Genomic DNA, 72,089 nt, shown 5'->3' with positions numbered 1-72,089 from the left:
TATGCAACTTTTTTAGCCAAAATTACATTAATTATGCTGGTTGAGAGTTATTCTGATGGTTCTTCAACCATTTCTGGGTCGTTTGGGGGGTGTGTCATTGCCCCATGTCACCTCTCCAAGGGAAAAGTGCATATGTAACTTGCTCTGTTCGGACCGACACAATCCGGATGTGACGCAGCGGAAGTATCCAATCGCGCCTCGAAAATGTAGTCAGATTGTAGTTTCGAAAATGCTTTACGGCACAGACACACACCCAAACATGGCACCGGCTAGATATAACAGCCAGTTGCGAGGCAATTGTTGCATTCATCATGGATCAATCAACTGATAAGGGACCCAAGAGGCGACTGTCGGTGGAACAAAAGAAGAATGGACCAGAAAAGAGATCAGACACGAGTGAAAGGGGAACTATGCAACTTTTTTGGCTTGATTTACCTTAATATAACAGGCTAAGGGTGCGTCCCATTTCTACTTCTTACCCCTCCCCCTTACCCCTCCCCCTTGGTTTGAAGGGGTAAGGGTGTCCCAATTCTCATTTTGGTTAAGGGTTAGGGCGAAGACAAAAGGCTACGTAGCCCTTGAAACGAAGCTATCCAAGGACCACACTTCAAAGGGAGGGCTTCGAGGAAAATCCGTCCGAAAATGCATTTTTACTAGTTGTTATCATTCGGACTCATGATGTAAAGTTGACTGTATATTCAGCTCGAAGTCATACACGGACAATGCGATCTCTGAGCTCGATATAAAACATGACATAACGGTAAATAACCGTTGAACTGAAGATTTTGGCGCTCTCTAGTGGCCAACCGAAATCGCCAAATAAACAAACAGCAGCGATGGCTCAAGCGAAGGACACGCACAAATGTAAGTATTTTCAGCACTTTAATTACGGCAGACTGGTGTAATAATACTATTTTCGAGCGGTTGTGAAGTTAGTTTTGAATCACTAGTCAAGTTTGTTTTGATTCACTAGAAGCCGATGCTAATGTGTTCCGCTATCGCTATTTGTTGAGATAGATATCCGATAACCCTTGACATGACATGTTAAGGTTTCAAGTAAAATTTGTGTGCAGTGGATTTGCTTACTACTACTATTACTTGGTTGATTATACCGGCGCACTGCTTTGATATCGGTAAAGCTGCCACCTAGGCTACGTCCCTCACCTGTCAAACTGAAGATTTCCTTTCCACTTTTACCTCAGGGACACCACAGGAGACCAGACGGCTCATTAATTTCAGGGCGACCAGGGACAATGAGTTCCTAAAATCGAAAATGATCGCCAGAAAACAGTGGGAGTGAGTCTTACGTTGCTCAATCTTTTCATTCTTGCGTCTGTTTTCTGCTTTGGTATTTCTGTGTTGAGCTCAATAGCCCACTGAATGTCTGTGTCGTTATACTGTACGTTGGCTGTGATGTAGGCTTTTTCTGGAAGAAATGGGGGTGGAGGGGAAAGTGACCAGGCAACAGGCTTCTAAGAAGTGGGAGAACCTTAAAAAGAAGTACAAGGTATGTGTCTAGTTTGAAATAAACAATTACCAATTGCCTAATGAATGTATCAACCAAACGAGACCATTGTTTTTGTTGTAATTGAGTATTTGCTGTGTGTGTGTGTGTGTGTGTGTGTGTGTGTGTGTGTGTGTGTGTGTGTGTGTGTGTGTGTGTGTGTGTGTGTGTGTGTGTGTGTGTGTGTGTGTGTGTGTAAACCTCCATTACTCGACTCCTGTCTTCATCATCCCGAAGGCCCGCTCTATCACAGAACGCACCTTGGATTGGCGGTAATTAAATCGCTGCTGCACCCGCCCAATCACCGGCTCTTTATATAGGGAGTCAACAGACATACGGGCGTCTGGAGGCAGGGGTACCCACCATCACCTAAAAGCATGTAACCCGGCGGTGGATACCTGGCAGTCAAATAAAAATAACTGTTTTTCATTACCCTTGTCCTTTATGTTTCTTGGACGGAATGTAACTGATAATTTCGTTGCTCTGTAACATGTGAAATGACAACAAATAAAATCCTATCCTATCCTATCCTATGGCAATGTTTTGATATGTTGAGGGGAGTGTCTTATGTCTGCATTTATTTGAAAGAGCATATGCACAGAAAAGCAGACGGACGGAGTTACAATGGAGATCCTGCGAGTTTTTAAAGCCATGTGACGCGTCACATCACATAGGGAAGTTAACGCCAGCATTTCTGACGTTTTTATCCACTAATTCATTATGTTATGTGAGGCAACGCAACGCAACGTATGCTTGATCTGAAACATGCCTACTCGTGGCCTCTGTTGACATAGCAGTCAGCTGTCCGCAGTCAGCGACGATGAAGCCACGTAATGGAGGGGCGTCCCATTTCTTAGGGGAACGTTTTACCCCTCTGTATTGAGGGGCAAGGGGAAGGGGTAAGGGGAAGGGGTAAGGGGGAGGGGGAAGGGGAAGGGGTAAGGGCTAGAAATGGGATTGGGCCTAAGAGTCATTGCGATGGTTCTATTATACCTTTATGTTCGATTGTTCGTTGTTTCGACTCCCCCTTGCGCATCTTGGCGGAGAAAAGTAATGTTTCTGCCGGCGACCCGCCGCCCACTCTCGCGGGAGTCTCGGGTCTCGCGAAGTAACGAATTGCTTCACGGCACAGACCCCCAAACACGGAACCGGCTCGATATAAACACAAGTAACTAAGGGATTGTTACATTCATCATAGATCAGCCGACTAAAAAGAGACAGAGAAACTCAATGTCGGAGGAAGAGAAGAAGAGAAAAGGGAGACTGACTGACAGAGAGGCCAGACACGAGTAAACGTTGGGCAAGCTTTTCAGGAATAGCGTGAACTGAAAGAAAAAGAAGACTGCAAATCAGACGCCGACTTGGCCGTGTTGCTTTTGAAATTGAAAGTACCCTTGGGTGAACTTTGTCTTCGTGGTATTCTTGATGTTGATAGTCTCTGTACAAATGTGTTTGCTCAACCATTTTTGTTTCCATGGGTGTTTTGCTGTTCGTCTGTCTCGTCCCCCAGATACAGACTGAACCCCCGAATCCAGGTTCTTGTTTATTTAGATTATTATGTTGGCCAACACTCTTACACAGATTGTTCTGTTCAACCTAAGATAAAACAATTATAATGTAGGGGATAAATTCTCCCCGTCAACTATAAAAAATGATGGATTTATGTTTATTGCAATACAAATTGCAATAAACAGCATTTTAAAGCATTTTAAAAATGTATAACCTTGCCTACACTTTATGAACATCTACTTCGGATATGGCTCCACGCATTCGCCGGCTTCTTTGAAAACAAATGCACATGGCTCGCGTAGAAGTGCATGGGGAAGGGTCGTCAACGAGTTGTTACGACAGTGTTTTAAAATATCTACTACGAAGCTGTAGGGGGCGCTGTGTAGAGAAATGTGCGTGCCAAAACCAAGAAAACAGCGAAGAAATGCCCGAAGTTGCATAGTGGGTCTTTAAGGTGAAAAGGCAATGCCTATAAACATCAATTAAAGCGTATTCCCCAACCCTTTTTTCGTACATGTAAGCAAATGGCATTAACACTCATACATCCAATGGGAAAAATGCGACCAGTTCTACAACCACTCCACTCAACATTAGCGTACTTTACAGGGTGCAGGATTTCAAGTGCAATAGCGTGCTACAGGGTGTAGGATTTCAAGTGCAAAAGCGTACTACAGGGTGTAATTCAAGTGCATTAGCGTACTACAGGGTGCAGGATTTCAAGTGCAAAAATAGGGCAACATTTTCTATTAAACAAATAACATTTTTCTTTCTTTCACATCGTTTTTCACATGCATGCCCATTAAGTGCCTCAACGGTTAACATACCCAGGATGCTCCAACAAAACTATGTGCACCATTAGTATTCAAACCACCGACTGGTGACAGCAAACAACTATATCAAACCGTTAAATCGTATAAAACTTCACATTTTTAACCTCAACATAGGCGAGTTACCTTGCAATGACACAACTGGAAATACAATCTTTGTTATTGTCAATACTCAAACTCTTTTGCTTTGACAATACTGGAACTTTCTTTTTGTTTGGACAACACAGGAACTCTTGTTTTTGTTGTCTTTTACTTCTTTTTACTGGAACTCTTTTCCTCTGAGGAGGGCAGCGATCCGCCTACACCCAACCTCAGGCAACTATGCTAGGTGACCAATCCAGTCACCAAACATGTCAGGAGCTCTGCAGACCCTCCGGGGTCGACGCCGAGGGGCGGAGCTCAAAAGAGGACGAGCAGCTTCTCCCCTGGCCGTATGCGAGGTCCCAGCCTCCTCCAGCGAAGAATCAGCGGGGTGGCAAGGAAGCTGGCTGCTGCTTGGTGATGGTGGCGGAGAGGAGAGGCCTGGAAGGGCCTCCACAACAGGGTCCTCCGTCTCTGGTGACGTGCCCCAAAGGTTGAGGGGGCTGATGTCGGTTTCTGAAGAGCTGGGGTCTGACAACGGGGGTGGCGCCTCCACTGGTGCCCATGTTTCAGCCTCCCGAAATGTCCAGCTGTTGTCTAGTGCTGTCCTGGAATGGTAAGCTTTGAGTTTGTCGTGATGAACGACTTTCATCTTCATCCTCTGACCCTTTTTAATCCGGTAGACAAAGTCGTCCAGTACGCCCACAATGAAGTACGGACCCTCGTAGGAAGGCAGGAACTTCCGCACTTTATTTTTTACTCTCTTGGTGCCTTTGACTAGGAACCAAACTGCATCACCGACTTTGTGTTGGACTCTGCAAACATTTTTGTCGAACTGTCGTTTGGCACGCTCAACAGATTTTCCCAGCGCCTCCCGGGCCAACTGGTGAGATAGCTCGAGCCTTTCCCGGAGCTGTACGACATAGGATGGAGGGGTAGTAGTGTTGTCTGGGTCAGGTGGCAACCCAGCAACAAGATCCACTGGCTCTGTAATTTCCCGCCCGAACAGCATCATGTTAGGCGTCAGGCCCGTGGAGCTGTGTTTGGATTCACGGTAGGCCATGACTGCATATGGGGTCATGATGTCCCAGTCCCAGTGACTTGTTCCGCAGTGGTGGCTATGATTTTTTGCAGGGTGGCATTGAAACGTTCTACTTGGCCGTCTGACTGCGGCCAAAACGGCGTGGTCCGTGTCTTGTCGATTCCCAGCAGTTCACACATTCTCTGGAACACAGCTGACTCGAAATTGGTACCTTGGTCGCTGTTTAGGCACTGTGGAGCTCCGTACCGGCACACCCACTCGGAAACAATCTTCTCGGCCACTGTCGTTCCTTGTTCATTGGGAACCGGGTAGGCTTCCACCCATTAGCTGAAGTAGTATTGTACTACTATTATGTAGCGGTTGCGCCTTTCGGTTTCATTTAATGGTCCCATTAAATCGACTGCGATGCTTTCGAAGGGGGCACCAACTCGCATGTGCCGCCATGTGCCCATGGCGGCTTGAGGTGTTTTCTTCGGGCGGGCTTTTGCAGCACAGCTGGTGCAGGTGCGGCACCACAGAGTGACGTCATCCCTCAAATTGTACCAGTAGTACCGGGCCTTGAGACGTGCTAGTGTCCTTTCTCCTCCAAAGTGGCCACCGACTGGGCCATCGTGCAATTGTTCCGTGACTGAGGTGCGGTACTCTTGAGGCAACAGGATCTGTGGATGGAACACCTTTCCATCTGTGCAGTAGAATTTCCTCAGCAAAACGCCGTCTTTCTGGTACAGCCTTTTCCACTGCGACCAGTAGGCTTTGGTGGCAGGGCTGTAGGGTGCTATGTCCGCCCAGGGTGGCCTGCTCCTCCCCTCGTCCATCCACTTACTCACTGGTGCTATATCTGGGTCAGCTTCTTGGGCACTGATTAACTGCTCTTGGGTTCAACCACTGAACAGGTTGCTTTGGGCTGGCTCACTCACCCTGTAGACACCTGGTCGGAACAGAGAGCCAGCTTGATCATCACTGAAAACGTCCGCTACCCCCGCTGGAAGATGCTTAGACTCAACTGCGGGGCTGCCTCCATAGCTATCTTCAGGCACCACTACTCCCACTGGAGGTTGCTCTGCAGGAGTTTTCACGGCATCCTCTTCATCCTCTTCGGCCATATTGCACTGAATCCCCTTGTGCTGGAGATGGTTACTGAGGCTAGGCTCCGGCACTGTGCATGGGCATGACGTCCTGCAGGGTCTTCTGGAGAGTGCGTCCGCATTTTGGTGGTGTCTCCCTGGACGATGGATCACCAGGAACTCGTACTCTGCTAGTTTTTCAAGCCAGCGAGCAAGCTGACCCTCAGGCTCCTTCATCCGAGTCAACCAGCGCAGGCTGCTGTGGTCAGTCCGTATGATGAATGATTTCCCTAGCAGGTACTGCCGGAAATGAGAGATGAACTCGACAGCTGCCAGAAGTTCCCGTCTGGTTGTGCAGTAGTTTTGCTCAGTGGCCAACATTCTCCTGCTCCCATAGGCTAGCACTCTCTCCTCACCTTCTTGTACTTGGGAGAGAACTGCTCCGATTCCCCAGTCACTGGCGTCTGTGTCGAGGAGCAGTTGGCCACTGTCAAGGGGATAACCCAGCACCGGCACTGACGTCAACCGGCTTTTCAGCTGATCAAACGCCTCCTGGCATTCATCCGTCCAGTTAAAACGTGCATACTTTTTGGTGAGTTCGTGGAGGGGCTTGGCAACTGTGGCGAAATCTTTGACGAAGCGTCGGTAGTACGAAGCCAGGCCGACAAACTGACGCACTTCAGAGACGTTTCGGGGTGCGGGCCACTCAGTCACCTTTTGAATCTTTTGGGGGTCAGTGGCGACACCTGTGCTGGAGACGATGTGCCCCAGATAAGCCACTCGCTCTCGGAACAGGAAACACTTGCTTCACAGGTTTTGGAAGGGTCACCTGGTGCGATAGCTGGGGCTATGGCAGCGGTGTCCTCGGAGGAGAGACAGGAAAGGGTGGTTGAGCCTCAGCCTGGTGGTCTTACTCCAGAGGGAGAGGATAGTGGGGATGGGCTAAAACCGTACACGATGCCACGGTTTGAGCCACTCTCTACCTCTCCGGGTTCTATGGCAAGTGCCCGAGTGAAAATGCGTGTGGCTCGTCTTCAGCAGGGGAGGCAGGATAAGAAGGAAGAGCGAGAGTTTCAACTCCGGAGAGAGTTGGAACTAAAGAAGTTGGAGTTTGAGTCAGAGCTCGAGTTAAAGAAATTGGAGTCAGAAACGGCTGTTAGGATGCGCCAGTTAGAGTTACAGAAGAGTGAAGCCGACGCTTCTATCTCTGGTAGACGATCACTGTCAGATCCTGATAACGACGTTCGTAAGAATGTGGCAATGGTTCCTATGTTTCGAGAGACTGAGATAGAGTCCTACTTCGGTGCATTTGAGCGCATTGCCGTTGCTCTGCATTGGCCAAAGGATGTGTGGGCTATACTCCTGCAGTGTAAACTTACTGGTAAGGCTCAGGAAGTGTGTGCTTTTCTCTCCACGGAAGACAGTCTTGTGTATGAGACAGTAAAAAGCGCTATTCTTCGAGCCTATGAGCTAGTGCCAGAGGCCTACCGGCAGCGTTTTCGTAGTCTCAGGAAAACGGTAAACCAGAACTTTATAGACTTTGCCCGGGAGAAAGAGATCCTCTTCGACAGATGGTGTGCATCCTGTAAGGCAAAGGACTATACTTTACTGCGTGACCTGATGTTGGTGGAAGAGTTCAAAAACTGTGTGACTGAGCGTACTGTGATCTACCTGAATGAGCAGAAGGTAGCTACACTACAGCAGGCTGCTACACTGGCGGAGGAGTTTGCTCTCATGCACAAGAGTGTCTTTAGTAAATCAGATCCTCCCTTCCATCGTGGTTTTTCGCAGAGGTCTGATGACGCTCGTATCACTCAGCCCAGAGCAGCCTTGTCAGGTCCTATGGCGGAGAGACAGTGCTTCTTCTGTCACAAACCTGGTCACCTCATTGCAGATTGCGTTTCCATGAAGCGTCAGCAGCAGGTGCCAGGTCCGAAACCAGCTGGGGCAGCTTACAGGCCGACGAAGGGAATGGGCTTAATTAAAACAGTGTCCTCCGATAGCCGGCCCGGAGATAAAAACATCCCTGATGAGTGTTTTAAGCCATTCATCTTTACCGGATCGGTGTCTCTCACCGAAAAGTCGGAGGACCAGCGTTCAGTCACCGTGTTGCGAGACACGGGTGGCTCTCAATCATTCATTCTCTGCCTGTACGACAAGTACCATAGTAAGAGGTATCGGGATGGGTTTTGTACCCGCACCTCTACATTATATCCATGTTACATCAGATTTGGTTACCGGTTTCTTCCCAGTTGCTGTCCGCCCCTGCTTCCCAATCGAAGGTGTCGACTTCATAATGGGGAACGACATAGCGGGAGGTAAGGTTTATCCTGCTCCTGAGGTTGTTAGTGTTCCTTTTCATGACTCTGGACCTGATGAACAGGTTAATCACCATCCGGATGTGTTTAAGGTTAGTGTTTTGACTAGGGCTCAAGCTAAAAAACAGGCTCAAGAGGTTGAGTTGTCCGACTCCTTATTGTCTTCAGTGTTATCTGAGGAAGTGTTGCAACCTGGCGATGGGTTGGTAGATTGCACATCAAAGGAGAGTGAGGAGTTGAAAGAGTTTGTTAGTGCTTCTGAAATACCAGTGTCATTGACTCGTGAAGCACTAATTAGTGCTCAGAAAAGGGATTCTTCCCTATCAAAGTGTTTTGCCGCAGTCAAGGGAGGCGACTGTAAGGGCAGTAGGAAACAGTGTTTCAATGTTGACGATGGGGTGTTAATGCGTAAACAGGTGGGTCGCGGACAGGTCCATCCAGTGGACGCTAAAATCACCGCTGTGCTGTCCTATCCGGTTCCTACAACCAGACGTGAGCTCCGTCGGTTTCTGGGTATGACTGGGTACTACCGGTGTTTTTGTAAAAACTTCTCTGTGGTGGTGGCACCTCTCACTAAATTGTGTAGCCCTGCTGTGCCTTTTGCATGGAACGATGAGTGCCAACATGCCTTCAACGCTGCTAAGTCTCTTCTCTGCAGTGCCCCTGTCCTGGCTGCGCCTAACTTCTCTCTTCCGTTCAAGTTAGAGGTTGACGCCAGTGCTTCTGGAGCCGGTGCTGTGCTGCTGCAGGAAGGAGGGGGAGATGTGTGCCATCCTGTGAGCTACTTCTCAGTTAAGTTCAAAAGACATCAGATGAACTACTCCACAATAGAGAAGGAGACCTTAGCCATGCTACTGGCGCTGCAGCATTTCGAGGTGTATGTTGTTTCCAGTTCCGCGCCAGTGACTGTGTATACCGACCATAACCCTCTCGTGTTCCTAGCCCAGATGTACAACCATAACCAGAGGTTAATGCGTTGAGCTTTGTTAGTGCAGGGTTACAATCTGGAGATCCAGCACAAGAGGGGGACAGAGAATGTTGTGGCGGACGCACTAGTTCTTTGGCCCATCAATAAACCTTTTTGCTTACCGTTACCTCTGTCCGTGTCTCCTCCTTGTCCCCCAGAACCTAGAAATATTCTTTGTTACTCCCCAGATCCCCCTGGATACTATTTGGGGTCGTAACAAAACCACCAGGGGGAAGCAGAGACTGCAACACAAGTGATATAAATGTGCTGGTTGTATAAAACACTAGTAAATCTTAAACTAAGTCATAAAATCACACTGAAGCGCTTTCCCCAAACAAATTAGCAATTCATTATCTAAACTAAAACAATAATGGGTCTACTTTGAGAGTGAATAATAGTATCAAAACAGGCACCATCAAAATAGCCTACATTTAAACAACACTTTATCTGTCCTACACCATTATACATTGCTGTTCAAAGGGATATAAATGTGCTGGTTGTATAAAACACTAGTACATCCTAAACTAAGTCATAAAATCACACTGAAGCGCTTTGTGGCCACATATCTAGTTCAGGCGTTCTCACGGCGACGTAGGGCAGCAGGCGTCTTTGTGGCGACGAACTTATCCAGACGTCGAGAGTAGACGTACATTTTGTCTGAATTTCCGTATGTACGTCGCCGTGACACCGCCGCCGGTGGGCGGAACTTCCATGCCGTCACTGTGGCGTCGCTGCTGGTCTCTCGTCTGCAGTCCCAATCAATCCTATTCAAAATGTCACACGTTCCCACGGCGACGTAGGGTAGACTGCTCCTTCGCCTCTACCAGGTTATCCTTAGGTTTGGCACTATCCACTCGCCATAAGTGGATAGTGCCAGGATTCCCTGGAGAAGGATAACATCGTGTGAAATGCACGTGTGGAGAAGCTACGTACGCCGCCGCCGTTTGGAGAGGATACGCACGCCGCCTCCGTTGGGAGAGGATACGCACGCCGTCGCCATTATTTATTTATTTATTTTTGTCACGTGTGAGACGTTCGATTCCAAGTCTATATCTATATAATCTTTTTCTTTTTCATTATTATTATTATTTTCTGGTATTAATATATCCAATGACTTGTTGATGAATAAGTGACATTTGACATTTTATAAAAAACGTTAGTTTTTATGTGTCAAAAAGACCAAAACTGTTTTTAACCAGATCTCAAAAATGTTTTGGTGATTGTATGGGCCTGATGTCACTTCATAGGGCAGGCCTATGACATTTTCTGTTTTCTATCTAGGCTATATTATTCACTTTATTTTTCAAAAGTTGTAGCTAATATATAAATCAATGTAACAATGTAAATGATCACAATGGAATTTCTTTGATGAAACAGAAAACATTTGTGAATTAACAACCACATTTATCTGTGTTTCAAAGTACATTTTAAGCATCCATCATTCAACAGAATCTGTGCTTTGACAGCAGATAATTAACCATACAAATGTTGAATTTGAGAAGGCAAGAAAGAAGAAAAACATTATTGGGCGGATAGAAGACTTGATTGTAGAGTCACTAGTTGTAAGCCAACATGTATTATTTTGGCAGACGACCAAACAAAAGCTTTGATTGTAGTCATCCATTAAGGGTCTGGCAAAGCATAAAAACGTGGAACTGGAACATTCTTTATTTAAAGAATATGCAAAACATTAGCAAGAACATGCAAAAAAAAAGTGTTGGCTTACATTAAGCATACCCAAAACAGGGGGACTGGATGATTCCTGAAATCATGGAATCACTGAATGATTCAAAGGTGGTGTGAAGAGGCAACTTCAGAATCAGTGCACACGTGTTTGCTTCCGGGAAGACAGTGCCAGTGTGCAAAAAGTTTAATGTTGGCTCTCCTGGGAATCCCAGGGGAGGAACCCTGTCCGCCCCAGTGACAAACACGAGGAGCTGGTTCAGCGTCACCCTGTTCTCCGTGTCCTCCACCACAAATACAGCATCTCCATCTGCAATGTAATAGATAGGACTTCAGTCAATATAATGACTTAAGGAAAATGTTTTTGTACACTTCACCTAGCCGAAAATAATCATTACAGATTAGAATAGAATAGAATAGAAAGGTTTATTGTCATTGTACAAGTACAACGAAATGCAATGAGCAGCTCCATACATGCACACATGTAATCGAATATAAATATATAATAATTACAAAAGCAATATATAAATAAATAAATAAATAAATAAAAATTTAAAATACACAGTAAAACTTAAATACACAGTAAAGACTACCAACAGACAAAAAAAACATCAGTGCAGATCTGAGTTCAGTATGGTGACAGCTTTAGGAAAGAAGCTGTTCCTGAGTCTATTTGTTCTGGCATATATGGACCTGAAGCGCCTGCCAGAGGGCAACAGGTTGAAGAGATGGTAGCCGGGGTGGGTGGTGTCCTTCAGGATGCCTCTGGCCCTGCTGAGACAACGGGAGCCGTAGATGGTGCTTAAGGAAGGCAGAGGGCAGCCAATGATTTTTTGCTCAACGTTTGCCACCCACTGCAGTCTCTTCCTGTCGGCCTCCGTGCAGCTGGAGTGCCACACTGACACAGCGTAAGTCAGCAGGCTCTCGATGGTGGAACGGTAGAAGGTCACCAGCAGCCGTGCGTTTAGATGCTCCCTCCTGAGCACCCTCAGAAGGTGTAGCCGCTGCTGGGCCTTCTTGACCAGCGCTGAGGTGTTGACCGACCAGGAGAGATCAGCAGAGATGTGGACTCCAAGGAATTTGAATGACTGCACTCGCTCCACACCTTCACCGTTGATGTACAGGGGGGCAGGGGGGGGCTCTGTTCCGTCGGAAGTCCAGGATGAGTTCCTTGGTCTTGGTGAGGTTCAGTGCCAGGTTGTTAGAAACACACCACTCACCAAGTTTCAGGACCTCATCTCTGTAGGCCGCCTCGTTTCCCCCTGTTATAAGGCCCACCACTGTTGTGTCATCAGCAAATTTGACAAAGATGTTTTCTGGGTGGGTGGGACTGCAGTCGGATGTGTAGAGGGAGTAGAGTAGTGGGCTCAGCACACAGCCCTGGGGAGAGCCAGTGCTGAGAGTGCGGGAGGAGGAGAGGTGAGTTTCACCTGCTGGGGTCGGTTGACCAGAAAGTCTTCAATCCAGGAGCAGGTGGGTGGTGGGAGCCCCAGGTTGATTAACTTGGGGATCAGAATGTCTCGTATTATGGTGTTAAAAGCTGAGCTGAAGTCAATGAAGAGCATCCTGACGTAGCTTCCCTCTTTCTCCAGGTGACTCAGCGCTGAGTGGAGAGCGATGGCTATTGCGTCGTCGGTGGATCTGTTAGTCCGGTATGCAAACTGGTGTGTGTCCAGGGTGGGGGGGAGACAGGCTTTGATGTGTCTCAAAACCAGTTTCTCAAAGCACTTGGTGATGACTGGGGTGAGTGCTACGGGGTGGAAGTCATTGAGGCTGGTAGTGGGTGACTTTTTAGGGATTGGGAGATGATTGTGGCAGATTTCAAGCAGGATGGGATGACAGCTTGTTCCAGAGACAGGTTGAAAATGTCAGTGAAGACCTGTGATAGCTGGTTGGCACATGCCTTGAGCACCTTCCCTGGTACTCCATCTGGGCCTGCAGCCTTCCTGGTGTTAACTGCACTGAGCACCCGCCTCACGTCCTGTACCTCAAGAGTGAGTGGGGGGTGCTGGAGGCTGATGGGGGTTGTAGTGGTGGTTGGAGTGATGTGGCTGAGTGCTGTGTAGAAGACTCCTAGCGGGCAAAGAAGCTGTTCAGCTCCTCTGCCAATGCCGCATCTGAGTCCCCGGGTGTCACAGCACAGCCTCTGTAATTGGTGATGGTCTGTACGCTCTGCCACACCTGCCGGGGGTTGTTGAGCTGTTCCTCTATCCTCCTCTTGAATTCTACTTTGGCCCACCTAATGCCTCTCCTCAGTGAGGCGCGAGCGGCGCTGTACAATGCTCTGTCACCTGATCTGAAGGATGAGTCACAGGCCCGGAGGAGCATGCGGACCTGGCTTGTCATCCATGGTTTCTGGTTAGGGAACACCCGGATGCACTTTTCCACAGTGACATTCCCAATGCAGTACTTGATGTAAGACAGTACTGTGTCTACGAATGTAGCCAGGTCTTCATGGTAGAAGGCTTCCCACTGTGTTTGTTCAAAGCAGTCCTGCAGTCGGGGGAGGGCATCCTCAGGCCAGGTGGGAATGGTCTTCTTTGTGGGCTTTGTTTGTCGACAGAGGGGGGTGTATGCGGGGGTGAGGAGCAGTGAGAGGTGGTCTGACCGGCCCAGGTGGGGGAGGGGTACGGCTCTGTATGCACGCTTGATGTTGGAATACACATGATCCAGAGCGTTTTCTCCTCTTGTTGGGCATTTTACAAATTGATAGAATTTTGGTAGAACAGTCTTGAGATTTGCTTTATGAAGTCCCCTGCAATAATGTGGGCACCATTGGGGTGGGCGCGCTGGTGGTTATTGATGGCATTATGCAGCAGAGAGAGGGCCGTGTTTACATTAGCGTCCGGTGGTATGTAGACTGCAGTGACGACAAAAGCAGCTAGTTCTCTAGGTAGAAAAAAGGGTCTGCATCTCACTGACATGAACTCCAGGTCAGGAGAACAGTGTTTGTCCAGAATAGTGCTGTTGTTACACCAACCTTCATATAAATATTAATATATCAACCTAAAAATTCTAAACAACCCTTTCAATCAAATGAATGCACAATGTTTCAAATAGTTTACCGCATGGGTGCTTTGTTGAGGCCTGCAAAATCCTTTCTGCGATATTGGGATTTTACATGAATAGGTCACATAGTTTTGAACACACCATAAATGAAAAAAAATCCCAGAAATCCCACCACAAATGGGATTTCTGTGACCTACATTTCAGTGAAATGCGACCCCTTATTTATGACATCTTAAGGAACTTCAAACGATAGATGACCAAATTCAAACGATAGATGACCAAAGACTTTTGGTTTGTTGGGAGACAGCTGCCCTCAACAACCCAATCTCAGTGTGTAAGAACTCCTGACCACTCAGCGGACTTCTCTGCGGACCTTTAGAGAATGAAGGGAGCCGCAGGGAGAAATCCCACCTGAGACCTCAGATTATTGAATAGTATGCCTGTTTTAGTCTGTTTTGTCTGTTGATGCATGCTGTGATGCATCTTCGTTCGTGATTTTCTTACGAATGTGTATATAAAGATAAAAGATAAATGAAAATAAAAATAGGTAAAAGTGTAAATAAAAACCTTTTTTTTCATTCAGAAATTTTATTTGCGTAGGATAAACCCCTTGAGAGGAATCCTCTCGTTTTCGAGGGGGTCCTAAAGATACATTACAAGACAAAAAACACTCAACAATTTACAGACATACAACAGTAAAGACAGCAGGCATCAACACAAACATAGCAGAAATGGGTACAAGAATGATCACAACCTCTCAATGACCACAAATTGGCTATAGCATTAGCATAGTAAAACTGAAGGAAGTAACATAATACTATTGTAAGAAAAAAAAAAAAATATATATATATATATATATATACATACATAATAATAATAAGAATATTAATTAGAATAAGAATAATAAAAAAAGAAAAATGTATGTAACATTATCTGAAACAAATGCAGTTTAACCCAAAATAAGAAGACAGGGCATTTTTTAAATTATGAGAAGATGTCAGTGATCGTATGTTTGAAGGGAGATTGTTCCAGTCCGATGGCGCTTTGAACATAAATGCTTTTTTACCAATTGTTTTATACACTGTAGGAATGGAAAAGAAGTACTGAGATGAGTGTCATAATTGATATGTTGAGAAATATGGAATCAAAAATTGTTAAATTGTGTAAATAAGAAGGATAATTGCAATGTATTTTTATTTTATTTATTTTTTTACCTTTATTTAACCAGGAAAGTCCCATTGAGATTAAAAAACTATTTTTCGAGGGAGTCCTGGCCAAGAGGCAGCAACAAATAACATATGTACACTCACAATATTACACTCACAACATATAGACAGAAATTAAAATGATAAAAAACAGTTACAAGTAAATTAAAATTCATAAAAAACATCTACAAGTAAAAGAAGTGGTCTGAAATGCTCTCATCGTAGATTTAAAAGCGTTCAAAGAAATAATTTCGGTTAATTTAAAATCTTTTTGCAGCCAGTTCCATGTGGTGGGAGCAGAGTGGACGAATGCCCTTTTTCCTAATTCTGTGCGGGCAAATGGAACTGACAGAAGCATCTGATTGTTTGAACGCAGACTGTAAGAAGCAACACTTTTCTGTGTGATTAAATTACAAATATATGATGGCAGTAGCCCAAGCATGGCCTTATAAATAAAAGTGCACCAATGTCCCAGCCTCCTGGTGGACAAAGAGGGCCAACCCACTCAAGAATACAATTCACAGTGATGGGTCAGGGCTCTACAGTTAGTAATAAACCTCAGAGAAGCATGGTAAACAGCATCAATCTTACATAGACATTTAGCTGAGGCATTCATATAAATCAAATCTCCATAATCTAAACTGGATAAAAACGTTGCAGTGACAAGCCGTTTTTTCACCTCAAAAGAGAAACAAAATTTGTGCCTGAAGAAGAAGCCCAATTTAAGTTTAAATTCCTTCACAAGATTGTCAATGTGGGGTTTGAAGGAAAGGGAATCATCAAGCAAGACACCAAGATATTTATAGATATGAACCACCTCTATGACATTTCCCTCAAGAGTGGACACTATGGGGACAGTTTGAGGTACTTTCTTAGAGTTTGAAAACAACATTTGTTTAGTTTTTTCAGTGTTGAGGACTAATTTTAGTTTCAGGAGTGTGTGCTGGACTACATCAAAAGCTTTCTGCAGAGATTCAACAGCTCTAGCAGGAGTTGATCCAAAACAGTAAATAATTGTGTCATCTGCATAAAAATGCATGTAAGCATCTGACACGTGTTTTCCCAAATCATTAATGTACATAATGAACAAGAGGGGTCCTAATATTGAACCCTGTGGCACGCCCTTGTGGACACTCACAAATTCAGAACACAGACCATCATATTTAATACAGTGAGTCCTGTCACTCAAATAATCTGTGAACCAGGAAACTACATGATTTGACAAACCCAAGCAAAAAAGCCTGTGCTTTAAAACAGCATGGTCCACAGTGTCAAAAGCCTTTGACAGATCAATAAAAAGTGAAGCACAGTGCTGCTTCTTATCAAGAGCAACTAATATATCATTGATCACTTTTGTAGCTGCAGTGATGGTACTGTGTTTTTTCCTGAAGCCTGATTGCAGTTTTGAGAGAAGATCATTGAATGTTAGAAACACTTTTAACTGATCACACACAAGAGATTCAAGAATTTTTGACAAGGCACACAGATTTGATATTGGCCTGTAGTTGGTTAAAGCTGCTGGATCACCTCCTTTTAATAAGGGGGTAACAAAAGCTGACTTCCAAACAGATGGAATTTCTTTGTTTTCAATTGAGAGATTAAAAAGGATTGTAAGAGGCTGTGCTACAAAATCAGCTGCTATTTTTAAAAAGTAGGGCTCTATTGAATCAGGTCCAGGGGATTTTCAGCTATCGAACGTTTTGAGGGCTTGATGCACTTGCTGCACAGTAAAAGGTAAGAAATTAAAGGGTTCTCTTGAAAACCTTGGAGCTTCTGTGCAGGGAGACACAGGGGCAGCTCCCGAAGAATCAAACAAAGAACCAGATAATACAAAATGATTGTTAAAACAATTTAGAACCTCAGTTCTATCATAGACTGGGACCGAGTCTTTTAGAACAAATATCGGAAGAGCCGGAGGACTTTTACTTACAGATATAGATTTAATTACTTTCCAAAATTTCTGTGGATTATTAAGGTTCTCAGTTGTGACAGATAAATAATATTCAGATTTAGCCTTTTTAATAAGAGTAGTGCATTTGTTCCTTAGTTGCCTGAAAAAAGACCAGTCAGAGGCAAAATCACTTTTTCTGGCTTTGGCCCATGCCACATTACGTCGATGGATGGTATCTGACAAGTCTGGGGAAAACCAGGGATTATCTCGTCCCTTAACCCTGAATTTCCCGATGGGGGCGTGTTTATTTACAATTTTCACAAAGTGTTCCTTAAAGAATGTCCAAGCTAACTCCACGTCCGGCAAAAGACCTATGTGTCCCCAATTTAGACAAAAATTGACAAAAAGACAAATCATGATGAAAAGCCTGTTCATTAAACATTTTTAAATTCCTCTTGAAAATAATGCGTGGTTTACGTTTGGGGATTTTTGTGTCCCTGCAAGTAGCAACAACACAATGATCACTCAAATCACTGCAGAAAACTCCCAAGGATAAGAATTTATGAGGAACATTTGTGAGAATTAGATCAATCAAAGTGGACTTTTCAGAATTTTTAAGATTTGGCCTTGTAGGTAGGTTGACCAGCTGGATAAGATTAATAGAGTCACAGAAAGATTTAAATTCATCCGAAACTGCATTTAGCCAGTCCCAATTCAGATCTCCAGCCATTAAAAGCTCATTATAATTTAATTTGGACAAAAGATGCTGCAATGACGATAATGCCTCCTTTGTGGCAGATGGAGGCCTATATCACCCGACAACAGTCATAGAGAGGGACTTTGCTATTTCCACCTTCAATGCCAAAATTTCAAATTGCTTAGAGATAGACTCAGGCCCCGTTTACACGAAGGGAAAACGCAGATATTTTCACACGGTTTGGCCTCTCATTTACACGAAAACGCCGTTTTTGTCACAGAAAACGATCATTTCTAAAAACTCCGGCCAAAGTGGAGATTTCTGAAAACGCCGGTTCCGTGTTGTCGTGTCAACGGGTAGAAACGGGGTTTTAGGTTCTGAAACGTCACATTATGCGCCAGGAAATGCTTAACGTCATATGAGCGCCCTATGTTTACAGTTTAGCTGTGTTCGAAATCGTTCCCTATCATGGATGTAGTGCACTAAATAGGGTGCACGCCATTTTGTAGGGTGTTCGAATTCTCAGTGGTCCACTATATAGGGCACTATATAGTGGACTTAAAATAGGGTACATACGATGTTCCCTACATGTTACTCCCGTATACCACAATGCAATGCGGTCGTGTTTTCCCGGAGGAGAAGAAGAAGCTGAATAACCGCGAAAACGAATACATTTAATGATGGAGTCTCCGGCTTTCGTTTAGAAATGTCAACAATTTATTTGGGATTTAACATAGAATATTCAACATTCAATATTAATTAAACAAGGAAATGTAACATTCAACATCAATACAACCTCCAGCTTTCGTCATGAGTGCCCGGTTTGTTTACATGATGTTGGCGCATCTGTCTGCGTCACACAAATACCCGGCGCATTTACTGACGCAAATGACGCTTAGAAATCTTAAGCGTAGTGTCCGAATTCTCGTTTGTTCGTTCCCTAAATAGTGCACTATATCATGAACACTATATAGGGAATAGTGAGTGAGTGGATAGGGAACGATTTCGAACACAGCTCACGTTTGTTACAGGAAGACGCTCGTGTTATTCATTGTTGTTGATTCTGAGGATTCTGATTGGCTTGCATGGCTTTATCCTTCTCCCTACACTGCCGCCCATAGGTTTGGCATAGTTATAATGTCCCAACGGCGTATTTATCCGTTTTGATGTAAACGACAACTTTTTTGAAAACGATGTTGTGTGCACAATGTTATTTTTGAAAACGGAGGGGGGGAAATATTCGTTTCTATAAATACCCTGCTACGTATAAACGTGGCCTCAGACAGAACAATTGAAGCATCAAATCTTGATTTAACGAAAATGGCTACACCACCGCCTTTCTTGGGCCTATCACTACGATAAACATTGTATCCGAGTATGTTAATGTCTTCATTTGTAATAGATTTTGTCAGCCAAGTTTCTGAGATGACCACAATGTCTGCATCTGTTGATCTAACCCAAATTCTGACCATGTCCATCTTTGGTACTAAGCTGCACACATTAATATGAATACATTTGAGACCAGACATTAATTTAAAATCAGCGGGAGTCTGGATACATTGCAATTCAGGACCAGGGTTCGATTGCACATCTCCAGACAGAAGTAAGAGTAGTACAATTATCACTGCTCGTCTCACATTACATTTTGATGTGTTAAAGCCAGGCAATGCCTTTCCTTAAGGGAAAGAGTAAGATTATATAATGTAAAAAAACGTAGAAGTTTAGGTAAGTCCCTAGGTGGGTCCGACCACAGGTTTGAGGCCCAGACCAAATCAGACTGTGGTTGCTGAAAATGCCCGGCAACATTAGCATTAGTGCCACTATAATAAGTTTCTTGCATGCTCGACACATAGCTAGTGGTACTCACCAAGGGGCAAATCCTTGGAGTCAGGTCCCAAAATGTCAACAAACATACTAAAGTTAAGAAAAATGCCATTGTCTTTAAATTACTGAGTTTACTATGCTAGCTGTTGCTGCTGGGGCCTTGAGATGTTAGCAGGGCTGCTGCTGCTGGGGCCTTGAGATGTTAGCAAGGCTGTTGCTGCTGCTGGGGGCTTGAGATGTTAGCAAGGCTGCTGCTGCTGGGGCCTTGAGGTGTTAGCAAGGCTGCTACTGCTGCTGGGGCCTTGATGTGTTAGCAAGGCTGCTACTGCTGCTGCTGCTGAGGCCTTGATGTTAGCAAGGCTGCTGCTGCTGCTGAGGCCTTGGGAGTTGGCAAGGCTGCTACTGCTGCTGCTGCTGAGGCCTTGGGAGTTAGCAAGGCTGCTACTGCTGAGGCCTTGGGAGTTAGCAAGGCTGCTACTGCTTGTATGCAATGTATACATTTAAAGATAAACTGTAGCCAGTGGATATGTCTTCTTATATTGAGTGTGGGCCATTTGAGTGTGTTATACATGATACAGTGATGAGTGTAAAATGAACAACCAAGAACAAATCTACAAAGACAGTTAAATGATGTGTTGAGAGGTAGAAGATTGGTTTTAGATGCATTTAGATATACTACATCAGCGTAATCAAAAAACGGTAAAATAAGTTGTAAGGCAAGTTTCTTTCGAACATTAGATGGAAAACAGTTCTTGGATCAAAATAATACAGCAATACCAAAGTTGATTTTACGAAGCATATAGTCAATGTGAGGTTTGAAGGTAAGTTCTGAGTCAAGCCATAGACCTAGATATTTAAATTGTTCAACTCTAAGCAGATTCATACATGTTATTATTAAATTAGTAGATTTTGTTTTTAGATTATGTTTTGTACCAAAGACCATGGAATACGACTTTGTTTTATTGAGCAGAAGTCTGTTAGATGAGAGCCAGTTTTGAACGATATGAAAGTCCAATTGAAGAGCATTTTGTATCTGTGAGATGTTAGATTTAGAGGTATAAAGGACAGTATCATCAGCATAAAGTTGAACTGAAGTATTAGAACAAATCAAAGGAAGATCATTCATACAAATGGAGAAAGGAAGAGGTCCAAGTGTTGAACCTAGGGGTACACCCCTTTGTTGTACAAAAAAATCAGACTTACATCCCTGAAGAACAACACATTGCTTTCTATTATGAAAATAAGAATTAAACCAGAGAAGTACATTTTGCGAAAAACCAATTGCATAAACCAATTGCAAAAAGCCTTCTTCAGATCAATAAAAATAGCTCTTGTTAGATCACCAGAGTCAGATGCTGAAAATATATCATTAGTCAACTTAACAAGTGCAGTGGTTGTCGAGTAATTAGGTCTAAAACCAGACTGAAAAGGGGAGAGGACATTGTTTATTTTAAGATAATGTGATATTTGATTGAACATTATTTTTTCAAAGACTTTTGTGACTATTGATATTGGTCTATAATTACTTGGATCAAGGACGTCGCCTCCTTTGTGAATTGGCGTAACAGTGAGTATTTCCACATTGTTGGTGAGGGGAAAAACGGTCTGTCTAGTTACTGGACCAGATGAAATGAGACGGAGAGGTAATAAAGTCTGTCGGCACGAGGACCTTGGATTTATTAAGTAAAGTGGCAACGGTTATACAGAGTCATAAAGCGTGAGAGATCGAATATGTCTAAGTCCCTAATCAGCGCTGATGGTTCGTCCAGAGCTTCGCCTCCGTGGAAGGTCTGCTTCAGAAGAAGATCCAGAGTCCCTGTGTGATACAGTTTTATGCTGTATCCTCCTCTCGATGAGGTGTGTGCGTTTGAGGTGTGTGTGGTTCTGTGTGTTTTTGCTTGGCCTTGGCTCCCAGGCCCTGGGAGCCAAGGCCAAGCAAAAACGAAATGTCTCCTGTGTGATAAATTAAAACGGGGGAGTGCCCCCCCGAAATGTCTCCTGTGTGATAATTTAATGTGGCTCTCCCGTTCTTGAGGATGACTGGTGCATTGTCTGAGTGTCTACCATTTGCCTGCTTGGGAAATGGGGCCTTGGCTCTGGCCTTGACCTGACTATATTATCATGTTTGTGTTATGTGTTAAAAGTTTAGAGCAAGAGTTGACTATATTGTAATGTGACTGCCATGTGATGTGCCCATCAGGCTAGGGTAGGAGTTAGCTATATTTGTAATGTACATGTGATGTACTCAGCAGGTTATTTTTCACAACATATCCCCCTCAAGTCGTCGCAAGACGACTTTTACTCATTAGGGGTACGAGGGATAGGACTCCAGCGCGGGACTACCATTATAACACCATCAGAAATAACAGAAAGAAGGCAAAATGATCATAAAAACAAACAACCATGAGCATGGGACTAAAACAACTCGCTGGACCGGGTGTATGGGGAACCACGTGGGAGAAACGCTACCCATGCTTCAGACATGGGTATGCCATACACACCCCACCTAGGGGGTGGCATCCACCCCGGCCTTACATCGCGAGCAGACAATACCAACAATACTGGCAGCAGATGATACAAAACAAACATACAACAAGCATACAACAATACAAAAACAAATATCAAACAATACCAAAAAACAACAACCAACAACAAAGCTGGCCACACAACAAAACCAACACCAAACCATAATAATAACAACAAAATGCAACGATAAAACTAACAGTAGACAATAACGATATAACAAAAATGCAACAATCACACAGACACTACACAATAACAATCACAGGAAAGAAATGCAACCATGAAACGTGTCCCTAAATAACAATAATAATATCAGAAAGATATGAGGTACACAACGAATGGCAATCCCCCTCAACCCATCCCTAGATGACCACACACTAAGGATGTGAGGAGGAGTTAACCGGTCGTGAAACAATAAGCAATCACACGCATGGGGTATTCAGGGTAGGCCCGGGGCACGGGAACAACTAAGAAACCATGGAATAGTCCTGAGCGTCAACACGGGCAGGTGGACGCAAGGCGCCACCTGAGCATTAGACCCTTTTATTCAACTGCGCTCAGGACCTCATCTGATACACGGGCAATCAAGGCCCCTGGAATCTCGCCCGTGTGTATCCCCGAGCTCCATCTAGTGGGACAGCGATATAAACAACAACATTTGCGTTCCCGGCGTCGGTTGCGTAGACGCGGGCATAGATATGGGAGCGGCTAAAAACAGTGAAGCGTACAGAAGCGAATACAGCCAGGGGCGCCCTCAAGCCTTAAGGGAACGGGCCGCAACCCCTGGTAGCGGAACGCAGATCCCTGGTCCGGGCGACGTGGGTGCATCAGGTGGGAGGGGGGTGGTGCCGTTGGCGGGGACGGGAATGGGGCAGCCCACCTGGAGAGGTTACTAGCACGTCACAGGCGGGGGGGCGGAGGGGGGTGTGGTGGTGGGGTTTGCTTGTAGTGGCTGGGATGGGGAAGGGAGGGGGGGGGGGGGGGTCAGGTGATCTTCATGTATTGGCGCGCTGCATTGCGTGGGGGCTCTTGGACAGTGGGGCAGGGGGGTCTATTCTATGTTCTCCAGCCAGATCAGGTCGGGCCCCTCTGGTGGTCCCGCGTCCAAACTCTCCGGTGTATACTCGATCCCCAGGTAAGCTTGGATGGCACCTGCTGCACCTGTAGCGCCCATCGCTCATTGGGCTCTCCATCCATCCTGTGAAGGGGTCATTAATGCCGGAGCTCTCTGCCAAATCTAATCTGAGGGACTGTAACCCTGCCAGCACCCTGGCCACCGACCCATCCGGTGCTGTGTTATTGGGGATAAAAGTACAACATGTCGTCTTTATCATCCCACACACCCCTCCTTGCTCTGCCAATAGCATATCTATATCTATATAGTCCCTTGACCTTATCCGTGGAAAAATTTACAAAACGTTGCTGATTATAGTATATATTATTTATCCAATCAACATTTTTGTTAATAGTGGACCACCAAAACAGGACTGATTCAAACCCTGACGAAATCTGATTGCATCATCCTTGGGTAGTTGGTCGGCTCCGGGCGTGTCTGCATCTGGCTCCTCCTCCGGCCCTGGAACTTTGTGTTTCTCTTGCTGGAATTACAAACTTATGTACAACAGTTAGATGTTCAAACATATTTCCCTTAATTCTATTTCTAATTACTCTAATGGAAGTCCCTTTTGGCACCCTCGAATGTTAAGTGAAGGCATGGGTCGACCCTTAAGCATTTCATGCGGGGTTAGATGCGTCATTCTGTTAGTTTTCATGCGATAACTCATTAGTGTCAGTGGTAGTGCATCAATTCAATTTAGTGCTTGCACAAATGTTGTTAATTTTTTGTCTTGAGCGTCCCATTCACTCTTTCCACCATACCTTGTGGTTGAGGATTGGGGCGTAATCTAGTCTTTATTTGACATTCAAATGTTGAATCACTTGTTTGAGTGTTCTCTGAATAAACGTTTCGTCTGAGCTTATTTCTGACCTGAGCTTAATTCCAAACCTTGTCATGACTTCTCTAGTCCGAAACTTGATTACTGTAGCCGCACTTTGGTCTTTTGATGGGACTGCTTCTACCCATCTGTTGAACACTGTTTTGTTTTGTTTTATATTTCACACTCATTTAGCTGGATGTCAATCATTGTTTGCAAGTATGGTGAAAAAAAACAAAAAAACCTTGTTTTCTTAATATATATATATACATTTTTTTTATTATTATTATTATTTATTTATTTATTTGTTTATTTTATTTTTTAATACCTCCCCCCTTGGGCAATGGTCAAAACCTTGCGCATTAAATGATAAGCAAATCTAAGAACGCCGTTGGTGCAACCAATGTCGAAACGTCTAACCTTAACCATCAGCAAACTAAAACCAATCTTTTGGGAAGGGAAATCGAAACCAGTATGTCCAAAACCAAAGCCCAATATGGGTGGGTTTACCATCAGCCGCCTGAAACCACGCTGTTCCAAAGTCATGCACTAAACCGAAAAACGTACATGCGTTAAATGCGGTAAAATAAAATAAAATAAAACGCGACATGCCCCGTTCCAAGACCACCTCTGCTGCCAGAGCTGACATATCTGACGCCTGTTCCTCCTCCACCTTACACCCCACCCGGCACTTCCTATGATTGTTGCAGCTCGTGACTTCATGATCAAGTAAGCCAGTGCCCACAGCGACTCTGCCAAGTAATCGTGACTGTGCCTGCCTTAGGTCGTCCCGGGTGTCAAGGTGGGATCTTACCCGTCGTTGGCTAACCAGCCTTCCATACTGGCTCGCTGCAGGATGCCATACCTGGGATACAATCAATCCCCACCCATATGGTGGTATAGATCGCAAAGTGGAGGGATGGAGACAGAGTCTTCAGCCCCGTCTGTTCTATGCAGCCAAGTGTGTGCGTATTGGATACACATCAGGGAAACTATAAAACAAAAGGTAATTTATCAGAGTTAAAATTATTAAAGTGTTGCAGCAGCAGTAGTGGCATTTGAAAGGTAAACCCACTACTTCCGAATCCAAATTGACAAAATAGCATGTAGGATCCCTTCCCAGCAGATGTAGCGCTAATCCCCGTCATCCTTGACCAAAGAGATTTACCCTATATTTTAATTGGTGTATTCCTATTGTACAGTTTATCAAGATTACGTTTTTACTTTATGTATATTTTTTAATTATTATCCTCATCTTTATCATATCCATATTTATTCAATTATTCGTTCCTGTGTGAAAATAATAATGAATCACTTAGTTAATAGCAACACCTTCTTTAGTCCAATTGCATTAGATTATCATCACTGTTGTCCTATTAAAGTATCAACGTTATTGTCCTTATAACCTCCTCATGAACTTTGATGTTCTTCATCCTGAATGATAACTGTGTCAGGATGTTCATCATCCTGAATAAAAAACAAAGCTAAAACTAAACTTAAAGAAAAACAAATTAGCCATAATGTGAATATCCGCTGCGTGTCTCCCTGTGACTCTCTCCCTCCTTCGGGAGAACACGCTCTCTCTCCCTCCTCAGTACGGGGTGCTGTTTGGTGCAAGACAACAGATAAGGGTGGAATGTGGCTTCTCTCTCTCTCTGCGTGTCTCCCTCCCACGTTGGGTGCGGCCATAACGCCTTGAAAGCGAGCGTGCTCTGGGGGCTGGGTGTGAGAGAAACCATGGGTAGTTCCTTTTCTCGGCCAGCAGAGGGGTTGTTCAGGTGAAACCTATGGACAGCGACTACAAGGAACTTCAAACATGGCAGACAGAACACACTCTATTTCCTTTCTCTGTACTGTGTGTTAGTGTGTCTCTCTGTACTGCCTGAATGGTGTAGCTCGACAAATGGGGGGGGAAATGTGTTCTCTCTCTCTCACCCTTCCTCACTCCCCTTAGGGTCAAGCAGCAGCTAGGACCGTTAACAGATAAGCCTGGATTGCAACATCCTCAACTCTCCATAATGGAACAAGGCCTAATAACTATCTCTCACACACAAAAATATCCTTCTGTCCCTTCATTCACAAATAACTTGTCACTTTATTATATATAACTTAATACTGCTCCCCCTTTCCAAATTTCTATATACACAAAACTAGAAGCTGAACACCGAAATTGGTACAGGCCTCGTCAGGCCGAACCAAAACACCCTCACAGGTTCTAACTTCCATACAATTCTAGGGAGGGGAACTACAACATGAGGACTTCAAATATGGTGGACGGGGACCTCAAATGGGAGGACTACACATATGGGAAAGGGGATTACACTCTGGGCCTGAAAACCATACAGAGTCCCTTCTCGTGGTCCTGAAACAACCGTTCATTGTTACACACCTAAACAGACCTTTCTCATTCTGTCTCCTCCAAATGCACACACAGAAACGTCACCTCTTGCGTACACGCGCACAGAGACGCACACAGCCTTTCTCACTCTGTCTCCTCTAAACGCACACACAGAGACATATCAACAGACTTCTCTCATTCTGTCTCCCGCAGACGCACACAGAAACATATCAACAGACCTCTCGTTCTGTCTCTCGCAGACGCACACACAGAAACATATCAACGGACCTCTCATTCTGTCTCCCACAGACGCACACAGAAACATAACAACAGACTTTTCATTCTGTCTCTCGCAGACGCACACAGAAACATATCAACGGACCTCTCATTCTGTCTCCCACAGCCGCACACACAGAAACATATCAACATACTTCTCATTCTGTCTCCCGCAGACGCACACACAGAAACATCTCAACGGACCTCTCATTCTGTCTCCCGCAGACGCACACACAGAAACATCACCTCTTGCGTACACGCGCACACACAGTCGCTCACAGCCTTTCTCTCTCTCTCACGCGCATACACACACTGTCTCTCTGTTTCTCTCTTTCACCCGCACACACACACTGTCTCTCTGGTCGTGAAGGTGGGGGTGAGAGGTCTCTGCTATCCCTAGTCTGCGTCAGTTCAGGTGTCTGTCCGTCAGTCCCCGCATATGCAATGAATATATGGCCAAGAAATCGTTGTGCTTCTTCGGGCGCCTCAGATTCACTTATCAAGGGCGCCGAGCCTTAGGCCTCGAGGGTGTTCTTTCACCACGCAACGAGCCTAGTTTATCTTATTCTCTCTGTGTGTCACTCATGCCCCAGGCATACTGTTTCCTCTGCAAAGGGACTCTAACCCTGATAAAGGACTCTAACCTTCTTACCACATAGAATTATTTAATACACAAACGCCGGTGGGGATCACAACCCTCTTTAAAACGCCGGTGGGGATACTAAACCCTCTTTAAAACGCCGGTGGGGATCCTAAACCCTCTTTAACACGCCGGTGGGGATCACAACCTTCTTTAAAACGCCGGTGGGGATACTAAACCCTCTTTAACCCGCCGGTGGGGATACTAAACCCTCTTCAAAACGCCGGTGGGGATACTAAACCCTCTTTAACACGCAGGTGGGGATCACAACTCTCTTAAAACGCCGGTGGGGATACTAAACCCTCTTTAACACACCGGTGGGGATACTAAACCCTCTTCAAAACGCCGGTGGGGATACTAAACCATCTTTAACACGCCGGTGGGGATCACAACTCTCTTAAAACGCCGGTGGGGATACTAAACCCTCTTTAACACGCCGGTGGGGATACTAAACCCTCTTCAAAACGCCGGTGGGGATACTAAACCCTCTTTAACACGCCGGTGGGGATCACAACTCTCTTAAAACGCCGGTGGGGATACTAAACCCTCTTTAACACGCCGGTGGGGATACTAAACCCTCTTCAAAACGCCGGTGGGGATACTAAACCCTCTTTAACACGCCGGTGGGGATCACACACATCCATTACTTGGCCATCGGTAGTCTTGTATCACTATGCCCGATTCTTATAGGCCCTATGGTCTCGAGGGTATTCCTTCACCATGCAACGAGCCGATATTCGATGTGTCACGCGTTCAGGGTCAATCGGGTTTATGGGGAAATGCTGGGATGCAGTCCTATTCGTCCCCACGAGATATCCCGTAGCGAACCGCTCTCACAGTCTCACCTCCTAATGTGGTTCCTATACAACTATGCAGAGTTTGGATTTTATCAACAGGTTCTGCCTACCTTTTGTTGGGCGCGCGCGAGGTGAGACTGCAGGAATCGGTCCGGTGCTCCGGGGTCCCGAGGTCGTGCCGCTCTCCGTCTCTCGTTTCCCAGTTGCGGTCCAATTCAGAAAAAATCACGTCGGGGTCACCAAATTGAGGGGAAAAACGGTCTGTTACTGGACCAGATGAAATGAGACGGAGAGGTAATAAAGTCTGTCGGCACGAGGACCTTGGATTTATTAAGTAAAGTGGCAACGGTTATACAGAGTCATAAAGCGTGAGAGATCGAATATGTCTAAGTCCCTAATCAGCGCTGATGGTTCGTCCAGAGCTTCGCCTCCGTGGAAGGTCTGCTTCAGAAGAAGATCCAGAGTCCCTGTGTGATACAGTTTTATGCTGTATCCTCCTCTCGATGAGGTGTGTGCGTTTGAGGTGTGTGTGGTTCTGTGTGTTTTTGCTTGGCCTTGGCTCCCAGGCCCTGGGAGCCAAGGCCAAGCAAAAACGAAATGTCTCCTGTGTGATAAATTAAAACGGGGGAGTGCCCCCCCGAAATGTCTCCTGTGTGATAATTTAATGTGGCTCTCCCGTTCTTGAGGATGACTGGTGCATTGTCTGAGTGTCTACCACTTGGGAAATGGGGCCTTGGCTCTGGCCTTGACCTGACTATATTATCATGTTTGTGTTATGTGTTAAAAGTTTAGAGCAAGAGTTGACTATATTGTAATGTGACTGCCATGTGATGTGCTCATCAGGCTAGGGTAGGAGTTAGCTATATTTGTAATGTACATGTGATGTACTCAGCAGGTTATTTTTCCCAACATTGGTATCTCACAGGGAGAAAAAGACAGGTTGAACAAATCAGCTAGAGGAAACATAAGGATATGGGAGGCCAATTTAATATATCTTGATTCAATCCCATCAAGGCCAGCACCACTACTCAGACTAATTTGTTCAATGGCGTTCTGGACTTCTTGAGGTGTAATTTTATTAAATGAGAAGGTACTATGACAGGCAGACATATTATTAGAACACAGATTATAAGAGAAATCTGATATTGAGTCAGAACAGACTGGAGAAATGCTGACTGAACACTTGAGCAATTGAGAGAGGGTCATGAATTATCGCATTATCGTCACGTATTTTATTAATAGGGCTTTTATCAGAGGTATTTATTATGGATTTTAAAGCGTTCCAGAATTGTTTAGGATTTTTAAACTAGTTGTAGAGACATTCCTTATAGCAATCAGATTTTGCGTTGCGGGTCATTGTCTTAGAAAGGTTTCTTAGTTTCCTGTATGTTTCCCAGTCAGCGTTATCCCTTGTCTGCCGAAATTTGGCCCAGGCCTTGTCCCTCTGTCTAAAAAGGCTTAGAAGATCAGCAGTTATCCAAGGAAGATGTCGTCCCTTGACCTTTGACATTTTCCATGGAGCATGTTTATCAAGTACTTGTGTTAACTCAGAGTACAGAACGTCCCAGGCATCCTGCGCAGTTGGAATTAACTGATACCTGTCCCAATTAATAGAAGTTAAATCATGGATAAATAGGTCTATATTCATTTTCTTATGTTGTCTGATTTTTACTAATTTGGTGGTGCTTTTGGGATTTTAATTTTCCATACACAGTATATAACAGAGTGATCACTGAGGCAGTCTGACAATATACCAGCTTCAACAGATCTTTCAGGATGAGTGACAAGTATCCAATCAAGTAGGAACTGGGACTTAGGAGTAATTCAAGTGGGTTCCTTGATGATTTGTGTTAAATTTAGTTTTTCAAAGTTATTTTTATCTTTACCAGAGGACTTATCTAGCCAATTTTTGTTAAAATCGCCCAGAATGATCATTTAATTTTTAGAGGGGATAGCATCAAAGGTAGCCATCAAGCACTTGGAGGACTCTACCGGGGCAGAGGGAGGTCTACATACATTACCAACAGTAATATATTTATTCTGATGAAATATAATTTTAACAAAAAGGCATTCAAAGTGTGTTGGTTTAACTGTAAGTGTAATTAGCTCAGCAGTTAAATTAGAAGAAACATAGGTAGCTACACCACCTCCCCTGGAGCCTCTATCAGCTCTATATAATACGTAATTTTCTAGTTTTATTTCATTGTCTGAGATGTTGCTCAGACAATGAAATGATGAGATGTTTCGGACAGAGTAATAATATTGGGATTGTGTTGGGGTACCCATGAACAAAGTAAATCAATTTTTGGCACAAGACTTCGAATATTCAGATTTATGATTTTAAACCTTTACTATTATTCATTTGGGATATTTAGGTTGATATGGATAATAACACTGTTCAGGGCTAGGCAGATTAAATCATCAGAAAATGTTGTAGAAGATTGTGACAATATAACACAAAAAAGTAGGCCTGCAACACAAACACACAAATCTGACAAGAAACAAACACAATACAAAACAGACAAACACAAAAAACATTAATGATGACCCAGCAGCCCCAGCCATTCTAGGCCAAGGCATCTCCGTGAGGGGGCAAATTAAATCAATAGACGAAGACCAAAAATAGGCCGCAAACAGGTCGGTCTGCATCAAAGGAAAAATAAAAAATATAGTGATAACGATAGCTCCACACCTGTTATCTGTCAATGGAACTGAAAACAACTGGCATTATGACAGTTCAGTTTTACGACTACCGAATGACAGCCGGATGTAAACAACAGCTTCAGTTTACGGCAGTTACAAAGAAAATAAAAAGATGCCAGCGAAGATAATCCATGGATACAGGCGAATAAGTCGTTAAAAAGTGAAATAAATCAAGCTATATGTTACTCCTAATTAGCGCGATCCAAGCAAAAGTTCAGTTCATTAAATAATAATGGCAATCGACGCTGCTCCTGTATTAAGGATTGAAATTAAATGTGAACTTTAATTATGGGGAAGAGGCGTTCATGGGGGTCTCAGGAGAGCTGGAAGAAGTCATAAAAGCTGCTTCAGCGGCTCTGTGACATGTAAACAGCTGTGGTTTCCCGTTGACAATGACACTCAACATGGATGGATACCGAAGGGAGTATTTTAAATTTAACTCCCGAAGACTCCGTTTAACAGTATAAAAGGAGCGGCGTTTCTTCATGAGATCAGCACTGAAGTCAGGATATATGTATATTCGGTTACCTTGAGACACCAGCTCCCTCTTCTCTCTGGCAAGACGGAGGATTTTTACCTTATCCTGGAAATTGAGGAGTTTGATCAGGATGGGTCTTGGACCTGCTCTGTCGTTGTGGCGGAACGCAGGCGTGCGGTGGGCTCGCTCAATGACCGGAGGAGACATCCGCCCTCCGCGGATTCAGGAATCCTTACAAAGCGAAGGTTAGAGGCTCGGCTTCGGTTCTCCAGGTCCTGGATCTTGTCCATCAGGTAGGCATTGTCTTTGGTTAGTTCCTTAGTCAGCGTGCTGAGATTTGTAACGTCGTCCTCGTTTGCTCCGACCCGCTGCTCTAGTGAAGCCACATGTTCTCCAAGAATGCCTACACTGTAAATAATTACCAGGGTTTCACAATATTTAACTGTAATATTTGACAGTAAATTACTGTGAAATCACTTCACAGGTGCTAAATGTGATGTTCCCAATATAATACTGTAATTTCAAATGTCACTGTTATTTACTGTGATATTTGCATTACAAGGATTTCACAACATGTTACTGTACTTTTCCCCAGTAAAATACTGTAATCAGACCATTTCGTGTGAAAACACAGTAAATTACATTAACGCACTGCAGGCGCGTCGTTAGACCTGGGCATTCGGGGCTATAGCCCCGGATCTTTTGGGATCAGCCCCGGATCTCTGCCGTAAAAAAAAAAAAAAAAAAAAAAAAAAAAACTATATATATATATATATATATATATAGCTGCTTTCATACACGTAAGTACTGGCTGCTCTTCTGAATATATGCTGCATCGTTGCAGCAACATTGAAGACGATCGCGTTGACTTCTGCGGTCTGTTCTGCCTCCATGCTGTCTGCGTCAAACCAAAACAAACCTGAGTGACAGCGGCCGCACTTATCCCGCCTCCTGCAAATGTACATAATATCCCTCCCCTTGCAATGCCGGCGCTTGCACTGGCCGCGGGAGCAAGATGTTATTCAAACAAAAATGCATCAATCATTGTTTTATTCTTCCATTACACAATTTCTTTCATTCTTATAAATAAAAAAATAATATAAATACATATGTAAATCTAGCCAACTTGTCAATCAAAATGAGTCTTGTCTCTTCTCTCTAGTGGTTGTTCATTCTAAAACACTACAATCTTTTGAGAAGCAAATGGTTGCAGCCTCTATAGGCTTACTGTGGCGCTGATGTGAGTACTGTATGCATGCAATACTACTACTCATAGTAATAATCGGAGAGGGTTGAGAAACAGTGGGTTGACAATCCCTTCTGGTACCTCATTTTGAAAATCCCCCAAAAAGAAACTTCACATAGGACTGTCTTTCAATTTTTAATACATTGCTTTGGAGGTTTTCAATCTAACATCCCACTGGTTTGATTTTACCTAAGAGAATTTTTTTATTTTTTAAAGCATCCACAGCAGCCATAATAATGAGATTATGAGACAATGAGAATGAAGCGGCAACAGTGTGACTGTGCAGAGTGAGAGAGATGTCTTCAATGGATGACCAGGGATTGGTGGTGGCGTTACCCAGGAAGGGCGGCTGTAGTTAACTGCAAGCAACAGAACATGAATAAGTGGAGGAAGGAGTCGAAATGAGACTTCATTAACAGATTAATGTACAGCTCAGATTTATATGGAGATAAGGTTCTTAAACAACTTGCATACAGCATAAGCAAGTAACAGAAAGTCTGGGAAGATTATTTTTTCATTATTTAAATCTACAACCTGGTTACACGTCGCGCGATAGCGCATATCATTTCATGCAAGCGAGTGTTTACTTCCTAGGTTACAGGTCGCGCGATAGCACATATCATCTCATGCCATCTTAAAGAGAACTTGACGTGAACAGTTTAGGCATGCATATTCCGGGAAAACATTAGAACTCTGAAATGCTGACTAAATATAAAGCATGTTTTTATCTGTAACATTAAACCTACACGGACAATAAGTAATAACTTAAAAATGAAACATAAAAGCAGACCACTACTTACTTGCCGTTGCCTGGTTGGGGGAGAAAGGTCCGTCGGAGCAGCGATGGCTTCTTGACATCGGGTAGGTGCACGAAGGCTATATAGGCTATTCTAATGTCTTATTTTTGCCCTGGCGCTCGGCATAGGCGACCTATGTGTTGGGGGCGCCCTTAATTAATTAATCGATACATTAATTAATTAATTAATTAATTAATTATTTAATTAATTAAGATACCGTAGCACGCAGGAGTCAGGATGGTGCTCCCCCCCGGGCTAAAGCCCCGGATGATTTCAATTGCTAACGACGCGCCTGACGCACTGCATTGTGGGAGATCCCTTTGATCCCTTCACTTTGAACTGTCAACCAGCAGCAGAACCCACAGCCACACATAAATGTTTTTTTTAATAATTGGTTAATAATTGTTTTTAACATATCACCGCAAATCCTTAGGTTGAAGATGTACTGTGACGTTAAATGTGACGTTTATATATTTATTTATAATATTTATTAACCGCGCCCGGCCGGTAGGTTATTGACACGTCATTTGATTCACGTCATCTGAGGTGGTTAAGTAAGAACGGTCTTCCGAACGTCGATTACTCAAATGGATTACTCAATCATTATTTAAGGATTCGAGAAGTAAGCCAAGTATTGAGTAGGTAGTAAGTAGTAATTAGTAAGTCATTTCGAACACACCCATGGAGAACGCCATCTCTCGTTCGGTTGTTTAGAACTGAAAACCCGGTTGCCAGGACAACGTAACGTTTTCACTTTAGTAGGCCTACTCTATTTGAGTGGAACAACTTAGCAGGTGTCCATATATATAGGGTTAGCCTGCATAGTTCCCCGTAGTACAATAGATAAGAGATGAAGATAAATACCTTACAACATTAGAGTTACTGAGTGAAATGAGTGATGGAGTCCCGATAGTGGAGAGAGATCAGAACTGAGCGCTGTGTTCCAGAACACCGTGGCTCGTCCAGCTCAACTGACAGTTTATTGAATTTAGGATTTTAGCTCTCTGTTCTGTCCGAGCCTGGCCCGTTCTATTAATAATAAATAAATAAACTGATTTATTAACTATTTTTTTATAGGCCCAAGCCTGATTTAAAACCTCACACAAACAGCTCACACAAACAGCTTTCACAAGTGCAATAAAGATCACTGGTTAAGAAAACCCCATTACAACAGTAGCATTTGAGAGGGGTTAAAACACAGAAGCTGCAATTTAGAAATCCTAGTAAAGCGATGTAAACACCATGAGATCTATCACAATTCACATTAGTTCAGATCCAAAGTTAGTCATAAGATAAGCCCCAAAACCCACTTACCTCATTGATTTCCACGCCCCTATTCTTTGAAATAATTACTCAAGAGTTTGGCTTGACAAAGATTAAGGTTTTAATACCCATTTGAATAAACAAACTACATTAATGGAAATGTGTTGCAAGGTTGTAATAACACAGAAAAACAAGTTAACTTGAAATAAACGAACATGCATGTAATGGAGCGGGAGAGGGAATACAGTAACCAGGGGTCAGCAACCTTTCAACATTCAGTGCCAGTTTGACATTCTCGTTAATGTGCCATAAGAAACAATATATTAAATATTAAGCTGACCAGCGACCAAAAATATTTCCAACATATTAAATGTTTGTTATCTCAAACATCTCAAAGCACTAGTTTCAGAAACTTATTCAAAAACCCATTTGCACTGAGAAATGTAAATGTGGAAATATCTGCATCAATATCTTTAAAGACATGTACAGCTTAGGTAGTCATACATCATACACATTGTTGGTACACCTGTGTTAAAACAAAAACTTGAAACTGACAAAAGTAATGATACATCAATATTTCTTAGTAATCAGACTTTTTATGGAATTTGGGAACAGAATAATTAAGCAATATCACACGAGAGTGCTGTTGTACTGAATATCAGCACGGCTGTGATTCTCTTCGGCACTCGGCCAACGGCCTCATACCTACGACCGAATCCCAGCCGTAGTACAAAAGCACTCCCTCCTGAGTGATATTGCTTTTATACAACAGTTCTACAAGCACCAATCATTAGTTAACAATAATAATTAACAACATATTATGATCAGATTTCTTTGGTTCATTGATGATTTATTTGGCTCCGCCAACACAAATAGATCCGCAACTGGTCAAACTGTTGCCAAGCAACACATTAACACATTAGCATTACATTAGGTTCCCTTGGTCCTCTTCTGGCGACCATTCTTAATTCAACTCCAATGTTATTCCTGGAAACATGTTCATATTTGCTGTGCAAAGTTAGCTGCAATCTAAGCTACAAAAAGATTGTTAATAACATTAACGGTTATGAGAACACCCGTAAAGGGGAGCGATACGTGTATAGTTAAAAGACCCAGTGCTGTTATACTCTATATCAGCACTGGAATGCCTCTTGTCCAATCAAATTACTTGGTCGGAACTGACTTGGATAATTTGTAATAATCTTCATCTTCTGCCTTAACTTCTTGTAGTAGAGCTTCTTGGCCTCTTGTGGCACAAAGAACTGCAGCATTTCTTGGAGTGCATTCAGATTCCATATATAAATAGTTAAAAAATATATATATATATCAGGTATCCAGGACCATGTGCCCGCTGAGCTACAGCCTTGACAACCTGATAGTGCTTAATTTCATAATGCATTTGATGGTGTTGCCTTTGATTCACGAATTCTCTATTCAGCCCACTGCACGCATTCTCCTTCATCTTCTGCAAGACACAAATGCAAACATAAGAAATGAATGAGAGAAATCATAACAATTAGATTTATCTGCCAGTTTACGTCTACCCGCCGGTCCAAACAACAGTGGCGGTTGTCATATTAAATCTAGGCACTAAGGCCACATACAGCTGATGCTCATGAAGTAAGGCAGATAAGAAACTGATAACTACTGATTTCTCCTTTCCTGGCAGAGTCCTTAACATATGTAATGAGGCTAAAAACTTATAACATTACATAACTGATGACCAGTCTAATGACCGTGAAATTTGCAGGCAGTATCGTATGATGTATGCACAAGCTAATATACTTATCAGAAAATTTGGTATGTGTTCATCTTCTGTGAAAATAACACTTGCTGCTTCTTGCTACAAAAGAAGCGGCATTCAATTATGGTATGAGGCTACAACTCAAAGTGCCTAGATGGAGTAGCGCAAGCCTTCCGTTTGTGAATGTTGATGTGCCAACTTGTCCTGCTGTCCTCAGAAACCTTATGTATAGATGTATGTGTAGACTACTGTGTCTTGCAACAAGTAAGGGATAATGGACCACGTTAGACTATCAAAAGTTAATACACGTTCTAGATGATAATGCGGCCACAAAGCGGAGGGCCGATCCAATGTGTTGGGGGCGCCCTCTGGAGGCGCCCTTAATTAATTAACTAAAATATACGAAACAAGCAAAATTAAACCAAACATGTTCCCAAATGGAACGGAGAAGGGAGGGGGCGGGGGATTTAAGTTAGGGCGCACTGAAACCCTCACCGTAGTACGCAGGACAATGCGACAAAGCCATCTATCCCACTCTATAGAAAATATCGAGATGTATATCGCCATTCAGCCAAAAAATATCGGGATATCATATTTTGCCCATATCGTGCAGTCCTTATCTGAATACAGACGTCGCAAAACCTCTACATCCAGCTCTCCAACAAGAAGTTGACAACGAAGACCTTACGGATGGCACAAGCAGGCGATTTGTTCACTGATGCATTTCCAATGCAAAAACCCTGACAACCAATTGGAATACAGACGCTGCAAACCCTCTCCATCCAGCTCTCCGAGAAGCTGTTGACAACAACGGAGACCCTACAGATAACACAAGCCCGTGATTTTTTCACTTGCTCCAAATTAAACGGTAAGGGAACTCATTTCAGACAAAGCATCTTTGCACTTTTGTTTTTTTCAAAGGCATCTGATGGGTTTGCACAAATAGGAAGTAGGCTAATTATATTTGAGGTTATCTGGCACAACATTGTATTGGTTATTGTTGGTGGCGTCATTGCATTTTTTTTTTTACAAGCAGTCGCAGTTGAAAGAACTAAAATATTACTGACTGGCTATGCAAACTGCAGCTTACTGATGTTTCATGAATGGTCTTAGTGAGTTAATATTTCTTTTTATGGAGTTTCTACAGAATTTGCCTGTTTTGAGTAACCTTTGCCCTTAAGAATTCAATACACGTCAACACAAAATAACCTTGTTGTCCTGGAGATGTTTTGAACAGGCATGCCAGTTTCAAGGCCCTCGGTCAGGACTCGAGTGTGAGACACTGCTTCAGAGATTAAAAGGGAAGGTGCAAGAGTAAAAGAAAAACATCAGTTACACCAAATATGTCAAACCACTTGGGTGTCTTGATCACAGTACACTAGGGATGCAAACAATTAATCGATTATCGATTAATTGTCGATAAGAGATCACTCGATTAAAATAAATTACTTGCAATTAATCGCATTTTTAACCCGTAATTCCCCAACCGTCCACCAGAGGGCGCGCTTGACGCCAGACGTACTTGACGCACACGCGGGAACACAAGCGAAGCAGAACAAGACAAACGAAAAGCGGGACACTAGCTGTGTTCGAAATCGTTCCCTATCATGGATGTAGTGCACTAAATAGGATGCACGCCATTTTCTAGGGTGTTCGAATTCTCAGTGGTCCACTATATAGGGCACTATATAGTGGACTTAAAATAGGGTACATACGATGTTCCCTACATGTTACTCCCGTATACCACAATGCAATGCGGTTGTATTTTTCCAGGGGAGAAGAAGAAGCCGAATAACCGCGAAAAATACATTTAATGATGGAGTCTCCGGCATTCGTTTAGAAATGTCAACAATTTATTTGGGATTTAACATAGAATATTTAACATTCAAAATTAATTAAACAAGGAAATGTAACATTCAACATCAATACAACCTCCAGCTTTCGTCGTGAGTGCCCGGTTTGTTTACTTGATGTGGGCGCATCTGTCTGCGTCACACAAATACCCGGCGCATTTACTGACGCAAATGACTTAGAAATGTTCAGCGTAGTGTCCGAATTCTTATTCCCTATATAGTACACTATATCATGTACACTATATAGGGAATAGGGAACGATTTCTTTTGTAGTATTTTTGACAAATGTACTTGTAAGTCGCTTTGGATAAAAGCGTCTGCTAAATGCCCTAAATGTAAATGTATTTTAAAGTACAACAACTAAACGACTTCGTTGAATTACCACCTAAATGTGTCACATTCAGAAGGAAATTCAGCTTCTCAGAAGAATTGCCGCTTATCAATTAATCGATCATCGATCGATAAGATGCAACAACCATCGATTAATGAATTACTCGATAATTTGCATCCCTACAGTACACATAATCATGTCTTTTATTTTCTCTCTTACTACAGGCTTTTTACAATGTATAATGGACTGCACAACTAATTGCCCAAACAAGTTCTAGCTTTTGTGAGGGAAAATAACCTTGAAATGACGGGTACATGAATTGATCCTGGCAAAAACATCAAAATGGCACCCAAGCAAAATACACAAATAAGGTAAAACGAACATGAACCTTGACGTTCCAGTTTCTGGGGAGCCTCGAGCGCGAGGTTCAAGAGCAGTTGACTGCTCGAGCAATACACTGCTCCTGAACCAGGCGCACGAGCCTCCCCAGGGAAGATGCTCATCTTCCGTTGATGTAGTTGGCAACTACGGTCGTACTGACATTTACAGCAATAAGCTAATAATTATTTCATATTATATACAACTCTTGGTAAGTAGACTAACACGAATAGCGATCATGTTTGACTGTCGGTCTGTGAGCAACTTTAGTTAGACCATATTCGTTCATAGATGACTAACTAGATATACTAACTAACGTTAGCTTTATCATCAATGACATTCAGCTAGACTCTGTGCCAAATTGCTTATGGCTACTGCTATGCCAGGATAAGTTATTGCGGTTATCACAGCTGTGTATATTTACTTCACATTAACGTAGTCTATGTTTATATTAGGCTACGTTCATATACGAGTAACATTAAGAAACAACATTGCTCATATGGCCAACTTAAAATGTCAAATTGCCAAAGAATAGCAGCTAAATGTCCGTTATATCAGAGACAGCTATTCCCCGCAAAACCGTCGCGGGGAAATCCAAATTATTAAAATTATAAATTTACTCGGGAAATCGACCCGTGGACATGTCGGCCCATCTACATATTGTACCATAATACTAAATAAAACCAAATATTAATGACCCCCTACACCCAAGCCTCCACAGGGGCAAGAAAAAAAATCGAATGTATGAAGTAACGCGCTCACTAACTAGTCTTCTTTATATAACTTAACTGCGTGCTGAATCCAACGTATCGTAATATTTTTTCCTGAAAGAAAGGACAGCACTGTTGCATTCAAAACTTTTAATCGCCAACCACGGACGTTTCCCTTTTTCAGCGTGTAATGGCCTTTAAGAAGCCATTACACGCAGAAGGGCGCGCGGCCCGAAACGTCCGTTGTCGGCGATTCAAAGTTTTGAAAGCAACAGAGTGCTGTCCTTGCTTTCATGAAACCATAATACTCAACAACTCCATTTCTAAATTACGCTTAATTGGGAAACAATTCTGCTGCTTACCTTGCTATGCCACATGTAAATCCCTTGGCTGTCGGGTGCAGCCTGCTGGCAACGACGACTAATGTGCACACTGCACAGAAGTGCGCCCCCTCATTACAAATGCATTGAACCGGAACTGAAATCACACGCAGCCTCTATTTTTTTAACCAATCTGATCACAGTTGATTTAGTACGCCAGGTGTGGCCATAATAAGAATGCATGTGCTTTTTCAACTTGAAGGGACTTTCAAATGATTACATAACTAAAAACGAAATGTTAACATTCAAATACACATTCACACAGAATGCACGGTTTTAATCAAAAATTAATTTAATAAATAGATTTGACCTCCATCTGTTTATTGGATAAACGCATTTCCCAATCCCATGAGCCTTTGCTCCATTCTACGTCAATTCAAGAACAAACAAAGAAATTAAACTGCAGTTCGTATTTTTTATTTATGACCATGAAAGTTCTGTAATGCCTGAATTATGAAGAATTAAATGTAAAGTAAAATAAAAAATTATAAATATAAAACCATGAATGACATAAGTGGTATAAATATTGGTGGGACGTTTGTCTTTACCAAAGAGTATATCTTGTCGATTTTCACGGGGTGTAGAGCCTAACCCAGGGTATATCTTGGAATACTTAAGAATCGGGCAAGTGGCACTTTTAAATTCCCCAAATGATTCAAGGTGGCCCAGATTGTACATTATGAAAAAGCGTTTCCATTCTTTAACTTTTTTTCATAGATGAGGGTTTACTAAACGAGGACTATTTTGTATAAAACACTTTTTTAGGGTTAAGGGTTGTCCAAAAAAAATTAGCCGCTCACACTTATATTTTAGAGTCTCACTCCAGCCAAAGTCCCAAAGTTGGCAACCCTGCTATTATAGTATTAAGATGTGTTATTTTTCTCTTCCACAGGTTTTGTTTGTTATTGCTGCGACCGTCAACGGCTGTCATCCCATCCTGGCCAAAAGAGGACGAAGGTTAAGGTTACTGACTGCAAGTCATCGGCCTACAACTTAGAGGTGCAATTAAGCTTTAGCAGTCCATTTTACAAATTTAACAAGCCGTAACCTAGTAGGCACCCACAACACACAAACAATTATAGTATTAAGATGTGTTCTTTTTCTCTTCCACAGGTTTTGTTTGTTATTGCTACGACCTTCAACGACTGCTGTCATCCCATCCTGGCCAAAAGAGGACGAAGGTTAAGGTTACTGACTGCAAGTCATCGGCCTACAACTTAGAGGTGCAATTAAGCTTTAGCAGTCCATTTTACTAATTTAACAAGACGTAACCTAGTAGGCACCCACAACACACAAAAAATTATAGTATTAAGATGTGTTCTTTTTCTCTTCCACAGGTTTTGTTTGTTATTGCTACGACCTTCAACGACTGCTGTCATCCCATCCTGGCCAAAAGAGTACGAAGGTGCGAGAATATGGCCCATCCCCCTTCTAGCTAGTTAATTTTATGCTTTTGGTGAACAATGTTCCAATGTAAATTTAGTCTGTGCGAGCATGTGTCTGAGACTACTGTTCAGTTTATTCAGCACGCAAAGTTGCACAGTAACACTCCAAATTATCACTATCTGTGTGGTGTGCCTTACTGTACTCGGATGTACCGCAAAGCCACTGTTCTGAGAGCACATATGTTTAGAGAGCACAAACAACCAAGATATTGCAAGCCGTTGTCCACACCCTTAAAGTGTCTGGCTCAGTCTTGTGCATTCAAGTGTGAAACTGTAAACTCCCTTGTAAAGCATTTGAATTCACACTCAGAAGAAGGATTGGAAATCAAATGCCCATTCAGAGGTTGTGACTGCAGCTTTACAGTTGCGTCCAGTTTTGCCTCACATGTTTCCAGGAAACATCGAAGTAGAGGTATAGAGGACTTAGATGATTCGGTTCTAGATACGTCTGTTCCCACAGAAACTTTGAGTCGGTCTGTTCTTGCAGAGCCTTTGAGTCAGCCTGAACCCAGTCACTCATGTTTAGATATCTCTGATAAACAACCTGAACAAGAAATGCAATTGGCTGTGGATGAAACCCTCTTTTTACAAAACCTTACACTTCTCTACTTGAAATTACAAGCCAAGCTATTGTTACCAGCAAGTACACTACAAACAATCATTGAGGACTTTCAAAATGCCCATGAAATTGGCCTGTCACATGTGCTTAACATTCTAAGTGAGAAATTGAAGGTACTTGGTATTCCAGAGGCCACCATAAGCAACACTATTGATGAACTGAGCAGAGGGGATCTACTCAAGCTCTATAACAGGGGAGTTCTGAGCACAGACTATAAGAGGAAGGGTGCTTTTAAAGAAAGTTTCAACTACGTTGAGCCTGTTCCTGTGTTCTTGGGAAATGATGAAAATGGCAAAGAGTGCTTTGCCCAGTATGTACCTGTACAGGAGACATTGGCTGCACTGTTTAAAAGTGAGTCTGTACGAGAACAGTATGCTGCAACACGTTTGCAACCCTCTGTTGTTAACGTCTATCAGGATGTTAAGGATGGGGAGGGAGTTCAAAGTAATCTGCTGTTAAAAACTGAGCCTTCCTCGGTTGGTTTGATGCTATACCAAGATGCGTTTGAGGTCGTTAACCCTCTTGGATCAGGGAAAAAAAAACACAAAGTGTTAGCTGTTTACTCAACTCTGACTGACATTTTACCTCACAATAGATCCACTATAGATCAGATGCAGCTTGTCCTTCTATGCCGGGAGAAGGACTTTAAGTACTTTGGGATGAACAAAGTTTTTGAACCACTCATCAAGGACCTCAAAGTCCTGGAGGAGAGAGGTATTGTGCTAAGTGAAGGCAATGTTGTAAAAGGCACTTTGGTTGCAATTTCAGGAGACAACTTGGGATCGCATGGCATTGGGGGTTTTTTAGAAAATTTCAGTAGGGCTGATCGTTTCTGTCGCTACTGTGAGGTAGACAGAGATACATTTATGAAAGAACCACATTTGTGTGGTATCACAAGAACAGTACAAGCCTACAAAAGTAATTTGCAACATCTAAAAACAAGTGGCACTGACTCAGTCTGCGGCATCAAGTCTGACTCTCCTTTCAACCAACTAACACATTTCCATGTTTGCCAGCCTGGCCTTCCACCATGCCTTGGCCATGACTTGTTTGAGGGTATTGTCTCTTATGACCTTGCTTTGTTTATTGGTCATTTAGTCAAGGAGAAGCATTTTACTTACCTGCAGTTAAATCGGTGTAAGAACCAATTCAAATACCAAGGAAATGATGGCAAGGACAAGCCGGCTGACCTCTCTGCTGGAGGCGAGAGATTAAGTGGGCATGCAGTTCAAAACTGGTGCTTTCTTAGATTGCTACCTCTATTGATAGGTGACAGGATTAAAGATCCTGCTGACAACAAGGTATGGCAGCTCATGTTGCAGCTGAGAGAGATGGTGGAACTTGTCTGTGCACCAGCCATTACAGCAGGCCAAGTAGCATATCTGAAAGTCATCATTGAAGAGTACATATGGTACAGGAAACAGCTCTTCCCTGGTCATCCCCTGAAACCCAAGCACCATTATTTATGCCACTATCCAGAGCTCATCCTTCACTTTGGCCCACTTATCCGCCTGTGGACTCTAAGGTTTGAAAGCAAACACACTTTTTTCAAGCAGTGTGCCAGAAAATTACACAACTTTAAAAGTATTTGCCAGACTCTGGCAGAGAGACACCAACTTCTGCAAGCCTATCTTAGTGCAGGCAAACTTTTCCCTCCAATTATCCAAGTAGTAAAGGGCACAGAGTTGTATGTAAATGATTACAATGACAAGATCAGGGCATCTCTTGCCAGTTATGAGTTTGAGTCACAGTCTGCACTGGCTTGTAACAATGTCACAGTGAAAGGCACAGTGTACAAAAAAGGGATGATGGTTTTGCTTGGGAGCAACGATGAAGAACTTAATGTTGGGAAAATTAACCTCGTTGTTGTTCTCCAGGATTCTGTGCACTTTGTAATGGAGAAACACACTTTCGTGAAGTTGAGAGACATGGGCATCTACTGTGAATTAGGAGTAGCTGAAGAGGATTATGTTTGCATCAAGCATGAAGATTTGCATGATTACTATCCTCTTCCAGCTTACAGAGTTAATCACCTTTCACTTATTGCTCTCCACCATTCATTTTTAGAGACGGTTTAAACCAGGGAAGCATAGAAATGAAATTTCTTGGCCGAAATCGAAAATTTTGAAAGTTATTGAGGATTGAGTCGTGTCTGCAGGAGCTACTGATAATGCTTACTTACAATTGTTATCTTCCCTTGTTTATTGTTAATCATTTGTAAATAAATATTAAACATTAAGTAAATTTAGTAAATTAGTTTGGGGGATTCACACAGTCATTTGATCTGCTGTTGGGTAAGGAGAGTGCAATAATAATAATGTATTTGATTTATTTGTTATTTGTTTATTGTTTGTGTATTTGTTTATTGTTTGTGTTGATATGGATCCTCCTGGGTCTGAAATAAAGAATTATATATATATATATATATATATATATAGCGCTTTTCTCACAATCAGTCCTTGGTTACCTCCAACATAGGTTTGCAACGGTGCTGGTATTTTTTTATGGCCTTGTGTTTTTGAGTTCTGCTCCATTGGTAGGTTAGTTTAATTAGTTTAGTTTGGTTACTTTAATATTGATTTGATTCTGGCTTGTTATTTTAGAGAATGGATCGGGAAGACGTGAAGGAAGAAATTGCTTCATTTTTACCGGGCCTCTCTCTTGAAACCCTGACTTCCCTGCTGGGAGTGTTGGAAGAGATTGGCGTGGAGAGCAGAGCAGACCTTGCCTTTGTAGAAGCGAAGGATCTGGAGAAGTACCTCAGTAAAATTCAGTGTCGCAGACTGCTGAACGGCATTAAGAATAAAGGTAAATCCAACTATGACACTGCCATGTTTTTTATTATTTTTATAGTTGAATCGTTAAAATAGCTTAAGACTTCAGGGGTTCTAGAGGTGGTTAGAGTGTCCCCCTAGAGGCTCAGTGCTCTTCACAGCAGACCTGGATTTGAATCCTGGATTTGAATCCGGATCTACTTCTTGCTGTACCTCTATCTATAATAATTTTCCTTTCTCACTTCTAGGTCTTCCACCAGTTGAAGTAGAAGATCCTGTTGCTGTCGAATCTCCACCCCTCACAAGTACTCCCTCGTCAAGTTCCGAAAGAACTTCCGAAAGAAACTCTTCCTTTTCATCACCCACCTTGCCTGGCAGGCCATGGTATACTGACTTCCGGGTCCGATGGGTAGAGATGCCAGCAGCTATTGGCAAAGCGACGGCAGATGCAAAAAGACCATCACCAGGGGACAGAAGAGACATGATAAAGACAGTGGTGGACCAAATGTTAGCGCATGAGCAAAACCCAACAAGAGCAACATGCCACACGATCGCCCGGATGATTGTGAGAGACTGGCCAAAAAGCTTTGCCGATGTCGGACAAAAGGGAGATATGCTGGGAGACGGCTGCTACTCCCTTTTGCAACAAATAAAAACAAGAGTGGAATACAAAAATAGGAAGCAAACTCTTCAAACTCGGCGACGCAGGCAGCACAGGCCCTCCAATGTGGCGGCAGAGGGGGCAATCGCAATGGCCAGAGGCCCAGTAGACCAGTACGGTTGTGTACGGTGGTGTCCGGAAGAACTTCCTGCTGGAGAGACGGAGGCAACCTTGGAAGAAACAAAACAACAACTACTGAACATCTACGCAGAGGGAGGGATGGGAGGGGCAGAAACGGCTGAACATCTGATGGAGAAGACCTACATCACCCAGCGCCAGTTCATAAACGGGGTGCCTGCACCAGCCATTCATGAGATAAAGGAGGATTGGCCATTCCTATTCTCGCAAAGAGGCCTTTTCTCCCACTTCAGTCTGCTGACGGATGTCTCAATACAAACCAAGTATGAAGAGGCTATGAACAGCAAGGGCAGTACCATCATTCGCTTTTGCCAGCAGCTCAACCGTCCAGGGATCGGGGACGTCCTCGCTAAATACGAGCCAGAGGCGTCAGACAAGGCTGCATGTGTCCTTCTGCTACTGATGGCATATTTCAAAGAACCGAAGAATGCCATCATGCTTGAGGCTGATGTAAGTTGTTTAAAAAAATAAAAAACTTCAGAATCAGTGGGACCAGTGGAACGTCTTATGCACCATGTTGAATCTTTGCTACAATATACTGTATGAATGTAACATTTACTTTTTACTTTACAGCCGTGTGCAACTGCCGCTGATGTTGAGAGCACAGTGCCATTGCCGAGCAACCCCTGCTTGATTGTCCAAGGTACTGTTGATATCTGGATTTTATATTGATATTTCTAGCTGTAATAAATGTACCATGTGTTTTTTAAATAAACAAGGCGCTACACAATATTTTGACAGAACATGCTGATCAGTGATCTAACCTGTTTTTCCAAAAGTGTTGCTTGTCTCGATCTTTTCTATTCAGCATCTTTCAACAGTAGTGCCGGTAGTTGGTGTAAAGTCGATGGTTTTAGAGATTACAGATTGCTTTTATGCAGCATTCAAGGGTAGTGTATTGACTTAGATTTGCTCTGGAACTGTGAACCAAATCTTGGAGACTTAAAAATGGGGAGAGCAAAGAAGGGCATAATGGTTTGAGTTGTGCAATAGACAATTAATTACATCAGTAACAATGATGCTTAACGGTGTTTTGTGCACCCAACAGAGTCTTCAAGGCAGCGCTGCCTGGTTAAGGTTAGGGCCTTCCAGGCAGTGCTGCCTTGCAGACTCCGTCAGGGGCACAACACCATCGAGCATCAGTAAGTGGGTAACAATTTGTGAAAACATTCAAGGTTACTGAAACTTCTTTCCTTGCTCATAGCACCCAACTTCTTTACAATAGCGCTTTATGTGTGTTCATTGTTCTTTTCAGGTGACATGATGAAGCCAACCGCATGGATGCTCAGCATTGAACAGAAGGTTGTGATGGGACCACACCACTCCTTCAGCAACGGAATAGCTGCAATGTTTGCAAGCTATTATTGCTTCAACCTGCAGTATCCTGAGGAGGGCTCCTCCACTTTGGAGTTTATCCAAAGGTATTTTAACTTTCAAATGAACATTGCAGGGTTTCCCACAGTGCTTTCTAGTTAAAGGTGAAGTAAGCGGAAAGGTCAGTTTAGCTAACTTCCTGACACTGAATGCAGTTAGCTGTCCCCTCCCTCGTCCCTAAGTCACCACATTAATGCACTGCGGTCTTCAAGCAGCGAGTTATCTAGAACCATCTCAGATCCATAAGTGTGATAAACATGATAAAAACCATCAAAACAGACATTGGGAAGGTTTTTTTACCTGCTCCGCCATTGTAGTCACTTAAAGATCTATTGCTCTAGGCGTGCACCGTCAGTGAGACGTGCCGGTTTGTAGCGTTCTGTCTTCTGATTGGATATCAGTTGTGGGATCCCCGAAAAGTTTATTTGCCGATTATATTGCAGAGCAGGTGACTGAGAGATCAGAGTTATGAAACGCGCACACTATATAAGTGATCACTGTATGAATATAGAGCGATTTAACACATATATTAACATAAATAAATCGCTTACTTCAATACAGTTGAACCAAAAAATTTGAATTTACTTTAAAAATGGTCTTTCATCTCTGTGATGAACAGCAGCCTCTAGTTGTTGATAATGTCACTGTGCCTGTGACGTCTTTGGTGTAAGGTATACTGCATCTGTCTTTGAAAAAAAGTATGCAATATATAAATCTATGTAAAACTGAAAGTTGTTTTCTTGTTTTATTTACAGGTGCTTCTTGAGCATCAATCCAGAGAGGGGCTCCAAAGCCAAGAAAAAGCGTGGGTTGATGAACCCACATGTGAGCACACTCTTGAGGAAGATATTGGACTTTGAATGGATTTCAATGTAGGGTGAAATGTGCCGTGAATAACGGGTTGTTATTGGTTAAATGTATTAATGTTGATTCATTGTATAATTAAATGTTGAATTGAACAAATTGCATGTTTTCTTTGTTTTCCTTTTACTTTGGATGCATGTGTATGAAGTTACAGTATATTGCATGCAGGATATCCCTATATCACAGTAATTCCATGGGAAAGACAACTGTGAAGTTATAGTAAATTACTGGCTACCTAATTGCATTAATTTCACAGTGAAAATGTAAAAATACAGCCATTTAGTGTAATGTATGTACCGCAAGTTACTGTTATAACACAGCGACATATTGCTAAATCACAGCTTTTTAATGGGTATGACAACTTTGAAGATACAGTATGCAGTTGTACTTTTATTGTAATTAGCTGTGATTTATCTACTGTAAATTACTGTGAAGATAGAACAAATTACTGTGAACTATTTAATGTAAATTACTGTGAAAATAGAACAAATTACTGTGAACTATAAAATGTAAATTACTGTGAAATTATAACTAATTACTGTGAACTATTTAATGTAAATTACTGTGAAAATAGAACTAATTACTGTGAACTATTTACTGTAAATTACTGTGAAAATATGTACAGTAAATTACTGTAAAAGTAATGTGAAAGTAATGCAATTTATAGCCAGTAATTTACTGTAAATTTACAGTTGTTTTTTTTACAGTGTAGGTCTGGGACCTGCGTAGCTAAAACAACTGTTTTGGATACAGTAATTGACGTGTCCGGGACATGTATAGCTATAAATAAGTAAAGATAAAACTCGGTTTTACTTTACTTTAATTTGCTAAGTCATATGCACGTTTGATGTGGTATGCAATAGATCAGGGTTCAGCAACCTTTTCAACATGCAGTGCCAGTTTGACATTTTCTCGTTAATGAGAGTGCCTTAAGCAACAATATATTAAATATTAAGCTGAATTATGACACAGCGACCAAAAACATTTCCAGAAGACCAGGAATGGTACTATTTCCATATAGTCCACAATCATGCATCAACATTTTAGGTTGTTATTTTGCAACATGGGCTTACAAATTATAATTACATATGTCTCATCTTAAAACACCGTTTTCAGAAACTCACATATTTGCACTGTGAGGAATGTAAAAAACGAGAATATATGAGAATGTTGGAACCATCCCAATATCTTTAAGAGCCTACCCTTAGATGCATAAGTGGGTCAAAAATGACCCGGTGAGGTTGTTTTCTTGAAATATCTTCGTAATGAAAAATTCTTATCATTTCATGTTCCAGGTATTCCTCAAAAAACATGTTTTTGATATAATGCCATTAACATTTTTAACTTACCCTCTATACATTTTAAGAAATTGTAGTTTTTTGTTTACTACCCCAAGCTTCCATAAGTGGGTCAAAAATGACCCCCATGCATTTTCTATGGAATCCAATGGGAACCTTTAAATTAGACTATATCAGAAGTGTCACCCCTCAGGAAGATTATTTTACAATAATCTATATAGCAATCTATATAGCAGAAAGACAAAAACAGAAATAATCACATTTTACAACAAGACGAAAAGAGGTGTAGACACCACTGACCAGATGGTTGGCACCTACACCTGCAAGCGCCAAACACAGAGGTGGCCCATGGTGCTGTGGTACAACATAATTGACATTGCCACCCTGAATGCCTACACCTTTTTCTCGGCTCAGCACCCAGAATTCAAGAGCGGCATCACCAATGCACGACGGCTCTTCCTCAAAGAGCTGTCAAAGGAGCTTGTCACACCACACATGAGAAGTCGACTGGAAGGATGCCCCCAACTGAAAACCCCGATTATTGAAGCAATGGAAAGGTGTGGGGTGACAAAAGCCACAACCCAGCCACAGGAAAGAAGCAGACAGGGCCAACCAAAGAGAAAGAGGTGTCAGTTCTGCCCAAGTAACAAAGATCGCAAAGTAAACAATAGGTGTGGGAAATGCAATGTACGTGTGTGCAATGATCACAGCCAGAAACAGGTAGTTTGTCTGAACTGCATACAGTGATGAGACAAGAAGGCAAAACAGGGAAAAGAGAGAGGAACTGTCAATGACTGGACAGTTACAGACAGACATACGGACGGACGGACGGACAGACAGTGGATGTTCACATTTTTCTATTGCTGTTCTGGGTAATTTTATTTTTCAAAAATGTTAAAAAGTGAAAAATATAGATATTTCAAACATGAAATAATTCTTGTGTGGTCCTAAATATAATACTAAATATTGTACAAGTGATTATTCATGACAAAAATGGCATAAAAACACATTGATTCTAATATGGGTCATTTTTGACCCACTTATGGAAGAGTGTAGGGTCCAGTCACTCGTACATCTAAGGGTTAACAGCTTTGTAAAACCATGTGAAGGCGATGCATACAGGCCACTTGCAACAATATTTGAAATATCTTCTCTATTACTCACAACATAGGTTTAAAAACTATTAATTGATCACATTTCAGACCACTGCTTTCTGTAACTATAATTTAAACATATTTGCACTGGGAGGAAATGCCCAAAACAGAATAAAGTGCAAAGTTAATCGGTAGTAATGATTAAGCTGCCGCATTGTGCTGTAATTTTTTTTAATAATAATAATAAAAAAATATATATATATATATATATATATATTTTTTTTTTAAATATATATATATTTTTTTTAAGTGTGCCAATGATTATGCTGCTACATTTTTCTTTTTACATCTCTTTGATTAAGGATAAAGGATGGATTAGCGCTACATATGCTGGGAAGGAAACCTATATGCTAGGTTCTCAATTTAGACTCTGAAGTATAGGGGGTTCACCTTTCAAGTGCCACTGCTACTGCTGTAATGCTTTGATACGTCGTTAGCGTTTGATAGTATGATATTTTTAACTCTAATAAGTTACGTGTAACCTCGGTAAAAATAGGTAAAAATAGATATCCTGTCACTTTAACAAAGTGCAGTGGATTCAGCCAATCAGAATGGCTGTAATGTTGGGATTGCGTTAATTCTCAAATCGACGCAAACTTTCCAGAGAAGCAAGACGCTATTGAACTAGAACCAGTGAGCGACATAAAGTTAAGAACCAAAACCTTGTTGTTAACCTTTACTTTCCATTTTTGAAAGTGTTTTATGTTACCGTTCCGTCTATAGAGACAGACTGTGTTTTATTTGAACTTTGATATTGTTTTTGGACTGAGAAATCATCGAGTGACCTGAGAGTTCTGAAGCCACGTTACGATCGACGAGAGAAGATAGCGAGCCTTTCCCAATAGTCCTGAACTACTATCGGTTGACATCTCCCAGATTCATCTGCCTTCCAGAGGACACACGCTGTTCGAATCAGAGTTGCGGTAGGACTGTTTGGTGCCATCGTTATTTCGACCACGAGTGGATTATATTTTTGCGACATTAACCCAGTGATCTGGTGAAAGTGGACGAGACATCACCTGAGGGGCCTGACCCTATCCAGCTGCAATATGTAGAATAGTCAACACCAGTAGTAGCGCCTGTATCTAAGATATTATTTATTTATTGACAGAGCAAGGAGGGGTGTATGCGATGATAGGCACAACATGTTGTACTTTTATCCCCAATAACACAGCTCTGGATGGGTTGGTGGCCAGGGCGCTGGCACAATTACAATCGCTCAGGTTCGAATTGGCAGAGAACTCCGGCATTAATGACCCTTTCACAGGATGGATGGAGAATATGTTTGGGAGGTGGAAAGGCATGATCCAGTCAGTGCCCGTCGCGGGAATAATGGCAGTAGCCATGTTAATTGTAGTCGGCTGCTGCTGTGTTCCCTGCGCACGAGGGCTACTGCATCGGCTGATCACCACAGCAGTGGGCGCTACAGAAGCGCCAGGTGTCATTCAGGCTTACGTGGGAATCAGATATGATCCGGTGAAAGTGAACGAGACATCACCTGAGGGGCCTGACCCTATCCAGCTGCAATATGTAGAATAGTCAACACCAGTAGTAGAGCCTGTATCTAAGATAATTAATATCCTGTATTTACTTGAATAACAAATTATTAAACAACCAATGCGGGTTGTTACATTGTAGTATTGTTTGGTTGCGAGTGCAACCTGTTATTTCTGAACCACTGCATTGATAATGGGACTGTTGATTTTCTTTGACAGTTGTTTACAGGTTTCCTGTTGCTGACACGACGACGATTGAATGCCTGAAGGAGGCTCACATGATGTGAAAGTAACCTCTCTATGTGAGCCGAGCCCTTGACAAGGAGGGATGAGCGTTGGGTTCATGAATTACAGGTCCCGATGGCGACAGATGAAACAAGAGCTGCGACTACAACAATGCCCAAAACCACCCACATGCACCGACCCACCAATCCATGAAGATCACCTGATCCATCCAAATCTATGCGAGCCTACAGATAATCTAGAATTTTTTACTTTTTCACTAGATATTGTATTTTTTACTATTTACTTTCAATGCATGCTGTTAATATACGACACCTAATTTTTTACTTTTTACTTTAAATGCATGCTGTAAATATATGTCACCTAATTGTTGTACCTTTCACTTTTATGCATGCCGAAAATTTTATAACTTTGTCACTGCTGAGTTCTTCCAAGAAAGGGTTCCAATTCAGGATAGCTTTTAACACACTTTATTTGTTAAAGTATTTCGGTATGGTAACTACGGAGCAAAAGGAGGTGGAAGCGTGTTGAGCACGTGCTGAGCGTCTCCCAGATGATCAAAAACATTAACCCTATGTCTACTTGCAGCGAGAAGTTTCTGACGAGCTCTAGCTCGATGTTGACTAATATGGTAGGATCCACATGGCCTGTGTGAAGTGGGCGGAGCCGGTGTGACGTATTACCCTCGGCTTCCTCACTTGTCTGTGGTGCTGCCTTCTGTGGATGGAGCAGCTATTGCAGCCTTCAGTATGGTCCTGCTCCCCTTGTGGCTATGTATAGTATTTACGGCTTATATGTTTGGTCCTGCTTCCTAGGGGCTATGTGTGGGTAGCTCAGGTTCTTAAAATACGTAACAATCCCTCCTTGGTCATCTCAGATGACCATACAATAATATTTTAAATCATAAACACCATTTACCACACCGAAAACATAGTCAAAGTAGGATAAATCATCAACACCACCAACCGAGTGGAAAAAACTCCATATTGGAGATAAACCACCACGGATTACCATAATACTGAAACGGCATTTGCCTTGATGGGTCTCATGGGTAATACAAGTCATATTAGCAATACAACAATGAACATGTATCCTGGTTATCATACAATCATATGGTCAAACAGCACACAAACAAAAGTATCCATAGAAATCCTAAGCTAATACTTTTTGGTTATGTGTAACAAGGTCATACAATTTTCAACATGTGCAAAAGTAAAGTACACAATTAGCAATAATAATAATAAATAATTTATTTATTATTATTGTGAAATATGAAAAAAAATATTATCTCACAATATTTATAATAAATATTAATAAATAAATACAATTAATAAATATTATAATAAATTATTATTTATTTTTATTATTTAAAAATAATCAAAATTTAAGAAATTCAAGATTATTGATAGGCTGGCATGGATTTGGGTGGTTCAGGTGATCTTCGTGTATTGGTGCGCTGTTGCATGTGGGTGGTTTTGGACATTGTTATTATCGCAGCCATTGTTTCTTCTGTCGCCGTCGGGGCCTGTAATTCATGAACCCAAGACTCGTCCCTCCTTGTCAAGGGCTCAGCTCACAGAGAGGTTACTTTCACATCATGGGAGCCTCCTTCAGGCGTTCAATCGTCGTCGTGTCAGCAACAGGAAACCTGTAAACAACTGTCTCAAAGAAGATCAACCGCCCCATTATCAATGCAGTGATACAGAAACAACAGGTTGCACTCGCAACCGAACAATACTATATAATAACAAACACAACCCGTCTTGGTGGTTCAATAATTAGTTATTCAAGTATATACGGGATATTGATGATCTTAGACACAGGTGCTACAAATGGTGGTGATTATTCTATATATTGTAGCTGGATAGGGTCGGGCCCCTCAGGTGGTATCTCGTCCCAGTTCACCGGATTATATCTGATTCCCACGTAAGCATGAATGCCACCTGGCACTTCTGTAGCGCCCACTGCTGTGGTGATCAGCCGATGCAGTAGCCCTCGTGCGCAGGGAATACAACAGCAGACGACAACAATTAACACGGCTACTGCCATTATTCCCGCGATGAGCACTGACTGGATCATGCCTTTCCACCTACCAAACAGGTTCTCCATCCATCCAGCTATTGGGTCACTAATACCGGAGTTCTCGGCCAACTCTAACTTGAGGGATTGCAGTCCGGCCAACGCCCTGGCCACGGACCCATCTGGAGCTGTGTTATTGGGGATAAAAGTACAACATGTTGTCCCTATTCTCCCGCACACCCCTCCTGGTTCTGCTAATAACATATCTAAAGCTAGCCTATTCTGATAGGTCATCCGGGAGGTGGCATCCAATTGTTCGGACAGTCCTTTGACTGCCTCTTCTGTAAAATTAAAAAAACGTTGTTGATTATAGTATATGTAATTTATCCAGTCAACATTTTTATTAATAATAGACCACCAAAATAGAACAGTTTCAAATCCTGCCTCTATCTGATTCCGGGCTTTATGTTCGTTGGGGACCCCTCGGGTACTCCTATTGCGTCTATGTATATGTTTTTATCAAAACTACCCGGCACTGGTGCATACCCCCGTTTCCAACGGGTCAAATCCAGGAGACCACCGCTCCTGGATAATGTGAGATCCATCACAGTCTTGCTATCAGGTAAAATGTAGATGGGTATTATTAATTGTATGATTGCGCATGTTCCTGAAAATTCAAAGGGGAGAACTGAGGATCTGTCCTCCACAGAACCACCATATATCACTACGGGCATGGGTCATATTGGACAACAATTTTATTTCTCTAGTGGTGTTACAAGACTCAGGAGGAAATGATCCTACCTTTCTCCCTGTTCCCCTTCCTGTGATACAATGATAGTCCGGAGTTAAATTAACTTCAAATCTGGGAGGTATAGCTCTAATCGGGGTCTGAGGATACATGATATGTAGTTGGGATTTTATTGTAATTGAGCACCCTGGGATGTGGCCGTCCACGAACAATTCCAATAGAAAAACAAAACCTTGCGGTGAATTATGCGGGGTGATTCTAGCGGGGGCTGTGGTCAAGGAGGGGCGGCCGGCGGCACAGATAAAGCAGTTGGTCTGCTGGTGCACTACCGGGGGTGGTGAGAGATGTGGCGCTTCTAAGAAATCATACGTCCCTTTAGGTGGAAATTTATTGGGCCCGCATGCATATCCTGATAGAAGGACAACTATTTTTAGGTCCTCCCCCCAAGTATCCGCCCTTAACACTAGAAAGACCAGGCCTTTGTCTGTCTTATGAGATCTGTTTTCGGGAACGAGTAAATCTGCGTTATGAACATCGACTCCCACTTGACTGCTAGACCATTACTGGTCCAGATTTCCTTATAGCCATATACTCTTCTGGTAAGGGAGATTCCCTTTTGGAGTACCTTGTAGCTGGACGTCGGGGGATAATAGCCCTCCTTGTACCCAGGATGGGTAAGCCACGATGCCTGAGACCACGCCTGGCAGGCATAACCTCTTTGGTAGCTTCCGTCTGGTCTGGTACCTACGCACATGTACTTTTCTGCCTGGTAGACCCGGTCCGTCCTGGTCCCACACGGCAGTATCTCACAAAAATCTAGCTCAAAGATACTTTCTATCCCTCGACAGTACCTTAACGAGACCTGACCTGTTGTTGTTGGTGGTTTGGTCGGTGGGTAGCTGGCGATGTTGTCTCCCGCTCCTTCTTGGAACAGGACTACCAGAAGGAATCCTACCAGGTACCTTCCCAGGGGCACGCTTTGGCCAATCGTCTTGGAGTGGGGCGTGTTTGTCCTTGGCTTGGAGTGCAGCTAGGTCGGTCAGGGTCTCAGTCCACGATCTGCCGGGGGTATCTGCTTTGCGGCACCGGCTCAGGTGGTGCCACTGGGCCCAACGTCGGTCCTCTACAGAAACAGAAAAGGGTGTGGCCAAGAGTACCTTGTATGGCCCCTCCCACCGGTCTTCTAGGTTCTTTCGATGGTGTTTTTTCACCCAGATCCACTCGCCAGGTGTCACCGACGTCGGTGAAGGGTCCTCTGGATCGGACGGCTTTTGGTCTGTGATCTGGGAATACAACCTTAAAGAAGCTTGAGTTAGTGCTTGCAGGTACTCCTGCATTACTTCATCAAACCTGTCAGATGGGGGTCCTTTGGATGGTGGGCTGTATGGTCCTTGCATGGGACGTCCTGTGACTAATTCATGGGGGCTGAGAAGGGTGGTGTTAGAGGGAGAGGATCGTATGGCCATTAATGCTAATGGCAGAGCTGTCACCAAGGTCATCTTTTTCCCTGCTGTCTTTTCTTTAACTGTCCCTGTCAGCTGATTCACCTGCATGCGTCCTAAGGTTCGAGTTTCTACCTCCTCGGTGCTGTCTCTAGATTTCTCCAGTCTATTGCTTCTGAGTATTTTTGCTAATTGATTCTTAATTGTCTGGTTTGCTCGCTCTACCAGGCCTTGCGATTGGGGGTGATATACTGAGCCGAATCTGTGTTTGAGTCCTATGTATGTTTCCACTTCCTGAAGGTGGGCGTTGGCGAAGTGGGTACCATTATCTGAGCAGATAAGCTTTGGGTATCCCAGCGGTGAATGAGTTCCTGTGTTAACCATTTGATGACTGTTTTCCCGTCCTCCCTTTTAACCGGAATTACTTCTACCCATCTAGTGAACCTGTCAACGGCTACTAACATAAACCGTTTTCCGTCAACTCTGTTCTCTTGTCCCATATCTGTGAAATCAATATAGATTTCTTGAAATGGGAGCTGGGGCACGGGGAATTGTCCTTTGGTTATCTTGAATCCCCGCCTTTGGTTACAGGCTTGGCACGTTTGACAGTCCTGGACATACTGGTCGCACACAGCTTTGAGTTCTGGATGCCACCAGTATCTTTCAATCCTTTGCCGGGTCTTGGCCTTTCCTTCGTGTGCCAATCCATGCTCCTTCCTTAGGAGGAACAGCAGGGCCTTGGAGGAGACAACCGGCTTTCCAGTGGAGGAGTAGTATATTCCATCCGGGCTCTCTCTGGCCCCTTTTCCTCTCCACGCCGATTTCTCATAAGGTCCTGCTCCTCCTTGCATTTCTTTGACCATCTGTTCATCTGGGTCCAGGACTGTTTCTTCATTGACCATCATCTGGTGTACCACCAGGGTGTATCCTCCTTCTTTTAGATGTTCTACTGGGACGTATCCACCTGCCTTCTTAGCTGCTTCATCCGCCGCGTGGTTTCCTCTTGCCTCCGTTGTCTGTGTTTTCTGATGTCCTTGGCAGTGCATGATGGCTACTTCTCGAGGTAGTTGGGCTGTTTTGGCTAACAGCAAGATTAGGTCTGTGTGTTTTGCTTTGGTATTAGCACTGGTGATCATCTGTCTGTTTATCATTTGTTGTCCGTTTAGGTGGGCTAGCTCGTATGCATAATTGGGATCGGTGTAGAGATTTAGCGTTCGCCCCTTGGCTATCCGTAGACCTTCACACATAGCATATAGTTCGGCTCTTTGTGCTGAAGCGGGTTGTTCTAATATGCCACTAGCCAGAGTGCTGCATATTCCTTGTTTGGTTTGTTCCACTACAGCCCATGAGGCCAGGTTTTCTCCATTGGCGGCCCTGTAGCAGCATCCATCGGTGTACAAGGTCGCGTCCACTGGCTGAAGGGGTTCCGCTCTCAGTCCTGGTCGAATCTTCACTGCCTTCTTTATTTCTTCTGAGCATATGTGGGGTTCTCCATCGTTGGGTCTGGGCATGTTGTCCGTCATGTTGGCTCCTTGGGTGGTGAAGGTGACCATGGGATTTCCCAATATTCTCTGGAGTTTTGTGTTCCTGGTTGCTGTGGTGATTGTGTAGTCTGAACTATCCAGGTATGCTTTTACCCCGTGGATAGTGTGGACCACAACTGGGTGTGTCATTACTATGTAGGCCGTCTTGTCCAGGCTTTTGGAGATGGCGCATATAGCTTTTCCACACTCAGGGAGTCCTTTTTCTGGAGGTTCCAGAGCGGAGCTGTGGTAGGCTAGGACTTTCCGTTGTCCTCGTTGTTTCTGCCATAGGATTCCGTTGACCACACAGTCTCTTACTGACACATCCAGGTAAAGGGTTCTTTGTAGTCTGGGGCGGCCAGGGCGGCGGCACTATACGAGCTTTGTTTTAGCCTGGTGAATGCTTCTTCTGCTTCAGGGGTCCATTCCAAGGGGGCTTTCAGATTCCTGTGTCCTGCTTTGGTGATGAGCTGTCGCAGTGTAGTTGTTTCGCCGGTGTAATCAGGGATGTAGGTCCGGCTATATCCTGTCAGTCCTAGGAATGCTAGCATTTGTCGGACTGTGATTGGCTTTGGATAGGTTCTGATCGCGCTTCTGTGTCCTTTGCCGATCTCTCTTCTATTCCCTCCTATTACTTTCCCCAAGAAAGTAATCTCTTCTTTCACCGGTTGTAGTTTTGTTTTCTTGAGTTTGTATCCTTTTTGTGCTATTGTTTGCAGCAAGTTTTCAGTCGCCTGTAGGCAAGCTTCCTTTGTCTCAGCTGCCACGAGGAGGTCGTCCACGTATTGTATCAGGACCGTGCCTGAAGGGAGATCCAGTCCTGCAAGGTCCTCCTTGAGGCAGGTGTTGAAGATGGTTGGGGTGCTTCGGAAACCTTGTGGCATCCTTGTGTATGTGTATTGTTGTCCTCTATATGTGAAACCGAAGAATTGTCTTGACTCAGTCGCCAAGGGGATGCAGAAGAATACATTGGCGAGATCCACCACCGTGAACCATCGATGTTCAGAGCTCACAGGATTCAGGGCCACGTATGGGTTAGGGACCTTCTCCGGGGGAGCTATGGTCCGAATGTCGATGGTCTTCTCCAGGTGGTCTTCTGTCATTGATTCCCTCCTCCGCCTCTGGCTTTATCCTGTATTGATGTCGCCATTCTGGGCGATGAGGGTCCTTCACGTTCACCACAATGTTGTGCTGTGGGGTGTGTCCCACATCATCGTCGTCGCTCCTGGTGTTGTCGTCGTCGATCACCATCCGATGTCCGTCCACTCTCCGGCCGATCGCCTTGTTTGTGGTTCGCGAGGATATTCTCCAGAATTCTGCATCCGGGCTCCTGGACAGATATTTGTTGTCTGTGGGTTGCCATTCACGGACTGCCTGTGCTCTTTTTACCATTGGTCCGAGTTGTTTGGGTTGGTGGTCGGCGCTGACCAAGAGGGAGACGTGAGGGACACTCTGGTTCCAGCTGGAACCAAGATAGTTGTTCTTCCGTGAGGTCGACTCCTGCCTCCACTCCTTCGGGTCCCAGGTATATATCTCCACATCGTAGGTCCTCCAGCTGTCCATCCTTCTGGTTGTACCATGGTTCATCGTAGGTCAGGTCCTGCTCGTGTGTGATGTTGAGCGTGCAGTGTAATGGGTCCAACAGTTCATTGTACTCCCCGATTTCCTGGATCCATATTTCCCAATTCCGATATGTGCTTTCCAGTCCTGGAGTTGTCTGTGCTGTTCCCGTCAGTTCCTGCCAGTAGATGGTGGTGTCGTCATGAGCTTCTGGCTTTGGGTCGTCTATTAACATGAACATGTGTGCTTCATCTGGGGCGGGTTTGGCGGGGTGGTACAGGGTGATGCCTCCCAAGTTGCAGGCAAGAGTGATTTGTAGGGAACCCATTAGGTCCCTTCCTAATAGATTGACGGGGCATTTTGGGGCGTATAGGAATGAATGAAATCCTTTCTGTTCTAGTATGTCGAAGTCGAGTGGGGTTGTGAACGGTCGTTCCATGGGTTTCCCAGAGAATCCCATGGTTTTTAGAGAGCGGCGAGAGAGTGGAGGGGTTTTTCCCGCGAGACTTCCGATAGTTGATACGGATGCTCCCGAGTCCACTAGAAACGTGCATCTGTGTCCACCTACGTATGCGTCCACAGTAGGTAGTCCGAGGCCTAGTTCCGTTCTCGTCCACTCGTCCTCTGGGCATCCCTATTGTTGTAAGGCGAACATGGTGTCGCCTGGTGCGGGCAGAGCCTTGAGGGCAATCTGCTGATTGTGTTGCCGTGACGGGAACCTAGATTGGGCCATGTCGGAGTGGTAAGAGGGGCAGTATTTGATCCAGTGTCCCATTTGGTTGCAATGGAGGCATGGAAACTGACGTGTCGGCCTTTCTCTTCCTCTTCCTGTTCCTCCTCCTCTGAATGGATGGTTCTGTTTTTGTTGACCTGATTGTTGCATGGCGGCGGCCACGTATGCAGCGTATGCGGTGGGGTGGCCGCCCTGTCGTAGCCATTCGGGCAGCGGGGTCACCTGAGGGAATGTTTCTTGTTGATGTGGCACTAGGGACATCATGGTCATGGGTTCCGGGTCGGCTTCGGCTCTCTTGAGCATCCGGGTCTCCTCCACGTCCTTCCTTATGTTTACCCTCATCATCTGTTTCATTAAATCCTCAAGGCCTTCTTTGTTGAGTGCTTTCTTCTCCTTGCTAAGATTGAAGTGGTGAATGAGGTGTTCCATCCACTCTGCCTTCGGTCTGACGCACAGTCCAACCACCGTCTTCAGCCCCTTCTGGGCCACGGGCGGTAGCCCACTCAAGACTGCCTTTCGGAAGGTGTTGTTTGCCAGGTTGCTGCCGTACGGGTGGCAGTCATTTTTGTCCGCCCAGAGTATTTCGGCTCTCTTCACGTAAGCATAGACGGACTCTTCGGGTTTGATGGTCAGGCCTTCGATTCCCACTGCACTGTCTGGTGGGTATTGTCTTTTGAGGCAATCCCAGAATGTATTCCGGTATCTGTCAACGGGGGTTCTGTCAGGCAGTTGAGCAGTACGGGTCAATCTTTCCAGTTCTATAGTTTTTTCGGAGCCGTGAGCCCTGCCGATGATGGAAATTATATCTCCTATGGCCAGGACATCACCTGATGTCTCCTCCTACTCGAACGTCCTGATCCAGGCCGCAGCTCCCGCCGTGATTAAAGGCAAGCGGTAGCCCAGGGCAATCCTGTTTCGGTGTCCCCATGGTGAATATGTTTCTCTCTCCCATGCGTCCGTCATCAGGGGTGTTAGCAAGTTGGCGATGTCGTCGTCCGAGCATTCGTTGCCGGACCGGTTCGGACTGGGTTCCTTCGTCCTGGTCTTCATAGTGTGGCGTTCCGTCTTGGTCGAGCGGTCTCTGCTGCGGCTTTGGCTGGGGCCGGGTTGGGACGCTGATGGTTGTTGCTCTTGCCTTGGTCCCGATTCGGTGGCTCGCGTGGGAGTGCCGTGCGTCTTCTGTATGGCCCCCGTACTTGTATAATTTTTTACGGGGATCCCTTGCACGCACTGTGGGGTTCCACTGTCGTCAAGCCCTTGTCCTTGAATGTTAGGGGAGTGTGTGTTTCCCTGGTGTCCTGGGCCGTGTTGTCCTTGGTTGGAACAGGTTTGATTCCCTTGTTGATGTTGGATGGGTTGATGAGTTCCCTGGTGTTGCGGTTGTTGTGGATTGTATTGTATCTGCTGTTGGGGTGCGTAATTCCGGGGGTCTTGCTGTTGCTGCTGTGGGGTTGAGTAGAGTTTGGGGTTGTGTTGTAGCTGCTGCTGCTGTTGTTGCTGGGTTGAGTCGGGTTGGGGGTTGTGTTGTAGCTGCTGCTGCTGGGTTGAGTAGGGTTGGGTGATGCCTTGTTGCTGCTGTTGTTGCTGCTGTTGTTGCTGGGTTGAGTCGGGTTGAGGGTTGTGTTGTAGCTGCTGCTGCTGCTGGGTTGAGTAGGGTTGGGTGATGCCTTGTTGCTGCTGTTGTTGCTGGGTCAAGAAGAGTTGGGGGTTGGGTTGTAGCTGCTGCTGCTGCTGGGCTGAGTAGAATTGGGGGTTGGGTTCTTGCTGCTGTTGTTGCTGGGTTGAGTCGGGTTGGGGGTTGCCTTGTTGCTGTTGGGTCGAGTAGGGTTGGGGAATGCCTTGTTGTTGCTGGGTTGAGTAGAGTTGGGGGATGCCTTGTTGTTGCTGTTGTTGTTGCTGCTGCTGCTGGGCTGAGTAGAGCTGGGGGTTGGGTTGTAGCTGCTGCTGCTGCTGGGCTGAGTAGAGCTGGGGGTTGGGTTGTAGCTGCTGCTGTTGCTGCTGCGTTGAGTAGGGTTGGGGGATGCCTTGTTGTTGCTGGGTTGAGTAGGGTTTGGGGTTGCCTTGTAGCTGCTGCTGCTGCTGCTGGGCTGAGTTGAGCTGGGGGTTGGGTTGTAGCTGCTGCTGCTGCGGTGCTGATTAGAGCTGGGGGTTGGGTTGTAGCTGCTGCTGTTGCTGCTGCGTTGAGTAGGGTTGGGGGATGCCTTGTTGTTGCTGGGTTGAGTAGGGTTGGGGGTTGGGTTGTAGCTGCTGCTGCTGCTGCTGCTGGGCTGAGTAGAGCTGGGGGTTGGGTTGTAGCTGCTGCTGTTGCTGCTGCGTTGAGTAGGGTTGGGGGATGCCTTGTTGTTGCTGGGTTGAGTAGGGTTGGGGTTTGGGTTGTAGCTGCTGCTGCTGCGGGGCTGAGTTGAGCTGGGGGTTTGGTTGTAGCTGTTGCTGTTGAGTCGGATAGGGTTGAGTGGCTCCGTAGGGCTGCTGGTTCGGGTTGCAGTTGTCGACGTTCGTTGCGCCCGGAGGGTGGTCCGCTTCTCGACCAATTATGGCACCCGGGCCGCTCCTCCCTTTTATCACGCGGCCGGTCCCGTCCAACGGCCCCTTCGTCGATTCGTACTCAACGCCACCGTAATCCTGATGTCCTCCTGCAAACGACGTCCGGGGTTGATCGTCGTACGAGATATCTACAGGCCCCTTCTCTATGTGGAGTATTGGGAATTGGAGGGCGGGGTCCTTGGATTTTTCGAGGCGCCGGGTGGTCATATCAGCCGTATGGTGGTGGAGCCCTCGTTAATGTTTGGGAAAGGCGGGTTTTCTTCGAGGCTGGGGTAGGTGTTGTTGCGGAGGCTGGTGTTTTCCTCTCCACATGGCGTCCCTTTGCCCTCAACGTCCGCTCCGTCCAGGGTGAGTGGGGCCGCACACTCCTCGACGTGAGGTGGTGTAGACAGCCCTCTCAATACTGTTTTTTCTTGGCGGGAAAGATCGGCTGGTCGCCCTTCTCTTTTCCGTGCATCCATGTTGAACGCTGCATTGTAGGCATTGAGTAGAGCGTAGGTGTACTTCTCCCTCTTCTTCCTGTAGTCGACTGAATCCTTGTGCCGTACCTTCTTCCCGTTTGCGCGTCTCGTCGCAGCCCACTCGCTCTCCTTCAGGGTGTACTCCCAGGCCGCTGTGGTAAGGCAGGTGGTGACCTTTATCCCAACAGCCCAAACTCCAACATGTTCCCACTCCTTCCTGTATTTCTCCTCTCGCGTAGCCCATCCTCGCTGTTGTTCAGTGGACAACGCCTTGTCTTTCAGGGCGTTGGCTGCCAAATACCTGGCTACTGCCGCCCTCATCTGGGCTGGGGTGTCTGGATCAGGTTTCGCCTCCGTTAGGCGAGGTTGCACATAGAGCAAGGCCATGACGTCTGAAAGGGCACGTCTGCTGGGGCTAGGCGTGGGTGAGCAGTTGGGGGCCGCTGTCTGGAGAGTAGGTACCAGGTGTTGCGGTAGGAGTGAGGCAGGCGTTGTTTCGGCCAGCAGGGGGAGGTGTTGAGGTAGACTGGGGCCGGTGCTGTTTAGACCAACAGGGGGAGGCTTTGAGGAAGATCGGGATAGGCGTTTCTGAAAACCAGCAGGGGAGTGTGCTGAGGTAGGCTGGGATGGGCGCCGTCATTGGCCAGCAGGGGGAGGCGTTGAGGTAGATCGGGGTAGGTACCGGCGTTGGCCAGCAGGGGGAGGCGTAGAGGTAGATCGGGGTAGGTACCGGCGTTGGCCAGCAGGGGGAGGGGGTTCCGGCACAGGGGCTGCGAAGTACTTAGAATATGATGGTTTTGGAATTCACAACTTCATCTATCGATAAAGAAACTCCCTCGAGTTCTATCCGTATGACAGAAAGCTGTGATAACCTATTACCTATGGCCAACCCTTAAATGGCAAAGTACACACTATCCGCACGCCGCGCTGCGAGGGTATCCGTCAATAAACAAGTACTTTATGGGATGGGGACGGGGTTCCGCGACAGAACCTGCGGAGAGGGAGGAGATACGGTGGCGAAGGGTTAAGGGGGGGGGGGGGGGTTGCACGCCAGGGCCTGCGGAGAGAGATGAAAAGGGTGGGAAGGGGGGGTTTACGACAGGACCTGTGGAGACAGGGACGAAAGGGAGGGGAAGGGGGGGGGTTTACGACAGGACCTGTGGAGACGGGGACGAAAGGGGGGGGGTTTACGACAGGATCTGTGGAGACAGGGATGAAAGGGAGGGGGGTTTATGACAGGATCCGTGGAGACAGGGATAAAGGGACGTGGGATATCAAAGGAGTTTTAGGGGGTGGGAGAGCGGGAGAGAAAGAGCAACACCCACTTAAGGTATCTTGTTGCAGTTGTTCCAGATAAAAACTACTACTATCGCCCTACCGGACTGCGCACCCAGGCCACAAGATGGCACTGGTGCTTTCAAAAAGTGTGAGTGAGAGAGAGAGAGAGAGAATTAACACCTCGGGGGTCCCGCTGTGCAGGCGACCACCGCCTTACCGAACAGTCAGGAGCACCCAGGCCACAAGACGGCACTTGATGCCACAAAAAAGTGTGTGCGTGTGAGAGAGAGAGAGAGAGAGAGAGAGAGAGAGAGATTACACCTCGGGGGTCCCGCTGTGCAGGCGACCACCGCCTTACCGAACAGTCAGGAGCACCCAGGCCACAAGACGGCACTAGCTGCCTTCAAAAAGTGTGTGCGTGGAGAGAGAGAGGTAGAGAGAGAGAGAGAGGTAGAGAGAGAGAGAGAGAGAGGTAGAGAGAGAGAGAGAGAGAGAGAGAGAGAGGTAGAGAGAGAGAGGTAGAGAGAGAGAGAGAGAGAGAGAGAGAGAGAGAGAGAGAGAGAGAGAGAGAGAGAGAGAGAGAGAGAGAGAGAGAGAGAGAGAGAGAGAGAGAACACCCCGGGGGTCCCGCTGTGCAGGCGACCACTGCCTTGCCGGACAGTCGGAGCATCCAGGCCAAGATGGCACTCGTTGCCTTCAAAAAGTGTGAGTGAGTGAGTGGGAGAGAGAGTGAGAGTGAGAGTGAGAGTGAGAGTGAGAGAGAGAGAGATGTTGCTACTATCCCAGTTCAGAGACCATGCAGTCTTAACAAAAGACAAGATGGCCTCTACCGACTTGCAGAATAGAATTAGAGGAAATCAAACCACAAGATGGAACCGGTGGTATGAACAAAAGGGAATGACTAAATGCGTCAATCACCTTTTCAGAGAGAGAGAGAGCGAGAGCGAGAGAGAGATGTTGCTACTGTCCCAGTTCAAAGACAATGCAGTCTTAACAAAAGACAAGATGGCCTCGAACAAAAGGAAATGACAAAATGCGTCAATCACCTTTTCACAGAGCGAGAGCGAGAGAGAAAGAGAGAAAGAGAGAGGTAGAGGGGGAGAGAGAATGTAACACTTTAGCTGGGCTGCTCTTGTTCTATGCCAGACCAAGCGGTCCCTACACAAAGCAAGATGTTTATTGTCCTAACAAAAAGGCCCTGACTACAAAGATGGCGCAGGCGTTTGTAACAAAAGAAACCCAAGTCATCAAGACGCGCCGTCTCTTTAAACCCCGACACCACGTGTTACACTCAATATTCGCGGAACAAGCAAAGTGCGTCGCAATTTGACCCAGATAGTATTGGTCAAACGCACTGTATTGGATCTCTGTAAGAAGTATGAGATTCCGGCAAGTTTGTTTCCACGGCGGGTTAGCGAAGCATGCAAAGCAGTTGGGTTAAAACTGCGCAAGTTTGCCTCTACGGATGGGTTATTACTCTATACTAAATTGCACAATGTGGTGTTTACATTAACCGTGGCGGGAGGAACCAATCCCATTCAAACTTCACGGCAAACAAAGCCCAAGCCACCGGTAGAATATGCAAGCAAGCTATAGAGTAAAACAGGATATCTGACCAGTCTGCACCGCTCCGCAACGGCGAACAACGTTTATGGTCGGTTATAGATAACACTCAGTGAGTACTGGCTTAACTTCAGTACATTCACCATTCAACAATCAAAGCATAATAACTGAAAGGTGGAAAACTTAACCACTATCTAACAATTAAAACCGCTATTACCCTAACACGGTACAAACATTAGATCTAGATGGGATTCGATAACTTCTATATACAGTCCCATAAAACAGACTCCTGGCCCTTTGCTCCTTGAATATAATTATTCAATTTGATCTGTTAGCGTATCCGCAGCCGTCCAACTAACCGGCTGTTATGAATTTCAACCCTATTCTAACTATTACAGAGTTTAGTCATGGACAACAGGTTCTGTTTACCTTTCAGTGGCGCCTGCAATAGCCTGTATTGCGTCCCGATGGCCGCGTGCTTCGAGTCTCGGTCCTGGTACTTTCCAAGAACGTCGGGGTCACCAATTTTGCTGAGTTCTTCCAAGAAAGTGTTCCAATCCAGGATAGCTTTTAAGACACTTTATTTGTTAAAGTATTTCGGTATGGTAACTACGGAGCAAAAGGAGGTGGAAGCGTGTTGAGCACGTGCTGAGCGTCTCCTAGCTGATCAAAAACATTAACCCTATGTCTACTTGCAGCGAGAAGATTCTGACGAGCTCTAACTCGATGTTGACTATTATGGTAGGATCCACATGGCCTGTGTGAAGTGGGCGGTGCCGGTGTGACGTATTACCCTCGGCTTCCTCACTTGTCTGTGGTGCTGCCTTCTGTGGATGGAGCAGCTATTGCAGCCTTCAGTAAGGTCCTGCTCCCCTTGTGGCTATGTATAGTATTTACGGCTTATATGTTTTGTCCTGCTTCCTAGGGGCTTTGTGTGGGTAGCTCAGGTTCTTAAAATACAAAACATCACATATAACCAGAAGTGTTAGTTTGGATTTCTATGAATGCTTTTATCTCTATGCTTATTGTTGTATTGTTGACAATGACCTGTATTTCCTATGAGACCCACCAAGGTGAATTGCGTCTCAGTATTAGGGGGACGCGCTGTGGTTTATCTCCCCTATGGAGTTTTTTCCAGTTCGGTCGGTGGTGTTAATGATTTTCCTACTTTGACTATGTTTTCGGTGTGGTAAATGGTGCTTATGGCTTAAAAATCTTATAGTATGGCCATCTGAGATGACCAAGGAGGGATTGTTACGTATTTTAAGCACATAAGCTGCCCCCACATAGCCACGAGGAAGCAGGATCGAACACATAAGATGCCCCCACATAGCCACTAGGAAGCAGGATCGAACACACAAGCTGCATTACCCTCACATAGCCACTAGGAAGCAGGATCGAACACATAAGCTGCAATTACTACTCCAGCAACAGATGGCAGCACCTTTGGACAGGTGAGGAGTGCGGAGCCATTGCGTCCCACCAACCACGCCCACTTCACATAGGCCACGCCCACTTGATAAAAACCAGCGTGGAGTTCAGATTTAGGGCAGAACGAATAGGTAGCCCCGCCGAGAGGACGGGGCCTAAGCCCGGGACTCGAAGTAGTGCACGATATTATTCTCAATACGCAATAGATACAATTCCCTCCCTTATGCTTCATAGTTACCATACCAAAATATGCCTACTTTAACAAATAAAGTGAGTTAAAAGGATTGGACTACTTTCTTCAAGAAAAAACGCAACGCAAGATGCTTTTACTTTTACTTGAGTATAAATTTGAAGAAAGAATGGTGCTTTTACGCCGTTCTATTTGGCTATGTGACGGTCGTTGCTTTCGTTTTTTATATCGTTTTTTTTTTTGCATGCAAGATCTATTTCTCTCCCTGAGGGACGTCTTCCGCAAACATTTCTATCATGTGACTATTTTAACCAATAAAAACTTGACAAAATTATCTTGCCAATCAAATGCAGCCACTTGAGTCACATGACAAGTGTTTTCATGTGGCTCAACAATGTCGCACACTTTATTAATGGCTCCTGTTCCGCGCTAATGCTGTTGCCGTGGCCATGCCGTGCTATGTTCACAGGAGCAGAACACGAAGATTTTAGCGACTATCTGGGTTAGATGAGAAAATGGAAGAAACCGCTGATTCTGAAACTGTAAGAGACAATCACAACCTCTCACACTGTAACAATCAAACAAACTCGCACACACTCACAATCAGACAATCTCTCAATCACACAAACTCACACACTAACAATCACACACTCACATTGACAAACCCACAAACACTCACAATCACAGAGACACTGTTCTTCTGTGACACACTTTTCCTGTTCTCCCTGTGCTCACTTTGCATGCCCTGAGTCTATGTGTGAGAGTCTGAGTTGTCTCTTTTTTCAGCCTCTGTAGTTTCATAGGTTAAAGGCCCAGTATGCAACTTTTTTAGCCAAAATTACATTAAGTATGCAGGTTGAGAGTTATGCTGATGGTTCTGCAATCATTTCTGGGTCGATTGGTGGGTGTGTCATTTTCCCATGTCGCCTCTACAGTGAAAAAGCGCATATGCAACTTGATCTGCTCGGACCGGGACATTCCGGATGTGACGCAGCGGAAGTATCCTCGAAAAATGTAGTCAGATTGTAGTTTCGAAAATGCTTTACGGCACAGACACACACCCAAACATGGCACCGGCTAGATATAAACAGCCAGTTGCGAGGCAATTGTTGCATTCATCATGGATCAATCGACTGATAAGGGACCCAAGAGGCGACTGTCGGTGGAACAAAAGAAGAATGGACCAGAAAAGAGATCAGACACGAGTGAAAGGGGAACTATGCAACTTTTTTGGCTTGATTTACCTTAATATAACAGGCTAGGAGTCATTGCAATGGTTCCATTATACATTTTTGTTCGATTGTTCGTTGTTTCGACTCCCCCTTGCGCATCTTGGCGGAGAAAAGGAATATGTTTCTGCCGGCGACCCGCCGCCCACTCTCGCGGGAGTCTCGGGTCTCGCGAAGTAACGAATTGCTTTACGGCACAGACCCCCAAACACGGAACCGGGGATTGTTACATTCATCATAGATCAGCCGACTAAAAAGAGACAGAGAAACCCAATGTCGGAGGAACAGAAGAAGAGAAAAGGGAGACTGACCGACAGAGAGGCCAGACACGAGTAAACGTTGGGCAAGCTTTTCAGGAATAGCGTGAACTGAAAGAAAAAGAAGACTGCAAATCAGACTCCGATTTGGCCGTGTTGCTTTTGAAATTGAAAGTACCCTTGGTGAACTTTGTCCTCGTGGTATTCTTGATGTTGATAGTCTCTGTACAAATGTGTTTGCTCAACCATTTTGTTGTGAGCCCTGTAAAAATTGTTTTCTCGACCGTTTTGTTGTGAGCCCTGTATGTTTCTAGCTTGCTTGTTGCAACCATATAAACACCTTTGTTTCCATTGGTGTTTTGCTGTTCGTCTGTCTCGTCCCCCAGATACAGACTGAATCCCCGAATCCAGGTTCTTGTTTATTTAGATTATTATGTTGGCCAACACTCTCACACTGATTGTTCTGTTCAACGTAAGATAAAACAATTATAATCTAGGATATAAATTCTCCCCGTCAACTATAAAAAAGGATGGCTTTATGTTTATTGCAATACAAATACACAATTTTAAAAATGCATAACCTTGCCTACACTTTATGAACATCTACTTCGGACATGGCTCCACGCATTCGCCGGCTTCTTTGAAAACAAATGCACATGGCTCGCGTAGAATTGCATGGGAAAGGGTCGTCAACGACATGTTGTTACGACAGTGTTGTAAAATATCTACTACGAAGCTTAAGGGGGAGCTGTGTAGAGAAATGTGCGTGCCAAAACCAAGAAAACGGCGAAGAAATTCCCGAAGTTGCATAGTGGGTCTTTAACTAGCTGTGGGGATGCCAATGCAATTTTTTGTTTTCCTTGCATACTTTTCAAAACTGGTGCGTGGGATAATTCATGGACACAGACAGGGGTGACAGATCTGAAACATCTGTCAGAACGGATCAAGAAACACGAGCGAGCAAGAGTTCATATGAACAACTGTGTGAAGCTAGCCATGCTTGGGCAAATTACCATAGCTGCACAGCTAGATGAGGGACACCGCATTGCTGTAAGAAAGCACAATGAGGAGGTGGACAGGAATCGTCATATTTTGTCAAAGATCATCGATGCTGTGAAATTTTGTGGTGCCTTTCAACTTGCTCTGCGTGGTCATGATGAGAGTGACGAATCAGAAAATCCAGGCATTTTCTGAGGTCTAATTGATCTCATGGCCTCCATTGACCGTGAGTTGGAGGTGCACCTGGAAAACGCCACAGTTTTTAAAGGCACTTCGAAGACCGTGCAAAATGAACTGTTGGACTGCATGTTGTCAGTTCTCAGAGACTGCATTTTGGAAGAGGTGAAACAAGCAGACTACATTGCCATTCAGGCAGACGAGATAACCGATGTCTGCACTCATTGCCAGCTTGTGTTTGTGATAAGGTACATAGATGGCAACAATAACATCAGAGAACGCTTCTTTGAGTTCATCGCGCTTCCAAATGCGACTGCTGAGACGATTGCCACTGCGCTTTTGGAAAGGCTGAGAAGCATCCTTCCCGCAGGACAAGAGAGGAAACTAATTGCCCAGGCCTATGATGGTGCCGCAGTGATGAGGGGTGCTACAGGTGGAGTGCAACGTAAAGTTCAAGATATAGTTCAAGAGTGCCTACTACGTTCACTGTTATGTGCATCAGTTGAACCTCATCATGCAGCAGGCAACATCCAATATTTCGAAGATCGGACAGATTTTTTCAGATATTGGGGTTTTTTCTTCTTTTTTCCACAAGTCGTTCAAACGAACGGCAGTGCTGGATGAAGTGGTTCGTCGTCGACTCCCGGGTGCTTCAACAACGCGATGGAACTTCCACAGTCGTGCTGTTAACACAGTTTACGAGCACAAAGATGAACTGGTTAAGTGCTTCCAAACCATTCGAGACAGAGGAGACTTTGATGCCATGTCGAAGAGAGAGGCCGGGGGTTTATTGAGAATGTTGGAAGACGAGGCTTTCTGTTTTTTCTTGGCATTATTTCACAAGATCATGCCACATGTAGACATGCTCTTTAACCAGCTGCAGAAGAGGAACATAGACTCTGTCTTCATCGCAGGGATCACCCAAAAGTTCACTCAAAGCATACAGGCCATCAGGTAAGCTATGATTTTACATATTTGCTTAAAACATGCTTACATGTAGCCTTCAGTAAAAACATGAATCCACATGGCTGAGCACAATATAATCTCTCATAAATATCACAATTTCACCATGTTGGACTAGTGAATTTATATGTGATGAATCTAGATGACATTGACTAGGTCCAACACAACAACAGCACATACTTTAATACAGTTCTGGATTTATTTGATCAGCAATTTGGTTTCTAGTGAGTAGTTTCTTAGAGTAATTTCAGGATGGACAGTGACTTGTGAAAATTGTTTTGGACCAGGGACACTGTTCCTTCTCTAGTTGAGGATGAGGACTATAGGGGACCTGTACAGGGACCACCCGCGAAGAAACGGAGGGCAATGGAGGAAGAAACACAACAGCATCTGGCAATAGAGGTAATCCACTTCTTTTTCTGTATTCCACTAGCCTATATGTATATTGTTTGCACATTTTTGTGTTCAGAGTTGTCATTATTAGACATACTATCAGGGGTTGACACAAACGGTTGCCCGCTTGCCCGGGGCAAGTAAAAAAAATGTTTGGGCAGGTTGAGATTTTTTCTGGTTGCCCGAACGGGCAAGTGGATTTTGGGTGGATATTAATGTAAAAGCTATTTATTCAAATGTTTTTAGAAACTGCAGAACAACCTTTTGTTCCGCAAAACCACACAAAATAGAAGTATTTGCAATTGATCAGCGCGCTGTCTTCTCTTCTCTCGGAAAGCGAGTTAACTGACACGCATCGCTTCATTGCGAATATAGCCCCGCCTTCTGTCACTCACTCGCCGTGCGGTCTCTGGCAGTGCTAAAGGTTAGCCAACACAGCTAGCATCTCAAGTGCAGCACTTCCGCGAACGGTTTAGGTAGAAGTTAAATGGAGTAGCTATG

The 72,089-nt window shown here is 44.3% G+C and overlaps 1 protein-coding gene across 4 annotated transcripts; it reads left to right on the top strand.

The window, feature by feature from the left end:
- Window positions 1–36,927: 36,927 nt before the first annotated feature.
- Window positions 36,928–48,403, top strand: LOC130404755 (uncharacterized). Of its 4 annotated transcripts, XM_056609645.1 has the most exons (8): window positions 36,928–41,011; window positions 41,126–41,235; window positions 41,350–41,417; window positions 44,680–44,884; window positions 45,099–46,099; window positions 46,223–46,292; window positions 46,905–47,070; window positions 47,779–48,403. In XM_056609645.1, exons 4-8 carry the CDS (start codon window positions 44,683–44,685, stop codon window positions 47,897–47,899), a joined length of 1,560 nt encoding a protein of 519 aa, XP_056465620.1. In that variant the 5' UTR covers window positions 36,928–41,011; window positions 41,126–41,235; window positions 41,350–41,417; window positions 44,680–44,682; the 3' UTR covers window positions 47,900–48,403. The 4 variants fall into 4 exon arrangements, with proteins under 4 accessions (XP_056465620.1, XP_056465618.1, XP_056465616.1 ...); XM_056609643.1 differs by lacking the exons at window positions 44,680–44,884; window positions 45,099–46,099; window positions 46,223–46,292; window positions 46,905–47,070; window positions 47,779–48,403 and having other exon boundaries at window positions 36,928–39,133; window positions 40,905–41,011; window positions 41,350–44,635; XM_056609641.1 differs by lacking the exons at window positions 44,680–44,884; window positions 45,099–46,099; window positions 46,223–46,292; window positions 46,905–47,070; window positions 47,779–48,403 and having other exon boundaries at window positions 41,350–44,635.
- The last annotated feature ends 23,686 nt before the right edge of the window (window positions 48,404–72,089 follow it).

The sequence above is a fragment of the Gadus chalcogrammus genome, chromosome 15 (assembly GCF_026213295.1).
Source record: "Gadus chalcogrammus isolate NIFS_2021 chromosome 15, NIFS_Gcha_1.0, whole genome shotgun sequence".
Taxonomy (NCBI): domain Eukaryota; kingdom Metazoa; phylum Chordata; class Actinopteri; order Gadiformes; family Gadidae; genus Gadus; species Gadus chalcogrammus.
This window is presented reverse-complemented; position numbering and strand designations above follow the sequence as displayed.

Bases quoted from the DNA above. Each gene is read 5' to 3' on its own strand.
- LOC130404755 (XM_056609643.1), top strand. From the start codon at position 41,476: ATGTTCCAATGTAAATTTAGTCTGTGCGAGCATGTGTCTGAGACTACT.